This window comes from Eleutherodactylus coqui, chromosome 13 (genome assembly GCF_035609145.1).
Source record: "Eleutherodactylus coqui strain aEleCoq1 chromosome 13, aEleCoq1.hap1, whole genome shotgun sequence".
Classification (NCBI taxonomy): Eukaryota; Metazoa; Chordata; class Amphibia; order Anura; family Eleutherodactylidae; genus Eleutherodactylus; species Eleutherodactylus coqui.
Window position 1 is genome coordinate 59,896,104 of NC_089849.1, and position 60,948 is coordinate 59,957,051.

Below are 60,948 nucleotides of genomic sequence, written 5' to 3' on the forward strand. Positions count from 1 at the left end.
TCTTTTAGCTGATGCTAGAAAGGTCTGCAGTTTGTGAGATGTTTTACTAAGATGTTTAGAGCCTGGGTTTCTGGATGAATCGTTTGCTGCACCATTACAGTAATTTTGGCAGGTTTTTATCACTCCAGGGAGCCTATCCTAATTTGAGATAACAGCTCTTATAGTCGTTCAGTAAAGTCCCAAGACAAAAAAAATTCTTTATCAGCAACTTTTTTCCTCTCCATCTCTCTGCAGTTGAAACAAGCAATTCATGCATGATTGCCTCTCAATGAGCCTGAATACAAGCAGTTCTGCAAAAAAAAAGAGAGTGCTGAAACTCGTAATGAAGAGACGAACAGCAAGAACTGTAAGAAGCACAGTATTTTCCTGCTTAAGGCTGGATTCACATGAACGTGTGCCACATTTTTGTGCATCTGGCATTGTGTATTTGCTTGGGCAACTGCGTTTTTTACTGTACTTTTTGTGCACGCAGATCATGCACGACTGCATGCGCAAAAAACATGCAGGAATTGAAAGACCAATTACTTTGATGAGTTCAAAATTTGTTCTCTTCCTGCGCAAATAGAGCATGTTGTATTTTTTTGTCTGAGGCAATTGTACACGCAAAATATGTGCTTGTGAATGAACCCATTGGAATCAATGGGTACTATTTTCAGTGCACATACAAATTTTACATGCACAAATATGTATGTGTAAATCCGGCCCAAAGGTAACATAGTATGTTAGGCTGAAAGAAGACAATGTCCATCTACTTCAGCCTGTTTCCATTCCCCTACCCTTGTTGATCCGAAGGAAGGCAAAAAAACCCCAATGAGGCAGAAGCCAATTTAGCCCATTTGGGGGAAAAAAATCCTTCCCAACTCCATAATGGCAGTCAGAATTATCCCCGGATTAACGTTTGAAAGTTCCTACCTAATTCCAAAACTCGGATCAACAACCGTGCTGGTTCTTTAATGCCTATATCCTGTAACTTCACACAGAGGAGTTTTTTTGGTGGGTGAAACCACCACAGTTTGTTGGCATTTTTTTGCAGTTTTTGATGCCAAAGTCATAGGTGATAGAATGGGAAATATGAAGGAAGGACTCCACTTCTTACTGCTGGATCCACTTCTGGCTTTAGCTCAAAAAACTGCAACAAAAGATGCCACAAAAACTACAGTTTTAAAAAAGAATTGTGTGAAACCACCCCAAGAGGGTAATTTCTGCTCAGGCATTGGGGGCATATCACTAGGAAATACCTCTGCACAGCTTTCTTTGGATGCTGCATGGTTGGCCCATTGCACCCAATGGAAAAGCTGACCTGATTGGAAAAGTGATGGCTTCCGTGGGATTGCTGTCACTTCATTCTGGTGATTGGCATGGGTCATAGTGGTCAGACTAATTGGACATTGGTGGCATGACTTCTTCAAGGTGCTGCAAGCAGTTCTTAATTTTTTTTAGGGTGGTTACACATCAGGGTTCTCTTTTTACTAATGTTACACTTACAGATCAGTCTGACAAATCGTGAGCAAGAAAAAAATGTAGTCCTCCGCTGAATATCTGGAATAATCATGGTTGGTTTACAGATATTTTCCCCTCCATCTTCAGCTGTAGAACTTCAGTCAAATAACTTTGTGTTAAAAAGGAATCCCCTGTGGTTGCCCTCCTTAAGATGACTGTAGAGCCACACGGCCCCGTGCAGAACTTGAGGCTGTAGGCAGTTATCTCCAATGACTCACCTGTCTGTTACAGATTCAGTCAAAGTCTTCTGCCATGTTCCCCTCCCACGGGGAAAGAAAGATCACTCTTTCTTGTTTTTTATTTTGTAAAAAGGAAATGAACCTACTAATGATGTTCATACACCAGCTCAGATGATAGGGTGGAAATATCAGACAGCAAAAGAGACGGCTTTCAGGAAAATGCTTGACTCACAGATCGCGGTTCTGAGTTACGCTACAGTCAGAATGAAATAAAGCACCAAAAAATCAACTATGTACTTCTTCTAAAAGCATGGGGTATCCTTTGGTATGTGATTAAAAAAACACTATAGTGTCAAAGCGGGTGCATTTTTGCTCCTTTTATACACATGAAAATATCCAGAGCGGATGATCAGTAGACATCGGCTATCTTAATGTAGGTTGCTTGGGGTCCATTTACAAGCTACAGGCTGCTCTTAGCATTATACTATAGTCTGCTGGCAAGGTAATAGAAGATATAAAATGTTGAACTTTCATGCAGCTGAAGGCAGTAAGTCCAATGGTAACCCTATCTTTAATGCTATTAATGCATTCTTTAGTATATTTGTATAGGATTTAGAATACTGTCTGTTTGAATACTGTTAAGAAACTTGTAGCAAAATTTTAACTTTCCAATAGACACATAAAAAAAGGAAAAGCCCGCCCAAAAATGTCACTTTTTTACTGCAGATGTTGAATTTGTGTCTCATCTAAATATTTTTGATGCAGAACTCTGTTGCCTTAAGTGATTTTAACCCCTTAGTGAAGTCTGTGTGACACCAGGCTTAAGTGCATTTATGTGTGCATTTGCGCTGTGTATTTGCGCAATGGGCATTGCATATTTGCGCACACATTTATGTGTTTCACTCTACTTTTTGTGCATAAAAATTCTGCACATTTGGTGCGCATAAAAACACACAACCATGTGTGAAATAGGCAATTCAGTTAATTAGTTCAATATGTGCTATTTTTATGCACAAATGTGTAGGAAAATGCAGAATGCTGTGAGAATGAAATGTGCGGGCAAAATACACTTAGGCGAAAAAAACCCATTGTAATTAATGAGTTCTATTCAATGTGTATGGCTTGTGCAAATTTTGCACATGCAAAATGCTGTGTAAATATGTTCGCGTGACACGGACCTTGGACCCAGTAAATCGTATCTCCTATTGTGTTTCGGTGGTCATAACTTTCTTATTTTTTCGTCAATGTAGCTGAATGAGACTTCGTATTGTACGGGATGAGTTCTTGTTTTTATAGGAACCAATGTCTACCAATTGCTACATATAATGTATTGAATCACTTTTATTTTTTTGCTAGAGGCAATGGAAAAAAGTTATTTCACCGCTGCTTTTTTGTGATTTATTTCTCTGGTATTTACAATGTGGTATAATTATTATGTTACCTTTATTCTACGAGTCACTATAATTATGGCAACACCAGTTATAGAGGTTTTATATTTTACCACTTTTATGTGTCTTATATAAATACTTTTATTTTTTTGCAAAAATGCTTTTTTGTGTGGCACCGCATTCTAATACTGGACTATTTTTACTTTTCAGTTGACAGAGCTGTATAAGCCTGTTATTTGTGGGGCAACTTGTATATTTTATTACACGTAATAATTGTTAATACCATTTTCAGGTATGTACAAGTTTTTAAATTATTTTTTATTCCTGTTTAGGGTAAGCGAGATAATCAGAAAACAGCTTTTTTTCATGGAATTTTCCATGCATGATAAATAATGTAATATTTTATAGCAGGGGTTGTTATAGATGTGTTGATAAAAAATTATGTTTAGGTATTTTTTTAATCTTTTCAGTTTTTCAATTTTTAAAGCTGTAGTAATGCTTAGATGCCGCAGTCAGCAATGACTTCAGCATCTGCAGAGTTGAACAGTATAGAGGAGTGATTTACTGAGCAAGTACTCATCATTTTACTCCACTTCTAGGAAGAACCCCACATGTGACAATCAGAGAGAAAATATGCTCTCTGATTGATTAATGTAGTGATAATAGGAATAAAAATTCATGTCCCCCACTCCTGTGACAGGGAGATATACATAGGAATAACTGATCTTCTATGTTGCCGCTGCCCTCCCCTCTACCTACTTCTCTTCTCTGCACACATACGAAAAAAATAACAGCTTTTTAATTCAGTATTTCTAACTCAACTTCAAATGGATGTAGCATTTGGTGTCATTTTAAAGCCAAGAATCTTTAAAAACACTTTAAAATGATACCAAAAGCCTGTTAGTAGCCCTTAGAGAACTGGAGTGACATCCGTTGAAAGTAGAACAAACTCTGTTCGTTCTAAACTGTAATGCTCTTTTCCTACAGAATGAACAAAGTTCATCCAAAACTGTAGTGGGGTAATTAAGATTATTTAATTATATTAAACTATATTTTTTTTTGCTATTTGCATTACCTGGACATTTAAAAAAATATTAGCCACTGCTTCTTGATGATAAGCTTTGGGCGATACATCAAAATTAGTGAAAAACTTTTGTGGAGGAGTTGCGCATGCTAACCAATAAGATTCACGTTTTTATTTTTCAGAGGAGATTTGGAAAATAATTGCAACCTGATGCGTACCTGTGGTCAAAAGAGCTACAGTTCTTAGCCTTCCACATTGCATAAGGGTGGATTTACATGAGGTAGATTCATCAAAAAAATTCCTGGAACATAAGGGGTAACTAAACTTTTAAAAATGTCTAACATGTCATAGTGACATGTCAGAAGGATTGTTCAGTGGGTCCGGGTGCTAAGATCCCCACTATTTGCTAAAATCAAAGAGAAACGCACTCATCTGAGCGCTGTCCTTTCTGTGTTTTCATCCCTGTTCGGAACAGTGTATGGGCTCAATACAAAGTCAATGGAGTCTGTACACCACTTACCGATAACAGCTGAATGGTGCATAGTGCTGAGCTGAGCACGTCTGTCTGCTCATTTTAGTGATCGGTGAGGGTCTCATCCAACAGAAAGAAATTTTTGAAGTTTTAACCCTTTCCAATCCACTGTCTGACCTCTGAAGACATTATGATTTAAGGCTGTACAGCTCCGATGTTGGAAGACATCCGTTGGGGTTCTCTTACTGTATTATTGCCAGCCTCTCTGCTGTCAGAGCCTATCCAACGTGTCACCTCATGCAGTACTGGCTTCAGCCAGCATATAGCGCTATTGTAAAACAGCAGAAAAAGAGTAAGCCCCCTAGGAAAACCAGGGTACAAATTGGATTGAAAAGAGTTAAAATATATTATATGGTATATATAACTGGTACTATTATTAAAAAACATAAGCCTGCAGACAGCTATGTTAACAGGAAAATTAAAAAAAAAACAGTTATGGCTCTCTAAAAACCAAGGTGAAGATACAAAAATTTGAAAAACTGCTGGTCATTAAAGGGTAATACTTAAAAGGGGTTGTACCAAAATTTCAAGTTATCCGCTATCTACAGGATAGAGAATAACTTGCTGACTGGTGAGGTTCTTATAGCTGAGACCCCCGTATGTCTGAAGAACAGCGGTCCCGTGCCCTCTGTCACTTTCACTCCGGGGTTACCGTTTCCCCCATTCCTCTGCAGTGAGGAGACTGAATGAAGTGCTGGCCACGCAAGCGCACCAGTGCTTCATTTACTTTCATTAGGACTGCCAAGATATTCAAGCAGCACTCGTTCGGGTATTTCCGTCAGCCCCATTGAAATTAATGGAGTGCTAACCGTGCATGTGCGACCAGCCTTCCGTTCAGAATAACGTTACTGTGGGGGGAGATGTGATCCCTATAGTGCTAGAAGACTGGGACACGGAAGTCCAGTTCTCAAGATCGGCAGAGGCTTCAGCGGTGAGACCCCACAATCGTCCAGTTATCACTTATCTTGTGAATAGGGGATAACTTGAAATTCTAGTACAACACTTTAAATAACCATTCCATACATCTGAATGAGGTTGTTTCTGCAACACACGTAAGTACATGCAACAAGCTGCCATTTGTGAATGTGCCCTAATTTTTCTCCATACTCTTAACGCTTTTACATTGTTCATTGATGTGAATAATTTATGTATAATAAAAAAATCTGAACTATTGTTATGTAGGAAATTTACTAATGGGAACATAAAGAAAACCATATGAAAAAATTAAATAAAATTGCAACATATTAAGGCCATTTTTATCCTAATCCTAAACTTGTGTTTGGTAAAAAAAAATGAACAAGCCCCAAAGCAGAGGACTGAAAAACTGAGGAGATTGGAAAACACCCTTACTGCACCAGACCATAAATAGAAGAAAGGCCATTGACTTCTAAGTATAGTATAACCCCACTTGCTTCCTTATTCTCTGTGAAGAGACTATTGTGGGAGATTCAACTTACAAACTGGTATTACAACTTCCATATAAAGTTTAAGCAGTAGTCACTTTACTATCTCTATGGAGTGGCACATATAAATTAAAGGGGTTGTCCCGCGAAAGCAAGTGGGGGTATACACTTCTGTATGGCCATATTAATGCACTTTGTAATATACATCGTGCATTAATTATGAGTCATACAGAAGTTATTCACTTACCTGCTCCGTTGCTGGCGTCCCCGTCTCCATGGTGCCGTCTAATTTCAGCGTATAATCTCCCGATTAGACGCGCTTGCGCAGTCCGGTCTTCTCCCTTCTGAATGGGGCCGCTCGTGCCGGAGAGCTGGTCCTCGTAGCTCCGCCCCGTCACGTGTGCCAATTCCAGGCAATCAGGAGGCTGGAATCGGCAATGAAACGCACAGAGCCCACGGTGCACCATGGGAGAAGACCTGCGGTCCACCGTGGGTGAAGATCCCGGCGGCCATCTTCGCAAGGTAAGTAAGAAGTCACCGGAGCGCAGGGATTCGGGTAAGTACTATCCGGTTTTTTCTTTAAACCCCTGCATCGGGTTTGTCTCGCGCCGAACGGGGGGGCTATTGAAAAAAAAAAACCCGTTTCGGCGCGGGACAACCCCTTTAATTAATTTAACATCAGACGCATATCACTGAATTATGAAATAGTCAATCAAAATAGACAATTCTAATTTACTTAAATTTCCTTTTTTCATATGATAAATGACTGCAGTGCAAGTATTAATTATGTTAGCAAACAGATATTGAGACAAATTTACTAAGACTGTCCAATTTGTGCTCAGTGCAAACTTAGACCATACAGATGTTGAATGTGTAAGGTTTATCATAGTGGCGCTGCCGGATAATAAATGAGTTTTTAGGACTGTCTAGCCTAATGTTATACTACCTATTTGTTGGTGTATTTGATGCCAAAAATTCAAATATGTTAGAGGGACGGCGCTCCTGTGGGAAAATAAACATGCAAGTTGGCAATAATAGTTGCAAAAAAAGCTCACCTCAGGGCCTATGGACAAGAACAAAGCCTGACCATAGACTGATGGGAACATCCTTGTTAGGATAGAGGATAAACAATTCTGGGTTTCCTATATCTACCGCAGTAGAGAGCAATTGGCCCAGGCACCAGAAGCACTGGCGTAACTATAGGGGATGCAGTTGCACCCGGGCCTAGGAGCCTTAGGGGGCCCATAAGGCCTCTCTTCTCCATATAGGGAGCCCAGTACTATGGATAAACCATTATAGTTGGAGGCCCTGTTACAGGTTTTGCATTGGGGCCAGGAGCTTCAGGTTACGCCTCTGACCAGAAGGCATATATAACGATCCAGGAAAAACTAAGTCAAAAAGACAAAAGAGGCTTATGCTCAGCAGGAAAACCAATACGGTTCATAAAGTATATAGAAGGGATGTAAAAGGAGAAACTCACTAATTGCAGGAGGTCTCTCTGTGAGGCCTCCCTATACGTTGCTAAAAGCAGAAGAAGGTTTCCTTTTTCAAGAATGCTTGAAAAAGAGGTCGTTTGAACCTCGAAAGGCGTTGCCATTCTTGTTACCTGTTGTGATTTTAAGAAATCTGTGACTGTGGTTGGACAAAAGGAAACTTTTGGTGCAATGTGATGCATTTAGGCCAGGCCTCTTCCAAGAAGCCACCTCCTTTTTGACACGCATGAGGAAAAAGTGTCTACACACTTCTTAAAAGTATCATAAATGTGGTGTCAAAGAGGTCAGACAGCTTTTTGGTGCAATTTGCACCTGGAAACTGCAAAATCTCCATAGTAAATCTGTCCTGTTGAATTTAAGTGTTGCCATTCCAATTTCCAGCTTTTATTTATTTATAGTTGGTTGGAAAGCAAAAGTGAATTCCTTAGAATTACCCAACAGAAACCCATAAAAATGAACTATCATGATGCCCACCTACTCACATTATGTATTAGCAATTGTTTGAAAATTAACAATTTCCGATCCAGTTTCGGGTCCTTGTTCGACATGAAGATTTTCCTGCATAGCTCGGATTTTGGAGGCTATTCTGCATTTACATAGTAACATAGTATGCTAGTCTGCAAAACGCCAAATGTCCATCCAGTTCGGCCTGCTTCCACCACACACCCCCGTGTTGTTCCAGAGGAAGGCAAAAATCCCTTGTGATTATTATTTAATGTCTATATCCTGTAATTTCATAGCGCCCTAAAAGATATCTAGTCCTCTTTTAAACTCCTCCATCACCACGTCCCCAGGCAGAGAGTTTCACAGTCTCACTGCTCTTACAGTAAAGAACCCCCTTCTATGCTGATGATGAAACCTTCTTTCCTCTAAATGTAGAGTGCTCTGATGTAGGAGGCTGTTTTGTATAATGTTGAATATGCATGCAGAACAGCCTCCGACATCAGAGCACTGTCCTACATACTGTAGAAACATGCGTTGGCCCTCGTCCTTAGCACGGATGATGAATAAGAGCAGACAAGCAGTTTGCATGCCATTAATGCCTAAGAATAACAGAAAGACAAAACTCCAGAGGGCAAAAAAGCTTAAAAATTGGATAACCAACTAGTGGAAAAATATCACCTGGGAGATGAATCCAGATTTCTGTGACACCATGCTGATGGGAGGTCATAATTTGGCGCATGCTACATACTCAATGACCCTATCTGCTGATCAGAGCATGTCAGTACCTCCAGGCTTCCTGTCCGCATGCTCCAATATTCCTGCATAACAATTTTATCACCTTGTGGAAGCTTTGACATGACAAATTGAGAGTCAAATGAGCTCGAACGCAGTATGGTGTTTATAATATGTAATCTAATAACTGTACAGCAACACATGGAGTCTCAGGTCCTCAAGTCTGTTTATCGATCCATAGATATTAGTATGAATGGTGCCTCTGTTGCGAACTATATTCTTCTCATAAATCATTGTTTCAAGGGAGGAATCTCTCCATAGTGGAGCATGTGGAGGTATACTCTGTTTCCCTGAAAATAAGACATACCCTGAAAATAAGACATAGCATGATTTTCCAGAATTTGTGAGGATGCAAAATGATTTTTCAGGCTTTTTGAACATGGTTGAAATATAAGCCCTACTCCAAAATTAAGCCCTGCTAACAGTTAATTAAAAAAGTCAATTTAAATAGTGTCCTGGCAGCTATACATGTAAAAAAGTTAAACCTTTTTGAACAAAAGTTAATATAAGACACTGTCTTATTTTCGGGGAAACACAGTAGTATAACCCATAGAGTACACTACTATGATTGTGTGCATGAGATAAAATCCAATCACAAGGAGTCTGCAGAGCAGAAATCTCCTGAGTGCAATATCAGCTTTTTATTCCATCCGTCAAGTCAGCCATTACAGGTCAGCACAGAGAAGACAGGCAAGAACTTAAATCTGCTTTAACGGTATGTATTGTAAATCTTGTGTCCAGTACTTGATAGATTGTGCTACTGATTTACATGTCAACTCAAAATGTCTCCCCTTACATGAAGAGTGTGTGTGACATTTACAGTTTTCTGCTAAAATATTACTCTGATTATGCCCAAGTCTACCCTGCTTTGTTCCCATTGCGCAACAACACACCGCAAACCTTTCATAATGCTGCCCACCTACTCACATTATGTATACAAAGGCAAGGTGCAAAAGAAATAGAGAGGAGGATGAAGACAACTTCAGTTTCATGTAGATAAAGTCACTAAGGAACTTGACAAACTTGCCTCCCACCTGCCATTACCACAGCTCAGTGAAAACAATGGGAAATCCACAGCTGTCGTCACTTAGAATCAAAATGAATACATCCAACGTAAGATGGTAGAATATGGGTACTTTTCCACGGGACGACTGTCGGGCGCTTAAGCAATTACTGCTCCTGTGCTTATACACAGAAGTGATAGTTGCTCACTGAATGGTGGTGGAGATCTCTTCCAGCCACCTGCCTCCATTCAGAGTAAACAGGCAGTGGTTCGTAGATGAATGACTGCCTGTTTACATGGGCCAACAGTCACTTGGTCTTTAGGTGAGCTGAAATCCAAGTGACTCGGAAAGGTGAGAAATTCTTGCTCAGTTGCCCTGTTTCCCCTATTTGCACGGGACAACAGTCACCCATTATCACTCTTTCAAGCAATCATCGGGTGACTATCATAAGTACCCCAAGACACTAAACCACAAGAGAGAAGAATAGTAACAGTTTTTACCTAGTATCTATGACAAGCCATGTCTACTTAAAGGGGTTGTTTGGTTTAGATAATCTATTTTGAAATACACTATTAGGGCATCCTAAGATAAAAGATTTAAGATGAATCCCTCATTGGTAGCTTCTGTCAATTTGCCAGTATGGACAGTGTTTCAGGTGCTCAGCTGTTGGATAACAGCATGGTACTTGCTCAAACAGCAGGGGCCAGAGAAACCTTCACGCCCCACTGTTAAACCCTTTACATGCTGCGTTCAATTCGACTAAGGCATGTCAGAGAGAGGGGGCTCCTACTGTCACCCATCAGACTCCTATGATGTGGTTGTGCGGTTCTGATGGGTTGTTATGGCACCTGGAGGCTTGAATATGGCCTCGGGGCCTGCCAGCTACAGTGGCCTATGAGGCTCAGCTACTGAAGTGTAGCATTATAAGAATGATAAGAGATGTTGATATTCAAGTCCACTATTTGGACAAGAATAACATTTTAAAAAAGTATTTAAAAAATAGTAAAAAAATGAAATAAAAATGTCACAACCCCACCTTTAGGCCTCGTTCACATGTGCGTTGTTTTGCACGAATCCGTGCTGCGCAGAAAGCAGTGCTGCACAGATGTGCAAAAAAACATGTGAAAGAAGCTGTGTGCTTATTGAGAGCAATGGGATTCCGGCAACCCCACAGTGATTTTTGGGGAAGGGCTTTAAATATAAGCCCATCCCTGAAAATCATCCCTAGCTTGTGTAAAAAAAGGAAAAAAAATATATATATACTCACCTCTCCGACGCTGTTGGCGCTTGACGTGTCTAGCCACTTGTCTGCCAAGCACTCTACTAAAGCTCTTTCAGCAGGCGGGATTTAAAATCTCTGTCTCCTGAAAGGGCTGCATCTGATTGGCTGAGCGCTCAGTCAATCACAGGCAGCGCTCAGCTGTCATTCAATGAATGGCTGAATAAGGTTCAGTACACTACCGGGTAAGCCAAGCTCTAGACGTGCTGAGCCCTGACAGCACCGGAGAGGTGAGTATTCATATTTTTTACACAAGCTAGGGATGATTTCAGGGAAGGGCTTATATTTAAAGTCCTTCCCCGAAAATCACTGCAGGGGTTGGTGCATCCGATTGCTTCAAATGGGGTCGATGGCAGCAATGGTGGCCTCAATGATAGCAATGAGAGAACATCGCAGTCCTCTGCCTTGGGCCGGTTTCACACGTGTGTACTATTGCATGCAAATTTTGCAGGCACAATATGCAGTGAATATAACCCATTGATTTCAATTACATTTCTGTATTTTGCGCGTGTGTGGTGACCCGGAAGGTCCACTCAATACACGCGGATGAGCTGGGAGGGTAAAGCTGTCACAGGTCATGGCGGCACTCACCAGTCTCCTTCCCGGAGGGCTACACTCGACCTCAGCCCAAGTACCATGGGGCCTCTTCCAGACACCCCTAGGATAGGGATGGCCAATAAACATTTAACAAGGTCTGCAGGTTGTCATAGGTGACACCACTGTTCCCTTCCCACTGGAATAAGATGTCGGCGGTAATAATAAGTAGAGTCCACACACTGTTAACTTTTTAGTACCTCAGTCCCTGTGAATGGTCAGGGCCTGGGAGAACTTTACTGTAATAACTGGAACACTTTACAAAAGATACACTGATACACCAAAGCAGGCAACACAGAGGAAGAAGATCTGGGAGGAACTCAGGATGTTGATGGTCCTACAATCCTTAGGATTTGTACGGAACCACTCCTGGAAGGGGTATACTCAGGATGACAACGGTCCGACAGTCCTAGTTATCTGTCTGGGACCGCTCCTGGAAAAAGGACTCTCCACAGATATTTCCTGGATACAGTACCTCTGCACAACGATCCGGGCTTTAGGTTACTCACTCTCTCTTTCAACCACTCTTAAATGTTCCCTGGCATAGAACCTCTCAGGGAATTGCTCCTCTTCTTCCATTCTCTTCACCACATGAGGGTTTAAGGTACCCACATGTGGCTGGCACTCTCACTCAGGAAGATGATAGACTCTTGGACTCACTTCTCACTGTTGACTGTTTGTCCTCCTTTTCTGAATCTCCAACTTCATCTACCAAACCCAAGTCACTCATACTTATAAATTCAAGCATACCGCATGACATGAAATGGATGCATTAACAGGCATATCCCAGCTTCAGGCAGACATTAACTCTTTACTCACTGCAGCTGTGCAACACACGTGACAAATGACTAGACAAATTCTGCACAGTGCACCTACACAAGACATTACATGCATGACACATTTATATATATATTATGGAGGGGCCAGGGATATATGTTCTGGGCCACTACATGTGCATTTCAGTCATAAAAAATAGAACATGTGCTATTTTTCTGCATATTTGTGCACCAAAGGTCCCCCTAGAAGACAATATGCAAGGTGATGAGTTAATCTGTGTAATTGCTCCAGAAAAAGAGCACATCTGGAACTACGAGCCATTTCAATTGGTGCGTTTGTTTGCCACACACAAATGAACATGTTTTGTAGGGGCAAAAAAGCAGTAAAATACACTGATGCGTGAACAAAAAAGCATCGTTCATTCAAAAAAATGCAGCGCTCAGGGGCACGCAAATGTGCTTATGCTCATGTGAAGCCGACCTAACTAAATAAAAATTTTTAAAAAGTCATAAATCTGGTATCACCACATTCTTAATAACCCAGAGAAAAAAATAGTACATTATTTAATCTGCAAGGTGCACACCATAAAAAAAAAATGCAAAAATTGCTAATTTTGCCCATATTGCCATACAAAAACTAGAATAGAAAGCGATCAAAACATCATTATAAATCAACAAATGATGCCATTAAAAAGTACAACTATACCATTAAAAACTACAACCTCCTGGGTTTGCTGTGAGGAGCACAGCCTGTTGTTAGAGCTCCATTTTCCTGCTGCTACGCGTAAGTGCCACAGTTGTGTACCTTGCAGTGCTTCTGGTATTCAGGGCTCTATGGTAAAGTTGTATCAGTGACCTAGGTATACATGTGGGTCCGCCCTTATCAGAGCGATCAACCTGCCGGTTAGGCAGGGCTCGCTCCTGGCATAAGGTATTTTGTTTGCGAAGAGATTTCCCCATTTTGGTTTAGTTATGTTTGTTATGCACAGTTGTGTTTTGGTTTAGTATTGCACGGTCGTGCTTCTTTACATTTATTTATCCTTCACGTCCAGTCAGGAAGCAACACAACCTATGGTAAAGCTATTTCTCCTGGAAAGAATCACGATACCCCCATACACATAATGCTATAATCACACTTGTGTTGGGTCTTTTGTGCATAATAGAAGTTGCCTGTTTTGTTCGTGTGGGCTTGTGAGCACAGGTCTTTGGATATGGGCCCTTGCTGCCCCTAGGAACCCACGCACCCAGGCTAGGACACACACACATGCCACAACCAACAGGGACAACTGGACAGGATAAGATGACACTCAGAAGCATAATCACGCCATACAGCAGCCAATAGACAAGCACTAGTAGCAGATGTTAATACTATAAATGCCAGGTATTTGTTGACATTTTGGCCAAAATATGGAAACTAGCGGGTCACGTCATGGCTCCTGATTACCGCTAGTCCCTACACTAACCAGGAGGCAGCGACATAACCTTTGAGGACCTCTAGCGCATACTTAAAACATATATACAAGCAATAAACCACTCCAAAAAGAAAAATTACGTGAGATTTGTGCATTGCGAGACAAACAAATCTTGCTCAAATATGAACCCCATTATTTTAAATAGTCATATACATGAGCATGCAGGAATGCTGCCATCCAATAGGTGGTGCTGCAGAGTTATTGCTCCATCTTCCTTATTTGCATATCCATGAGCGATACGGTGCAAAAATAATTGCTGCAAGCGCTATATTTTCACATTCCTCGGAACACATTGCCCCTTGTTTTCAATGACACAGAAAAATACATTGCATCTCAGTGAAAACTATGGGAAACACTTGCCTATCCTCCAACGCGGACAATCGCTACTTCACAGAAGTGATGGGAGGAATTTCTACCTGAAGAATGCCTCACATTGCCATTAAAATGCACGTTGGCAAGTCCGTGTGTAGATAGCTTATGGGAGAAACAAGGGATGAAATTTCAATAGAATTCTATCATCCAAAATGTTTAGGTATGGAGGTTTGGCATTGAATGCCTGAATCTCTTCTACCCTGCAAGCTGCTGCAATTAGCAGTAAAAAGGTAGTTTTAAGAGACCTTTCACACGTGTCGAATATTTCTACATGACACAGCTAAAGAAGTAGAAAATCGTGCACCAAATACGCATGTATAAATGCATGGTATGGAGCAGAAATCCACAGCGACAGATTAAGCTGCATCTTTAGGGGCAGTTTTTATAAGGGCGCAGAGGATCAGGCTTAGATCCCACAGAGGGACTGAAGAATGGAACCGCAGATGAATTCTTAAGAGGTTTTTTTTAGAATTCCTGGATCGACGGACGACTTGACAACTTTTGATCTAAGAAGGAACTAAGTACAGAAACTTGTACCTTCAAAGTGTTTTTTAAATTTTAATCTAGCCTAGGATGAAGAAAATCTAGAATGGTAATATCTTCTTTTAACCTGAGTCTTATAAATCAGGAGACCTGGATTCCACAAGGTCAAGAAATGCTCTTCAGATAAAAGCATATCAGAAGTAATTTGCTTTAGGCCTTAGTCAGACGGGCGATTTTTCGTGCGATTTGCGCATGCGTCCGGCGATTTTATAAAACCATTGCTTTGCAATGGTATCGGACACATGAGCGCTTTTTATGCGCTCGTCCAATAAATTATAGAACAAAAAATCGCAGATCGCACCTATCTGTGATCTGCGATTCCTGTTCTCTTCTCTATATGCGCTCAATGGGGCCGGCGGCAGCAGCGCCGACCCCATTGAGAACATATAGAAGACAAATCATTCTTCTCTGCCACAGCTGTAACAGCTGTGACAGAGAAGAACGATGTTTGCCCATTTAATTCAATGGAGCGGCAATACAGCCGCTCCATTGAAAGCAATGGGCTGCCGGCGTGCGCGGGGTGAATTGTCGGGAAGGGGTTAAATATATAAACCCTTCCCTGCAATTCATTCTAAAATGTGTTAAAATAAAAAAAAATGGTATACTCACCTTTCCACTGCAGCCGGAGTCCAGCCGCGGCCGCTGTCAGTTCTCCTGAACTGCTTCTTGGCACTATTCAGCCGGCGGGGCTTTAAAATCCCCGCCTGCTGAATGATCTGCCTCTGATTGGTCACAGCCCTGACCAATCAGAGGCTGAAAACACTCACACACCCATTCATGAATTCATGAATGGGTGAGTGACTGCTGCCTCTCAGCGCTGAGCCAATCAGGGGCAGGTCTGAGTCACACCCCCTTCATACCCACTGCAGGACGGCCACGCGGAGCTCCGGCTGCCGGGAGAAGGTGAGTATACAATTTTTTTTTATTTTAACACATTTTAGGATGGATTGCAGGGAAGGGCTTATATATTTAAGCCCTTACCGACAATTCATCCCGGGCTCGCCCGCAGCACATTGCTTTAAATGGAGCTGGCTCTATTGCCGTCTCCATTGAATGCAATGCGCTGGACAGCTTCGGCCCGTTTCTAATGAAACGCGGCTAGGAGCAGATTTTCGGGCGATTTGCGGGCGACTTGCGCGCACCGGTCACGCGATTTGCGGATGCGCATCTGTCATGCGATCCGCAAATCGCGCGAAAAATCGCCCGTCTGACTAAGGCCTTAGGGAGAATATTCACTACCTTATCAAACAGCCCTCTAGCAAATAGTATTTGCCTTACAACATCCATACTGTCAGGCGGAGTGGCTGGGTTTCTGCATAAATGACTGGTGCTTGGGAGAATATGGGAAAGGCATATAAGAGTTTCTGACCACATTTGGGTGAATGCGTCCAAAGCATCCAGATTGTGGAAGAAGGAATAAAGTCTAACTTGAGCATTTTGTTTTTTGGCAAAAAGGTCTATTTTGAGAACGCCCCATTTTGTTGTAATTAGAAGAAACACTTGAGGTTTAAGGACCATTCTCCTTTTAAAAAGGAGTTTTTAGTTCTGCTTAGTAAGTCCGCTAAGATCTTTTTCACTCTTCTGAAATTGACCACAGAAAGAGAAGAGACATACGCTTCTGCCCAACAAAAACAATTTCTTGCTAGTAAACATACTTTTGGACTTTTTGTGCCCTTCCTGTTTGTTGAAGAAAGCAACCGCCATCCTTTTCAGGTCTTGAAAGAATTGTGACTTGCCTTCGCTGAACCTCTACCTGAGGTTTTTTTTTTAATCCCATTTAGAGAAGAGAAAAGCCTGAAGAATTCTGAAGTGAGCTTGTGCCCACATGACTGCCAGCATACAAGAGGTGAGTAGGTCTAGTACTCTCATGATCTCCCCGAAGGAGACATACAGTAAACCCTTGAGTAGCATTGCTCTTAGGTAAAGCTGTTTTCAACTTAAGTCGATGTGTCAGAGCAGCGGGGGTCGCTCAAATAAAGTTGCATTCCTCAGATAAGGGTGCCGACCGCTCCATGACCCCGGGTGCAGCTCAGTGAGCCGTTGCGCAGCTGATGCCAGTCAATTCCTGCCTCTCCTGCATCAGCGCGCAGCGCGCGCCTATTCCTCCCTCTCCCCTCTCCTTAGTGCACAGTGCCGACTGAACGTTGCTGTGTCTGCCTGCCTCCCGACACAGTACAGCAGCTGAATCCCCAAAGTGCCGGCTGAACGCTGCCTGGCTCCTGAATCCCCACTGTACTGCAAAATGTAAGTACTGTACAGATGAGTACAGTACAGTAAAGAAACATTTGCAAATAAATACTGCAGTCCTATGTGAAAGCACAGATAACACAGTGATACATACTGCTAATAATGTCTCTGCAGTCCTATGTCAAAGCACAGATAACATAGTGATACGTACTACTATAATGATGCCCCTGCAATCCTATGTCAAACCACAAATATCACAGTGATACGCACTGCTATAATGATGTCCCTGCAATGTTAATTTATTCTTTACAGTTGTGTTTTATATTCATTCAGTATTGTTATTGTTTTTGGTATTAAAGACCAGAGTTATTCTCTATTAAAGGGGGTTTGGTGTGTTTTTTGGAACGTCTAGAACCAATTAATTGGATTTACATTAATTCCTATGGAAATAATGTTCTCAACTAACATTGATTTCTACTAAAGTCTATTGCTTCCGGATGGATTAATGACGTTAGTTGAGGTTCTACTGTACTTTATTAAAAAAAATAAAAAATATATATGAATTACTATTCTTTTCTGCAGTAAGAAAAGAGTATTGTTGTAGAGAATCCATCTGTACACCTAAAAAGGTTTTTATCTTGCCTGGTACCGGATCAGACTTCTGCAGGTTCCAGCAAAGATTACACTTCCAGAAGATGTTGGGACACTACTGAAGCCAGGTTACAGGATAGACCAGCAGGAAGGATGGAACATACGGAGCAGCATTGAATATAAAGCCATGCAGCCCCATGGTAATGTGCTAGCAGATGGCAGCTCGCAAACACCCGGTCACTTGGATTTCATACGTAGGGCACATACTGGGGTGAGGCAATAGTTCTTGACCACATCATGCAGGACATCAGTTGCTTGAAACCAGAACTTTAATACAAATGGCAAACCAAACAGTTTGAGTTACCAGCAATAGCTTCAGAACAGCATAAGACAAAGTGGGCCAGCATGTCCCCCTTATGCAAAACCAGTACAAACTAGTGTCCTCCTTTTGCAGAAGATCTGCAAGGCAGAGGTTCCAGCAGTCCATGAATGAGCATATCTCCACTTGGTTGAAGTCCAGAGCAGAAACTGGTTCAGAATTTTTGCGCACTAACCCAACCCGCTAACCTAAGAGGATGCACTCTGGCTCTGTCCCATACATTGCTTCTTTTAGAAACAGTATTACATTTATTAATACAATAATCATGTCAATTGTAATGTAACTTCTAAACTTAAAGTTTCTTATAGGAAGGTAGTGGTTCCCCACTGCACACTACACTACCTCTTATGATTTGCCTTCTATAAGGAGAACGTCCAGATACGCAATCAGCAGAAGTGAAATAAAGCATGCAGATTTAATTTGTGGACCTTCTGGCGCTTCTGCACACATCCGCAGTGGAGAAAAGAGAAGACCCGCAGAAGATCCGGATAGGTAAGTAGAAGTCCTATAGTGTCCTCGGCCGCGGGCAGGGTCGGATTCCGCTGCGGACTCCCACATCTTTAAGCCAGAAGACCAAGAGGACATTGGGAGGTAAAGAACTAGATCGGCATGCCATAGAAATCTAATGGTCCACCAAGGCAGCCTGTAATGTACTGGCCCTCCCTCTTCCATTCTTCTCAAGGGGCAGGAAACAAATGGAGAAGGTACTAGGAGGGTGACTGTACACTTCTATGCGTCCTGTCCCAGAGACCTCCTGAAAGTGCTATTGTGGAGGTGTAGGAAAAAAATTACTTTGTCTTGGACTGTAATGGTGTTGGGAAATACAACATGCGCCATTTTAAAACTGACCCGAGTGACCCGTGAAAGGCAAGCCAAAGTGGAACGCAAACTCCATGTTTTAGCAGCCACTGCAGCATCTAGCAGAGGACTGTTAACTCTATAAACTGCGTGGGCTAGAACTAAAACACTAATTTGGAGACATTTACATTGGTGCGCATGTATATGTTGCACACTCACTTAACAAGTGCAAACAGAGTCCCTACAGCTCCGCACAATGGAGAAATAAGGACCGTGTTTCGTGCCTCCATGTGGCATCATATTGCCAATATGTTCTCTAATGGAAAATGCCTCTGTAATATGTAATCTAATGAAACATGTCACAATGGCCAAGATAGAGCTTAATATTAACTAAGGTTGCAAATTGTGTCAAGAATACTTAGAAGCCATAAAAGTGACTGTATCCATTATCCAGGAGTTGTATGGATCATTTTATGGCAGCTATAGTAGTCATTACAAACAAAATCAGAGGTATTAAATCGCCCTGTAGACGTCTATGGATGCCTTATTATGAATTCATACACCTGGGAGCTAGTACAATGCCTTAATACAGCTATATGCATGAGCCATAACAGTCCTTGATAATTTGCAACTTCTTAAAGGCAGCTCCATTTTAGAGTTATTGTATATTAATGGCTCAATAATTGTCTTAATTTCTATTTATGCAGCAGTTGAATATGTTCTATAATGTTATTATCACAGTGGGACTCATAAATACGATCACAATTCCAGTAACATTCAGGGCTCTGGAAAATGTGAAATTCTATATAAACTTCCAGTATGCTTGCCAGTAGGCTGTTTTTCAAGAGGTCCGCATGGAAATTGATGGAAAGCCCTGCCTCTAGTGGTTTTGACAACATTGCAATGGAGAATTGCTATGGATGCTATTATATTCTTTAAAGAGTCTTGAAGTTGAAGCTTCACTTTAAATGGCTTTAAAATGAGAAATTATCATGAATTCCTATTAACAGTGCGTACGAGTGCGAGGTTCTTCTCTAAACTTCATTAATTTAACGCACGTTAAATGGTAATCAATGGAAAAAAACAGCTACTTTTCAACACTGCTCAAAGTTAGAGATGTCCATCCGATGGTCATTTGAATAAACAAGAAACTTTATTGTGGTTATGATAATGGGGAAATTGCTATTGACTTAACATACATTAGTGTTTACTGGCCTTTTAATGATAAAATGGCGCCAGTATATAGAACAAGCTAACACATTCACAGATTGCCTCCATATTTACTGTTGTGGTTCATCAACTATATTCGCGTGTTGAATTCACGAAAGCCCTCTTTGCTTCTGTTCTCATTGAGTTTGATGTTGGTCTATCAAAGGCAGCAGAGGCTCTATTTTTATAATGAACAGTTCAAAAAGCTACTAACAGCGTACACAAAATCCTTTAAGAACACACGAAAACGACAAAAGCAGCACAGCCGCCATAAATATAGTAAAGTCCTTTCCAGCACCCGTCAGATAGTATTGGCCTGCAACGTCTTGCTGAATAAGTACCGGTTCACTGAAATCCACAGACTTAACAAAATTGTTCATTTCCCAAACGATGAAGTGAGATAGAAAACTGAAAAGCGTGGCTTATGCCTTCCACAGATGCTCTTTGTCCAGAGCCGTCACCGTGTCCACTTCTCCTGTCATAAACATGTAAGAACTGACCGCCTCCCTGAGACCCACGCTCACCGGACAATCCTCTTCTTTTAGGTTGGCATTTTCACTAAATAGGGCAGCGCTGGGGAAAAAAGAGAAAGATATGAGAGGATTGGCCAAAGATTTATACTGCACAATCCGCTTCATACATTTCCTCCCAAATGTCCCACAAGCATATAACGTGGCTTAACACCTTCCTCCAACTTCGTTTGCCATGATGTTTCAACCTGACAGTTTTATCAGATTACTTTGTAGATGGACCTGGTCAGAGGCGTAACTTGAAGCTCCTGGGCCCCAATGCAAAATCTGTAACAGGGCCCCCAACTATAATGCTTTATTCATAGTACTGGGCTCCCTATATGGAGAAGAGAGGCCTTATGGGCCCCCTAAGGCTCCTGGGCCCAGGTGCAACCGCATCCCCTGCATCCTCTATAGTTACGCCCCTGGACCTGGTGGTATTTACTCACTATAAAGTATATTATTTTTGCAGTGTACAGTGGTATGGTATTATACAGGCATGCACAACTTGGCAGTAGGTAGGGTCCAAAATTAAGATTGGCAAATCTCTTGGGCCTTAAACAAGTTTTTAACGGCTCACTATTCTATTATTGTAAATGTTATGTATATACTTGCTATATGCTTATTTGCTCTTTTAAGCCACTTACAAAGATTCTTCCACCATTGCACCGGTGCCGCTTGCAGCGCTGTTCTCGGTGCCTAAAGGACCTTATCTGAATTGAATTACAGTCATGTGACCAGAAGTGCAGCGCAGCAAGGAAGTGGATAGCGGCTGTCATCCACTGAAGGTCCTTTACCTGGTGACGTTTACTGCCAGTGGCTAATATGACAAGGCTATGATGTCGAAAGGGCTAGCAACTAGGCTCTTGACATCATAGTCATGACACAGGCTGCCAGAAATTGTCTATCGGGCCGCTTGTTGTGCAGGCCTGGTATAACATCACTGTTAGGGAGTATTCATACCATGTGTCAGGCTCTGTCCTTGGTTTCCATCCCAAGGTTCCGTCTAGATCACCAAAAATGGCATCTAGACAGAGGCCTGGATAGAACTATAGGCTTTCATTAGTCAAACTGGGACCAGTAAGATGTCTACTTGAGCAAATTTCTGTTCCTTTCTGGCATTTGTGCCTGATAGAATAATGTAGTGGAAGCATAGTGTAGTGGAATAGCTGTGGACATGTTATTTGGCCAACCCATGGCACTGATATTTGGGAACTAGAGTTTGCAGCATTTAAAATTAAACACTGTTTAGTATGGTCATTTATACAGAGTACGACAGTATATACACCCTGATTATGTGTTGTGTGGGATGATGTACACTGTACTAAAAGCTTTATTAATATATAACTTAACTACATAAGTAATTGAGGAGTTCAGGCTTCATAGAAAAGCTCAAGGTCACAGGTGAGTGCAAGCCAAAGTGCCCCCTACCATAAATGGTGCTAGGTACAAATGTCTGCCCGTACAGTACCTGCAGCAACTCAAGTGTGTCAAATGCCTTCAGAATTTGTATTTCATCTAATGGTTTCATGTTAAATCATTGACTAAAGTTTCAAAAGTTATCTTTGTGTGTGCTGCTGCTGACGTAAAATTCCTGTTCACCTGCGTCAAATACTTGAATCATCAACAGGACTGTATAATCAGGCTCTATCCCCCTACCCCTTGGGCAATTTGAACCCTTGCAGAGCTATCCCTCATCATAGCTACCACTAGAGGATACCTACTGGTGAAACTATTGGCCCTATGTTTTATTCTGCATTGGAGCCCCTCTTCCTGATATATGTCCCCAAGTGTCACTCAGACTTGAGATTGCAACCAGGCCAGGAAGCTACCGGCACAGCGGGTACTCACATTAGGTGGCTGGTAGTGGTAAAGGTGTTCCATCAGTAATAATAACGGTACCTATTTAACCATTTCCCAACTACCCCATGTAAATGAATGGACTGGCCTCTGTGCCTTTACATGTCATGTTTCATGGAACTATGTGCTAATGGTGTTCGGGGGTAGCAGCAGTCAAGGGAAAGTGTATGAGTACATTCAGTGAATCACTGGATATAACTGCATTGTATATATCTGACCACTATTTAACAACCATACTATTTACTATTTAAAGGTATACTATGTGTGTTTCTACATATAATTCCTTATAGCTATGCCTAACCAACAGTCCTGATATTGCAGAACCTGGAATACATGTGGTCCGAGGCTCCTTCCACAGAACCCTCCGTTAAAACTACACCCATTCATTCATTTACGTCACTAATTGTGTGTGAAGCCCTGCTCAAACCATCTCACGTTTTGCATGTTTTATCCTGTCCGATATTTCTTTAATGGAAAAATTGGCAACCCTTGTCAGAAAAAGACTTTTTACACTTTCACATATTGTTCAGTGGTGGAAAGGCATATGTGGATAGTTGGGATTTTGTAAAGGCGTATTCCAATCTCGGTAAGTTATCCTTATCCACGGGGTAAGGGATAACTTGCCAGTCAGTGAGGGCTTGACTGCTGAGAACCCTACTGATCCAGAAAAAAAAATTGCTCTGGTCGGTCCTGAAGTTTTGACAGTAGTGGTCACGCATGTGTGTCACCGTGCCATTTACTTCAATGGGACCAATGGAGATAGCAGAGTTCAAAAACTCAGCAATCTCTGGTGGTTCCATTAAAGTGAAAGGAACTGCTGGAGATTGACGAGCGTTTGAACTCGGCCAGCTCTGGCGGTCCCATTGAAGTGAATGCACGATGGTAAGCGTGTGTGACTGTCAAAATTCATAGACACGCCGGAGGCGATATCTCTGGATCGGGGGAGGTCCTCCAATCCTATGGATTGGAAATAACTTGCTGATATGGAAATATTGCTTTTAAGATATCTGTAGTTTACCTGTCCAGATCTCTCCAGTTCAGTGCTGGTTTCTTGACAATGATGGGTTCCGAAGTCAGAGCAGCAGGAGGGACAATTTGTGCAACACAGGGCTCTTTTAAGAGGCAGCAAATTCCATCTGCCATTTCTTACAGAGAGAAAAAACAACAAAATAAGAACATAGATAAATGGATTAAGATGCATTTATCCAACATAGATGACTGTAAAAGAGGAGCATAAACATCTGCCTCCATGTTTTCATATATGTTTGCATCTACATAGCAGGATGAATGTACAATTTATAACATATAATGAAAAAAGTTTGGTACCATGTTAGCCAGTAGAGCAAAATGTGATTGTTACCAGCAAGAGAAACTAAGTAATCTTGTAGATATGATACCTTTTAATGGCGACCAAAAATACATGATGTTAATGCAAGCTTTCGAAACTCAAGATTCTTCCTCAGGCATAATGAAATAGATCTGAAGAGGCATGAATATATACACAAACATACTTTTGACAAGCACAGACATAGATGTGATTAATTTGCACTTAAAAGGATACTACAACAGAATAGGTAGAGAAATAAAAACATATTTAAATAGTCCACTGATAAAGATGTGAAGGTTTTATGGTCCCTGAATTAGTGTTGGGGGGGTCACCAGGGCAGCAGTGTTATCTGTGCTATAGATCTCTCATACTTCCCAGTCACACATGAATCCTCTTGAAGAATTTAGCCCTCTGTTGAAAGTATCAAAAGTTGTTATAAATTTATACTCCCAAATTCTTCTATGGCTTTGTGATTTGAAATTGTGTTTAAGTATAATACCTTTCATGTGTTCTATGTCATACCCGTGACTAGAGAAGTGCTCTGCTACAGGTAAATCTGTCTCTCTCCTTAATTTCGTGGCGATGAGATAACATCCTCCTTTCAGTTTTTGCCCTTTTTCCCCAACATAAAGACCACAACAGGACATTTACTGCACAGGGTCAGGTACACAACATCAGACGTAGAACATGTGAATGTCCCCGGGATCTTATAGTCCTGCTGTGTGTTGGGGATCCGTATCCTGTCGGCGGTTCGTACATATGAGCAGGTCTTGAAGCTCCTTACCTTACAGGAATAAATTCCTTTTCATGTGTCAGAGGGCAATGCACTCCTGATTATAAAGTTCCTCAAATTTGAGGGTTGCCTGTCTTTTCGTGTGTCAGAGGAAGAATCCCGAGAGGTTCGAAAGCTCGCTATAACATCATGTATTTTTGTTAGCCATTAAAAGGTATCATATCTACAAGATTATTTGGTTTCTCTTGCTGGAAACAATTACATTTATAACATACAGATCTAGCAATTATTAACATAACCGATGCATCATGATAACTTGATTTACAGCATTGTAAGACATTGCAGTTATCATAATGCATTAAATGTTCAGTTAATGTTTGCCACATCAATGCATTTTAAATGAATTAATAAACAGATGGAGGAGGGAAAAAATCTCAACTTTTTTTTCTCCGATATTATAGCTCAGTGTAATTCAGAGAGCTGCTATTTTTAAAGGAAAGCTGTCATGTTTTTCTAATCTCATACAACCCTATTTTCTATTTCTGTTTTTTTCTTTTTTTTTTCTAGAGATGTGGTCTTACCGGAGTAGTAGTCCACCATATCCTGGAGTGTGTTGAAAGTCAGACGAGGAGAAATATACAACCAGCCATTTTCTAGCTGATTAATACGATAATGCTTGATAGAATCCAGCATAGCTTGGTTGGAATGTCGTACTGATAGACTGTAGCACCCTGTAATGAAGGCAGATTTTATGTAAAGAGGTGTCCTGTAGTCGGCTCAATGATGCCGATCTGAACAACATGTTTGTGGTTGTGTTAAGTGTAGAAGCAAAAGTCTTGCATAAGTGTATATAATTTTTTTGAGAGGGTCACTTGACTGGAGTCCAAATAATAGCCCAACACCTCTTCAAGTTAGAACCTCCGTACAACCATGTTACTGTAGCCCACCACTGTACCACGCTACCAGACACATATATGTAATATATATATGCACAAACATTAAATATATATAATGTGTATATATATATGCACATAGAACCACCATTTATGCTTGCTACTGTATAGTGCACTGCACCTGTGTATGAACACTGGGCTATATGGTTTCCTGTTACTAATGTCTTCAATGCATCATTTCCACAGCTCACACCACATATGTTTGACAGGTGTGAGGACTTCCTGAGGACAGACAATAGAGTTTTCTGAAAAGTACGACCCTTTAAATAGATATCTAGTTTACAGATTGCAGTTTATGACTCTAATCAACATTACCTGTAGTTCTCTCCAATCTCCTAGTATTAATATTGGCAATATTGATCTTCGTAGTCTTAATGTAATAACAGCATGGTGATATTAGTCGTTATGTGGTAGTAATGTGCAATCATGTTGTGGCAGCATTCCTTGGACCTTATACAGTGTTATTATTGGTAATGTTGGGCTTAGTATAGTACAAGGTTTTTTTCAGTAACAGTATGGAAGTAAAATAAACAGTGATAACATAGTTTTTGTTTCATTAACCCCTTGAGTGGCACGCCCGGAAATTTTCCGGGACGAGCTCCACTGCTCATAGCGACATAGCCCGGAAGATTTCCGGGCTATGTATCACTATGGGAGCTGCATTGTGCTCTGCCTGAACAGACCTACAGAGAACAAAGCAAGGGCTTTGAAAAACCAGCAGAAGATATTGCCGATATGCCGGCAATCTCCTGCTTTGTTTACAGGTTGCCCTAGAGACCATCGGCTTGTCAGGAGCAAGCCGATGGTCTCTGTGGCAGGGAGAGCTTGGTGCTTGGCTGTCAGAGGACAGCTAGGTACCTGCTCTTACAGCAGAGATCAGAGAAAACCTCTGATCTCTGCTGTGTTAACCCTTTACTTGCGGCAGTCTATGTGACTGCAGCATGTAAAGGGCTGTCACTGCAGCATGTAAAGGGCTGTCACCATCGGACCCCCGAATGTGATCAGGGGGTCCTGATGGGTCACTGTGGAAGTCCCTTAAAGGGACAAAATAAATAAATAAATAGATAAAAATTTAAAAAAAGGTTAAAAATTATAAAAAAAATGTAAAAACACTTGTCTCCCTTTACTTTGTAAAAAATCCAAAATACAATCACACATGTGGTATCCCTGCGTCGTAATGACCCAGAGAAGCAAGTTAATACATTATTTAACCCCTTAATGACATGGCCCCTTTTTTTCTTTTTTCCCCATTTCTTTTTTTCCTCCCCCCTGTTTAAAAAAATCACAACTTGTCCCGCAAAAAACAAGCCCTTATATGGCCGTGTCAATGGAAAAATGAAAAAGTTATGGCTCTTGAGACGCAACTGCAAAATTAGTTGAAATTCAATGATTAGACCATTTTAAAAAACCTGCCCTGGTGGGCACGACAGGGTGGTAGGAAACCCGCCACTCAAGGGGTTAAAGGGTTATTTCCATCTTGGTTTATCATGGCCAGGATGGGAAAACCTGGCCCTCTGTTACCGACCATCCGTCATTTTCTAGACTGAAGCACTCAGCCGTTACTGTAGGCACCAGCCGTGTTGCCGGTAACTATAGCAGCGTTTTCCAATCTCGTCTATGAAAAGCCAAGATGGAAATACACCTTTAGGTTTGGCTTGACAGGAGAGGGTGTTCTTACCAGAACTTTTTTATGGAGCTGGTAAATGTTCATTCTCTGAGGGGGGTGTGGGGTGGAGTGCACCCATTCAGAACCTTGCTATGGGGCCCAGCCCTAGGAATCTTTTCCGGTTTTTGGAGGTTAGTGTGTGTGTGGGGGGGGGGGGGGGGGAGGGGGATGAAAGGAGTAGGCACACTCTTCCCTCTGCATTCTGCTCCCCGACCTGAACCCACCAATATATGAATTTCTGTAGCTGCTGAAGTCTATAGTTACAAATTAATTTATCACATTGTAGGTAATCTTAACTTTTTTAAAGTCTATTTTAATGTAACAAATGCCTTGTGCTTTTCCAGAGAAGAAGGAACACTTAGTTGCCATCCAGACTGTACCTCTTCTGGTTTCACTTTCCCGAATCAAAAAGGAACCACTTTTGTTGCAGCTCACCAGAAGCAACTCTTCTGCTTTCTCCCGGTTTATACCTTTATACAACCACCTGTAAAATAATGAAGAACTTGAGGTTAGGAACAACCTGATTACCCTTCTGCGTCGTGTTGTTGAAAGTACTTTGGTGATATATTTGTATAGAGGAAGTTCTTTGTGAAATGATGTTACAGGGCCATTTTTACTAAGATCGCCATTTCATGAGCTGCTCTTAATAAAGTGCATGCCGAAGTCAGAAGGGACAAATATATCAAGAGGCACATGCTTGTTAATACATTTTTTGCATCTCTAGCTGCCTAATCTACTCCAGTGATGAGCTGGCATAGATTTATGCTATAATTTACTCCAGTTTCTGTAGTAAAGCATAGTAAATTAGTTGGGCTGAGGGTGTGGGGGGATTACATAAATCCATATAGATATTGCCCTGGTTGGATCTGAACCCATGGCCCCTATATTCCATAACCACAATGCCTTCTACAATCGTTACTATGTGGACATCATGCATATATATTTACCTGTTGTACACCTTGGCAATATAATTTCTAGGCATGTAGCATTCTTTTCCAGTAGAAAATGACTTTACTTTCCACCAATCACCATCCCTGAGAGATATTAACACGCATTGGTTACTAATTATTATATAATACAGTACAGTACAAATACATAGTATGAGCATAGACATCGCCTACACAGAACTCTTTAGTATGTGGAGTAAAGTCTAACGTCTCTCAGTCAAGAAATTCATATCACAAGCACGTTATCATACCCAGAATTCATTGCAATGCAGGCTGAAATCTCTCGAGTCTAAGGTTAGCCCTACACATTAGATTAAAGGGGTTGTACCAGAATGTCAAGTTATCCCTAGATACAAGATAGGGAATAACTTGCTGATTGGTGGGGGTCCCATTGCTGAGACCTTTACTGATCTCAAGAACAGGGATGCCATGTCCCGATCCTTCTCACTGCACCCCTAGCGATAAGGACTAGACTGAATAGAGTGCTGGTTGTGCAAGCGATTCACTTTCAATGGCACTGTCGAGATAACCGCGCAACACCCACTCAGGTATTTCCATCAGCCACATTGCAATAAACAGAGCACCGACAGCGCTTGCATGAACAGCCTGAGGAGTCTTCAGGGTAGGTTCCATTGTCTTGCCCAGAAACATAATTTACTGAAAATGGCCATAAAAGCATATGCTTAAAAAATTAAGAGGGGTTTTCTGGAACTTTTACAGGCTTTAAATAGTATCAAATAAAGAAAACATATGGTCACCTACTCCAGTGCCTCTCCATCCAGTGCAGGAGATCCAGTGCTCCAGCCATCACCTGCTATACATTCTTCAAGTGATTGCTCAGCCAATCACAGGCTTCTGTCACCATAGAGTCTGTTATTGGCTGAGCTGTCACGTGTACATTAAACAGCACATGATCGGCCACTAGTTTCTTCTGGGTTTCGAGCAGCCGGCACCAGGGCCCCTGCACTAGTTGGGGAGCTGCTGAAGTACACAAGTATACATTTATTATTTACTCTATACAACTTTAAGCCTGTAATTTTTTTTGAGTCCCATAAAACTCCTTAAAGTCTTTTATATCTATTTAGGGCATGGGTGCACAACCTTTTTCTGGTCCGAGAGCCACATTGTCATACTGAACAACTCTCTAAGGCCGCAATAAAACGTAAGAGGGTATTAACATCTGAGACATGTGAGGCATATCAAAAGAAAGTCCAATAGGTCCAGATTCCACAGGACTCCAAGCTATCAGGAGAATTTTCCTGTTTTCTGTCAATCAACAGACTAGAGAGGCAGAAACCATACATGCATGTGGCTCTCTCGTTTGTAGACTATGGGTGTTGTAGTAACAGCCTAACATTGCACTACCCCCATAAACGACAATGGAGAGAGTGGTATGTATAGACAGACTGCTAAACTTATATACTTCTTTCTGAAGTATTAAACAGGGGTCTAAAAACCTCATTCTGCTGATGCATGGGGACCCAGAGATGGCTACACAGGACACCATTAGTACATTCCTATCTCTGCTCTTGAATATCATCTCTCTGACTCAGGAATTATATATGAGCAGCCACACTGAGACAAGCACTTATGTGTCCAAATCAGGGACGTAACTAAAGGCTCAGGGGCCCTGATGCAAAAGGTGAGCTGCCCCCCCTATCTGTATCTGTACCCGTAACCATAACTAAACCATGCAGAGGCATAACTTGAAGCTTCTGGGCCCCAATGCAAAACCTGTAACAGGGCCCCCAACTATAATGCTTTATTCATAGTACTCGACTCCCTATATGGAGAAGAGAGGCCTTATGGGCCCCCTAAGGCTCCTGGGCCCGGGTGCAACCGCATCCCCTGCACCCTCTATAGTTACGCCCCTGGTCCAAATGCTTGGGGGCAACACAGAATGGCATCATAGACCTCATGTCAGCCCTGAGATGTAGGTTGTGCACCCTGATTTAGTGCAAGCAATGAAAATATTGTAACTTTTCAAAATACCAAAGACATACTCGTGCCTCCTAAGTTAAAGCATCATCCGACCTCTAATATTTCACCTCCCTTGGATCAGTTGCTACTGCAAGAAAATGCAGGCACCATCAGTAGAATAAGCCTCTTGTGTTAGGTCGGTAGGATGCTACAATTACACATATCACCCACAGTACAGGCTGCTGTAAATGCAAGCTGTATTCTGCAGATGGTATGTATATTCTGCTGAAGGCGCTGCAGAGCAGCCATGTGTGCCTCCCTGGTATAATCAAGTCTTGAATGAGTGAATGAATGGAACTCAAACCAAGGGCTCATTATGTACACTACAGCTCTGTAATAGGGCATTTATAACAGTCTACTGGGCTCTTGGTATGTCTTTGATTTCATATAGATACTATATGCTGAGATATTCTTTCCCAGAAGTAATGCAAGAATAGCTCTGTAATACAATGCCATATTGATATACCATATGGTAGCATATAGAATACCCACATTTCTATAGTACAAAGCTTCATGTGTCTCCTAACAACTTCTGTGCACATAACTGTTGTGTGTATGAGGCTGTATATGAATTAAAGGGGTTTACCAGGCAAATACTACTGATGAGCTATCCTCAAGATAGGTCATCAATAGTTGATCGATTGGTGTCCACTCCCGATCAGCTGATTGGACAGCTGCTGTCTGCGCCACAACACACAGGGGTACAGACTGGAAGCACATCACTCCAACCACTGTGTAGTGGCCAGCACTGGTAATTGCAGATGCAGTTGTCATTGATTTTAATGAAAGCTGCACCTACAATTACCAGCACAGGGGTTGGAACATTAGCTTCAGCTTCATACCCCTGTATGTTGTGGCACTGACAGCAGGCACCCAACCATTCCCAATCGGTGGACCTCGACTGATCAATAGGTCATCAATAGTACTTGTCTATAAGGATTAGACTGAGTTAGAATGCCCCTAGACGCTGGAATGATGTAACTGCATGTGGATCACCACTATTTGCCGGCTGGCACCTAAATTAAAATACCAAGTCTTGGGCCCCCCATCAGTTTCAGGTGCCGTCTGGCACTTAGCAGTGATCTGCATGTTGTTTCAGCAGTATAACCACAGCATGTATGTACGGGCACCCTTCAGAACAAACATGGCAGTTTGTGGTCACTTACTCAGAAAGGATGTTCAGCTGCTCCCCAAGTTGAATGCTTGTATCACCTTGACCACCAGCCGGGAAATTGTACAAAGCCACAAACACGCACTTGTCCACTACTGAAAAACAGAAAGCCATGATTGTACGACCCTATAGAAATGCACTTGACCATGCAGCTAAGTAAGCAGATCGGCATATAAATGAAGAGGTTGGAGTGAAAAAACACCATTTATAGTTCCTTACTTGCAAAATCATAGTTCTCTAAATGTAGCATTTTCACTGATTTATGGAACTAGCTATTAATAGATTTTTTTGAAGTGTCTGCTTGACCGAGACAAGCAGGAGACATCACATGAGATATTCACATCCATCAGACATTTCATTATATATTGCTATGAACAGATCTCCTCCTGGTTCCCACTATCTAGTGATGACGGAAGTAGCCGGGTACATTTCATATTCCCAATGGTTGTGCCGAGTTCCTATCAGTATGATGTGGATGTTGGCAGCCTAGTTTATATAGACATAAACTACAAACAGTTGTACAATAACCTTCTGGGATGCATCTCAAAGCTCTGGTTACTTAGTCACAGTTGGCATTTCAGTGTAGGCATCTAAATTGAGACCACCATCTACTAGTGCGTTGGACCTCCTTTGGCCTTCAGAACTACAGCAAATTTGTCATGGCACTCAGTCCACTCCGTGTTGAAATCATTCTACAAGAATATTGGCCCATGTGGACCGGATAGCTTCATACAGTTGGAGCAAATTAGATGGTACTGACATGCTCTGAACAGCGGATAGGAAGGGTTCATTGATTCATGCTGCTTGCACCAAATTCTAGCCTCCCATCAGCATAGTGCAACCGAAATCTGCATTCATTTGACCAGGTGATATTTCTACACTGTTCCATGATACAATTTTTCCACTTATTTGCCCACTGTAGCCTTGCCCAGACAGCAATCACACTAGAACTGGTCATCTGCTATTATAGCCCATCTGTGCTAAGGAATGATGAGTTGTGCTTTCGGACATGTTAGCTGGAGCACCATTGTAGTATTCAGCTACAATTTGCTTGACTGTGCACCACGTGTTCATCAGGATGATTCTTGACATACTCCTCTGACCCCTTTCGTCAATGAATTGTTTATGTCCATATCCAATCCCCTTTTGTTGGATGCTTTACGTCAATCAAACCATTCTCTGTATACTCCACAATGATGCACAAGAAAACCCCACAAGATTGATAGTATATGAGATACTAATCCTGGCTAGTCTAGCTCCGATGACCAGGCCTCAATGGAATGCTCAATTTCCCCATTCTAATATGGATTCGGTAAAATAATGGTCACTACAGTGCACCCCAAAAAAATCCTTGCGCTCCTTGAAGTGTAGAGGGGAAATGAATGAACTTACTTCACTGGGAGGTTTGAATGACATCCAACTTTCCCCCTAAATCCAGGTCAGCCAAACAAAATTACGCAAGTAGTAGGAAATGCTTCATCCAAATCTTTAATTAGAAATACAGTAATATATACAGATACAAGCAGGCAATGAGTTTCGGGGTGCTCAGGACCCCTTTCTCAAGCCTGGATTCACACTGAAACTGAATGACTGAAAAGCTGCTGACTAGTTTTTATACTGCACTCCATAACTTCCATAGAGTAGAGCGCTGTTTTTAGTACTTAGAATTTCTATACTGTGGTGCTCCAATCAGGAAAGGGCAGGTGTTTCTAATAAAGTGGCCATTCAGTATATATGGTAACATTTTATAAACAAGCCCTTTTGATACAATATATGTTATTAGTGGCAACATGCAGATTGATGCAAATGGAAGGGTTAATCTTATAAAGTATTCTATGCCAACACTAATAAAGCATCACTGTGCTCACATAACAAATGCTGCCTTGTTCTTCACTATTTGCATATCACTGTGTTGTCTTTCACTATGAGCGATGGAAAATATGAATACTGGCACGCAGAAGAGTGGAGGCAGGCTCTTGGCACGGCACACAGAAGTAGGGCACTTAGCGGTGGCAAACATTCAGTAATAGTTTGTACTCCAGAACAATTCTGCAGAAAATTATCAATGATGCATTTATACAAGGTTGCGTCACGATGCATGGAGAAAACGTCCAGATTTGTGGCAAAGAGGTGACTGGTTGTTCCAGCATAGCAACGCTGAGTGGTAAGCAGCACCTTTTAACGAAAACCAGTATGACACCCTTGCCTAACCCACCGTATTCACCCGATCTCACTCTGTGCAACTTTATTTTTTTTATTGGGTTAAAAAAGACCTCAAAAGGAAAAAGTTTTGTTAATATTGAAAAGTTGAAACAAAAACCACCACAAGTCCTAAAAGACTTTAGTAACGAGGAGTTTAAAAAATGCTTTGAGCAGTGGAACAAAACGTTTGGACAAATGTATCACTTCAAATGGGGAACACTTTGAATGAGACGGAAGTTTCAAAATGTGCAAATAAATAGATAACTTTTAATAAATGAGTTCCTGTTTCTTTTGGGTGCCCCTCATGTACAACTCATTTCACACTTTGTTCTTTATGTTGTCTGATGGTTGTAATTGCAATCTCCTGTTTACGGCAAAGAGATGCAACAGAATTCATGGCGCAGCATGTGCAATGCTGAGGGCTCCGTGGATTAAAGGGGTCCTTCGGATTTACAGTGAACTGCAAATGACAAAGCACAAGACACTTCCTAATATCCCCACAGCTACAGGTTGCCCTCTAAAGCTATGACTGCAAGGAGGGTAGCAATCGTTTACTTATATCTAGAGATGAGCGAGCGTACTCGGAAAAGCACTACTCGCTCGAGTAATTTGCTTTATCCGAGTATCGCTGTGCTCGTCCCTGAAGATTCGGGTGCCGGCACGGAGCGGGGAGCTGCAGGGGAGAGCGGGGAGGAACGGAGGGGAGATCTTTCTCTCCCTCTCTCCCGCCCGCTCTCCCCTGCTCCCCGCTGCGACTCACCTGTCAGCTGCAGCGCGTCCCGAATCTTCAGGGACGAGCACAGCGATACTCGGATAAAGCAAATTACTCGGACGAGTAGTGCTTTTCTGAGTACGCTCGCTCATCTCTACTTATATCTTATCTATAGACGAGGGATGGTTAATAATGTATAAAGAGATGCTGCCTCCTTCCTTAGCAACCCTCAAGATCAAAGCTTAGGACAAATTATACTATGGATGGCACTAGGAAATTGGAGCAAGACTCTAGAATCTGTAGTTGTAATGCAAAAGAGTCCCTTTAAGAGATTTTTTTTTAAAAATACAGTATAAAATAATTCTTACCAACAGGGTGTATCGGAGTGTTGGACATGGTGGTCTCTATAGCTGAATATCCCCTTTTGCTGGGCAAGCTCCCCATTCCTCGCGTCGCTTTCAGTAGTGAAATTCCTTCAGTAGGAAAAATCTGCCAGAAATTAGAGCTGGGTTATTCTGCTGTTTGCTAAATTACAGTATGCTAAAAAGAACTATGTGTAATGCACCTGGATGCACTAAAAGCAGCATAGAAGTCCCATAGAGCAGTATTTCTTAACTCCTGTCCTCATGGAGCCCCAACAGGTCATGTTTTCAGGATATTCTATAGTGGCAATGTCTGAGGCGCTGACAATAATTACATCACCTGTGCAACACTGAGGAAATTCTGAAAACATGACCTGTTGGGGCTTCTTGAGGATTGGAGTTGAGAAACACTGCCATAGAGGTGTATGGAGTGGCAATATATACATGTGACCACTGCCTCGTTCATTCTGGGGAACTCAGGACTCCCGATCTCATCAGAGGGGGTTCGGCAGTTGGACCCCACCTATTAGATATTTATCCCTATCCTGTGGATAAGTAACACGTAAGTTTTGTGGAACAGCCCCTTTCAGTGCATTTTAACCCTGTAAGGCTGACTCGGGCTGATGTAATGAGCACTGATCAACTCTGGTTTAGTTTAATTTTTCATAGGCTGAGAATCACTGCTATGGAGATGAACTATTGCTACTATGATCATTCGTCCCCATAGGCTGGCTGTACATCTTCCCGTTCCCATTGGGAGATGTACAGCTAATGATCAAGAATTTTTTACTTGCTACAAATGGCCTTGGCCTACAAATGAGCTTTTGTTTCATTATCAGCTGATTGTGGCCCTTTTTTACATAGCCAGATAATGGGGAAACAAATGCTCAGGTAAATGACCATGCCAGATAATTGGCCTTGTAAAAGGGCCTTTAGTGAAATTACTAATTTTTAGCCTTAAGGGCCAAGTAAAACTTTTTCCACTTTGTGTTCCAGTGGTCATACCTTTTCATTTTCTATTCAACAGTAACTATATGAGATCTTGTAGTTGTGGGGTACGTACTGTATAATGCATTGAATACAGATTATTACTTAGTATTAAATAACTTTTTTTGGGGGGGGGAGTAGGGGGGAAGTGGGGGTTGAACAGCATTTTTGCCATTGTCTCTTAGGATTTATTTTTACAGCGTTCACCACGTGGTATATTTAATAAACGATTCAGGCGGCGGGGTGGAGCGGGTGGCAGCAGGAGGGAACAGGGGGGAGCTCTCTCTCTCCCCCCCCCCCCGCTCACCCCCGCAACGATCGGCGTTTAGAGCCGCTTGTTCGAGTAATTGCTCTAGACGAGCCCGTTCACTGATCTCTATATAGGACATTATCAATGTGATTATACCAATTATATAAAGTTTGTATTTTACCGTGTAAGGAAAAAAAAGTATTTTTTTTAAATATCTCCTGTAAGACTGCTTAGGTGCTGCGGTCATCATTGACCATGGCATCTAAGGAGTTACATGACCTTGTCACATATGGAGCATCGGATTCCATGACTATCAGAGATAAGTATGCTCTCTGAATAATAATGTGGGTGATAACATGAATAAAAGTCCATGTTTCACCCCTTCCTCCATGGGTCGATCTGAAGCCGTACAGTATCTTATAATATTTCATATAGTAATGCATACTTGCACCTGACTTCCAACTTAAGGCATTCACACGGTTTCTGTTACTGATCAAAGACTACTAATGCTTTGGAAACTGCTGTGAGATTTCCAGCTTGATAACATTTTTCTTTTTAAACAGAAGTGAAAGAACATAATCATCACATATACATGCACGAATACATAAATGTCGCTTTCTCCTGCATGGCGGAAAATTATTCATGCATGATATATGCATTCCACATTACCGATAATACATTCAAGAATTCATTTCATGTGGGTAATGGGAAAACCACAGGATTGGTGATAAGAAGAAAAGACAGCATGTGAAAAAGCTATAGCCTTCACCAGATCATAGAAATGGCCGAAAAACTGGAAAAACAAAAGCAATTGTTTATGTGTTTTTAATGAGCAGAGGAGAGTGGAGAAAGCATTGTTCAGGCAACTCTGGCCGCAGCTTATCGCCAGGGAGAACAAAAGGATTGGGCATTGAAATTCAGTGTCCCTGATTCTTCTTTTCATTTGTCAGTGAAGAATCAAGAGGCCCCCAAAAATATGATAGTCAGCTGGTCTTACTGAAATGGGTGGGTTTGGACAACATTTCCCTAATGTGTATAGGGCCTTAAGGGTCCCTTTACAACTGCAGGGTTTCTAGCTGTAATCAGAAGCTATCATTAACATAAGCAAGTTGCTGCTCAGCATTTCTATTTACATGGAGCGATCATCATTATTAGTGTTGAGTGAACTGAACCAGTAGAACCTTGTTTTGGGTCGAATTTTACTAAAAGTTCTGTACGAACCCAAAGCATTCTTTTAGCAAAATTTGACCCAAAACAGGGTTCTACAAGTTCAGTTTTCTCAATGTTAGTCCTGAATACTGGTGTGCAAGTATAACACTCAGGGGGCGTAACTAAAGTCTCAGGGGCCCTGATGCAAAACGTGAGCTGCCCCCCCCCCCATCTGTATCTGTACCCGTACCCATACCTAAACCATGCTGCACAGAGAAATAACTTAAAGCTTCTGGGCCCCAATGCAAAACCTGTAACAGGGCCCCCAACTATAATGCTTTATTCATAGTACTGGGCTCCCTATATGGAGAAGAGAGGCCTTATGGGCCCCCTAAGGCTCCTGGGCCCGGGTGCAACCGCATCCCCTGCACCCTCTACAGTTACGCCCCTGATAACACTGTCTAAAAGCCATAAAAGCCCTTTATAGGGGACCTTTCACACGGCCCGGAACATCATTATAAAATATGCCGTCCTGAAATTCTGCACCAAAATCCACAAGGTTAATTACCGATTTTGATGTGGAACTGCTGTCAAAATTCTGCCATTTACAATTCCACATCAAAATCCCACCATTAGCACAGCTGATTCTGGTGCTGAATATTCCGCAGGAGGGAGTATTCCACAACACTATTGTTCCTGTGTGAAAGCTCCCCAATACTCTCAGCGGTTATATAGGCTTTTGTCACTTAGTATCAAACACCAGTTTTACGGGTTTTGTTCAACTTCCGGTCAGGTTCATTTCGAACTAATTGAGAACGAACCAAACTTTTTGCAAATGTTTGTCAAACTGAACTTTCTCAAAACTATACTCATCACTATATGAGACCTAATGATCAAATTTGCTTGTTTTTAGGTTGATTGCTGGGATGTGTACACATGGCAATGATTGGGAATAAACCTCGGTAAAAACACTTTCTAGGCTGATCATTTGGCCCGTATAGAAGGGCCTTAATCTTGTATAGAACCACAGAAGTCAACAGTCCACCAGATCCATGAAGGTAAACTGCCCTAAGTTTATAATGGCTAGTAGTGTGAATGATTGTTCTGCGCTTATATAAAAAGAGAGACTATATAAACCCAAGTTAAATGACAAATTCAGCTCTGCCCTATCTATACATTGCAGGATTATACAGAAGAATAGAAACATGAAAGTGCTGTTAATCGGAGCATTCTTAGAACCAAGTTATATATAGATATTGCCTCCCACCAGTGGTTGAGGTTAAAAACCATAGGAAAAATAATTTAGTGGCTGTATTGTGAGGGCAGAATATTGTATTCTGTTGCTAAAGTGGATAGGTGTCAGACATGTCAATTGATATAGGCAAAGAATTCAATATACGTATTGTTATTATATATGGTTTATACCTGAATGGGGGGAGGAGGAGTGAAGATTCTAGTAACAAGTTATAAGCGAACTTGCAGTTCACATTCTTTTTTATTGTTTATTTTAACCCTTTTTAATCCACTGTCTGACGTCTGAAGACATTATGATTTAAGGCTATACAGCTCCGATGTTGAAAGACGTCCGTCGGGGTTCTCTTACTGTATATTGCCAGCCTCTCTGCTGTCGGAGCTTATTTAATGTGTCACCTCATGCAGTACTGGCTTTAGCCAGCAGATAGCGCCGTTGTATAATGGCAGAAAAAGAGTAAGCCCCCTAGGAAAACCAGGATACAAATTGGATTGGAAAGGGTTAATGCTTGTCATTTTTTTTTATCTTCTGCACCTTACCCAATTGTGGAAATGTTGAGTTTTTGGTGCTATTTTACACATAGCTGTGTGTTTTTAAAACATAGGGAGGCATTAATAAGGTCTTTAACGTCAATTTCTGTTGTAAAAATGTTGAAAAGTTTGTGCAAGTGGGGATTTCCGTAAAAATGTGCTACTTTTCGGCTTCTTGCAGCAGCTTTGACACTTTGAAAAAAGTAGGCAGGACTTTTCAGGTGGGGCGTGGCCACTGCAGATCAACAAGATTATATATAATTAAAACCAAAAACTGGCGTAAATTGTGCCACCAATTTCGCCAGGTTTAAGCAGCCATACAATTCTGTGATGGCGCACATAGGTATTATCTGCATGTATTAGGTGCATTGTGCAATGGGGGAAATTAAACTGAGAACTGTGTTGGAAATGTCAGGCTTAGTAAATTTCCCCCATATACTTTACATGGATAGTTAGGTGTTTCTATACTTGTACGACAATTTTTACCTTTTATATGTTTTTCACTGTAAATGATTTTCTCTTAATAAAGTTTTGTAGTTGAACATCTATTTTATTTAAAACACTTGATAACAAAAATGTATGAATTAAATGTATGGAAACATAAAGCCATATGTTTCTATACGTTTTTCATGGACTGCAATGTAACAAAAAACCCATACATTTCCATAAGATTTCTTTGTGGGACAGAAAAGCGTGGTATGCTATGCTTTTCTACCCCACAAAAAAAAAAAAACACATAAAGGAGGTCAAACACAGTTAAATCTATGTACTTTTGCACTACATGTCACCAATATAATTAAGCAATACGTTTTAGAACCTTTTTTCTAAAACGTACATGCTTGACGAATGGTAAAATCCTAATGTGAACAGTCCCTCACTTTGTGGCCAGTTTTCACATCCAGTAGAGAACCACGTATTACAAGTCACCAGACCTCTTCTCTGACTGCCCCGAGTCCAGCCGATTCTCACCCCGGCCACCATAACAGATCTACAAAATGCACTCAGATTACTACTCTTATTACTACTCTAGGAAGTCAAGGGGGTTCCTAATAGACAATTACAGCAGATCATTTAGAAATTGGTGCTGACTAAGAAGGGTTCACAGTGAGGTTTGTCGGGGAAGACGAGCTGCAAGGAGAAGTAATATTCATACTGAAATCACTCTAATTGTCAATGCATGGCTAAGAAATATGTCAACATGCTATGTATAGATGTCACCTCCCTTATATCTGCACCGTAGATGGACCGTGAAGCTCTGGCTACCCTCTGTTTGCTACACCGATATTAATGTGATTCACGAAGATTTACATAACATACATGGAGACCTTTGTCAGGTCTCCGGCTGTCATGGGGACCCATTGGTGCCTTGTGATCGCGTTGCGGGGTGCCGATGGGTGACAGGAGGAGCCCCTGACCTGTTATCTGCTTACATGCTGCAGTTGATTGTGTCATGTAAGAGGTTCAACTGACAGGATCTGAAGTTTCAGTAGTGTCAGTAGTCAGCCAAGTCACTGCCTTAAAAAGATGTATGTGCAGGTTTAAAGCCCATTAGTGACCGCCGTAAAAAGGTGTATTGACAGTCACTAAGGGGTTAACGGGTAGTGCAGCAAAAAAGTAGAGCCCACGATTTGTTCTGAGCTCCTACTTTACAACCAAATACAAGAAGCAGGCTTTTCATATGATTGCTGTCATACGACATTTGCTGGAGGCAAATAGAACCTCGCCACAAATGTAACAGAACTGGTTTGCGCTGTTCACGCACTTACGTGGAATATTTCCCACATGCTGAAGGTAAAATAACACAAATGATGGATTCTTTAATACATGGGAACAAAAAATAACTGAGATAACTGAGTAAGGCCGGGCTCACGAGGCTGTATGCATAAAACCCTGCATGAGTTACGCTGTGGAGCCGGTGGTGAGCCGGGCTATCGCCAATGTTTGGCAGCAATATTGTACTGTGCATGCCAGTGCATCTCACACAGGATATCATGCGCAGTCTTAGGCTGGGTTCGCACAGGGCGGATTTGCTGCAGAATTTCTCTGCGGAACTTTGCTGCGGCAAATCCGCCTGCGGCCGCTAATCCCAGGATTTGCCAGCCATGTGGATGAGATTTGTCAAAAATCTCGTTCACATAGGTCGGCCGATCTGTCGCGGCAAAGTCGGCATTAGCCGGTGCTGCGGCACGGATTCTCGGGACACTGCATGTCAATTTTTTTTTTTGTTGTTGTGGCCTTGCTTTTCTCTATGGGAGAGCCAGCCGCAGCGGAAAAGCATGCTCTTATCTTGCAAAAATCTCTCTCGGCAAAACCGCGACATTTCCGCGGTGAAACCGGCCCGTGGAAACCCAGCATTCCTGTGTTTTTCTTTTTGTTTAAATTTCCCGCGCTGTCGTTTCGCAATGGCAAGCATATATGCCACAAATATGTAATGTAATTGCACATGGGTAGCATTGATTACGCACCCATTGTGAACAATGGGCTCTCATATGGAATACGCAGCAAAATAAAACATGCTGCGTTCTTTTTTGCGTTCGCGTATTACGCTATGCTTACATGCAAAGGTTAGCGAAACTGCATAAGACAATGCATTTGAAAATGTGCTGCTCACCTGGGGGTCAAAATGAGGCGCACGGACAGTCCTTGGAACTGCGTCCGGAATACGCTGAAATAGTGAAAAGTGAGGAGGAAATCAAGGGCAAAGTAATCCCACATCGATAGGCTATGAGTAAGATCTGTTCGGTTGAAACGCGTTAGCAGTTGCTAGCAGACGTTTGTAAGTCTCTGCATATTTTAATTACTATTCCACAATAAAGCATTAAGGATTTTATATTGTCGCTGGATTACTTTGCCCTAGGGTTTCCTCCTTCATTTTAGTGTATTTCATTACCTGGGAATTACCGAAAATCGTGTGTGTTGCAAGACGCGCAAAACTCGCACAAAAATATAACCAATTATTTTCACCGTAGGTGGAGGTCTGGTTACCATTTATGTTAGTTACACGGATAATAATGGTTTTCATGAAGATTTACATTAAGGGCTCCTTCACACGGGTGTAATCTTCATCAGTCAAAGAAGCGAAACGTACATAGAGAAAGTATAATGGAAAGATTTGCATTTCTTCCGTATTTTGGACCCAGTCCTGGTTTTGGCTCACGAAATACTGATGAAAAATACACCCATGGGAAGGAACCCAAACACCCTGTAGTGTGCAGGCTGAAGGTGACAAAGTGAAGAAGACTCCTGATCTTCTGGTCAGACCATCTGGTCTACATTGGGTTGGAGACATCTAGTGAAGTCTCTTCCATATCTGAATAGGGTACACAGCAGTGACAAACCCTCCACAGTCCTCGCTATGATATCTATTTCCTTGCGTACGTACAGACATACATAAAGGCATCTAATGGACAACCAATGGTTAGCTTGGAAGTTGCAGAGAGAAGATGGAAAGAACCCGAGGGCCAAAAGTTTTGCTTTATTATCTGGCAATTTCAGATCCCTAATAAGACCATTGAGGTATTCCTTTGTGTTATCTTGTACCGCTCTATTCAGAGTGACATCACTGCTGGGGAAGAAGCAATCCCCACAGTGACGGGAGAATGGGACACAGGAGTGCCGAACTCAAGATTGGAAGGGGTTTCAGCGGCGAGACCCTTACAGATCAGCAAGTTATACGCCTATACTATGGAGAGATGCACAAAACTCGCATTAAAATACAACCCATTATTTGCAAGGGGTGTAGCGGCTCCTGCACAGCATATGGATGGAGTGTCCCTGTGATGCCAGTTGCGCCCGATAATGTCAGGCCCGACTCGCTCCCTAACTCACTCCTAATGTGATCTGACTTGCCGTTTAGTCTGTGCATGCATCCCTTCCAAACCACAGACGCCCAAGGTCCGCCTCTGCGTTCGCCCAGAGATGCAAGATAGTCCGATTTCCAAAAAGAAGGGATGAGGTCGTCGTTCAAGAGTAGACACTTTAGTTTAAAACTTGCATGTCAGCCAGAATATTAAGAAGAACATAAAGATGGAGCCAATCGTTCTTTGGCGGCTCGTAGCACAAGACATCAGGAAAAATATACGGCTGTGTGTGGATGCGAAAAAAAAGAGGTATAAATCCAAAAACTACTCAAATTTCTGTTTTTTCAGCTGATTTTTTTCTTCACTTTTTCCCTCTAACTTCCAAACAAGAACCAATCTCACATTTTTATGTTCAGCAGCACAAAATGATGTAAAATTAATCCCGTCTCCGTTACGAAAACTTTCTAAATTTTTGTAGAACCGTTTTATCTAAGCTCCCCAATTCCATCACCCCAATGTTCACACTGTGCCAAAGAGAACAGTTTTTGCTGTAATTACTGCAAACTGTTCGTGTTGGACGGTAGACTGTTGCTTTCCCGATATCATTAGTGACCGCTGACACCTGCAACAGTGAAAATCCACTTTACACGAAGAAGACCGGGAACAGAGGGCCTCATTTATCAGAAGGGGCTATGTTGCCTAGCAACCAGATTAGTTTCATTTACCTCAGCAGAAATGAAAACTGCACTCTGATTGGTTGCTACAGGCAACAAGGATAGCCGCAGTGTTAGGGTGCATTCAGATGGGCGAGTGCCTAACCTCTAATGCCCCCAATGGCACTAAATAAAGCGATACATACGTCTGGTCTGACTGGTGTTGGTGGTCCGACAGTCCTTAGGTGTAAATAGTGTGGCAAACGCCTTATAAATTTAGCGCACACTTGTGATAAATAATATCACACCTCCAAACAAAAGCCTTTCGGATATGAAGTAAACCTGTCTGCTGCCAGTATAGATACGCTGCGTGCGCCCGCGTCACGATCAGCTACATATTACTTCCAACAAGTAAGGCCGGATTCACACGACTGTATTTGCACACGTAGTGAATAGAACCACTGCTTTCAATTGTTAGTTCACATAAGCGTATTTTGCACGCGCATTTCGTTCACGCAAAAAAAATACGCTCTATTTTTCTTCACTGGGAAAGAACATTTTGAACTCATGAAACTACGGGCCATTTCAATGGCTGAGAGCATCGGTGTGTGTTTTTCTGCGCAGACAAAAAGAACAGTAAAATACGGCCATTCTGCAAGCACAAACCACAAACACTCTTGTTTGATTTCGGCCTAAAACGCGCACATTTGGGTGCAATACGCAAATACGCAACACCTCATGGATTTGATTTCTATGTAGTTCTTTTCAATTTTATATTGGCTATCAAGTCTGTCTTGCTTTCACAAACTCGGCTCTGCTGCATCTGTACATGTTGTATAAGCGTAGTTTCATACGGGCAAAGAAATTGGCAGATTTTCGCCTGCTGCGTTAGTCAGTAAGAAAAAAAATTAATGATTTACAATGGTTTCCTTACCATCTGTGAGGTTTTCACTGATGCCATGTTGAGAGGATAAAAAATCGTGGTTTGCTCTATCTTTCTGTGATGTGAATCTTCCATGTTTTTCTATGGAGGCTTCTTTTTATCGCATCGCTACAAACGCACATTGGGAAGTGATTGTAACATTACAAAGTCCCATTGACTTTTGAAATTAAAAATCGCGCAATTTTATCCCGGGCGGCAGTGATGTGATGTGAGATTATTCTAAAAAACAGGCATTGCTGACACTCACAAATCGCAGTGACTAAAGATGCGATATGGCCGCGATTTTCTTGCAGCAAAATCGCAATGGCTCGTGTGGAAATAGCCTAATGGGTACGTTCACATGTCACCAATTTGCTGCAGATTTTGTCAGATTTCGATGCAGATTTCACCCTTTCATTTTGGATTCAGATTTTTACCAGAATCTGCGATGTGCAAACTAAAACTTATTGGAAGTTCATTATGTAGATTATATGGCAGAAGCCAAATATTTAATGGTGCAGAGGCAGAACTGCAATTTTAATCTGTTACATTTATGCAGGATATGTGAACAGCGACCTACACAACTGTAATTTACTTATAGCTATAGGGATGAATATACACTCAAGACCGGACACACAGATCACTAGGCCAAAGAAGACACAAAGTACGGGAAAAGAGGAAGTCTGACCCTACAGCACAGAATTAGGAGAACACTGCCTAAAAGCAGGGTGATCATCCTGATAAGGACGGCCCCACACAGGAAACTTGGAAAAAGCTGACTCACCCTGGATGGAAATAGGGAAAGAGACCAGGAACCCAAGACAGAATGAGAGCTACTCCAGACACAGCAAATTACAAACAGAGTATAGTGTCCACTCACCTACGGACAATGGGGATTCAAACATGAACCAAGCAGGACTTAGTTCACACTGACCAGGCAGCTGCACAACTACACACGGAGGAGAAATCAGGCATCCAACACTACATCAGACAGTATTTGGACCATCCAGACACCGCATGCATGCTATCACCAGGGTTCTGAAAGGAAACATGTATAATGACCAGCACCCTCTAGTGGGTGGGACCAGTATTTATGTGCACAGACCCCAGGTGATTGGCTGGCTGGAGCAATCAATACAACAGACAGCCAGATCAACCCACATCTGCAGGGATCTGCTCCTGAAAGTGCATAGAACTACAAGTCCCCAGAGTACAAACTTTCCTGATGTGACACACTGCCTCTCTGTTTGGTTTACCTTCCCGCTGTGGTGCTTGTTTGGGTTTCCTACGGGGTAGATACGTTTTACAACATGAAGGATCGTACTTATATCCGTTATTATCTATTCATTTTATAATAAATAAATGATTATATTTATTGCTTAAAGAAGGAAAGTGTTGGGAATGAAGGGGTTAATTGTTTTTTGCATGTTTCTTCTACATATATAGGATTTCTATAGGCTCATCTTTCTTCTCTAGATGATCATATGTAAAAAAAAGCTAATCAATGAAATAATAACACCCCCCCCCCCGCTGTATCCTCTATCCCGAGATTAGTGTCACAGAACGTAGCAATACTGTATATTAATAGTATAGAAGAGAACACGTGCCCAGTTACATGCCTTTTAAAAACTATAGGACTTCTGTAAGGGCTCATTTACATGAGCGTATTTTGGGTCCGTATTGCACTCATTTTTTTTTACACGTGTAACACATACAGCGTAGAGTCAAATGCTTTGCATTGGGTTACTCAGACAGGCTTTTTTTGTACACGCATAAATAAAAAATTGCAGCATGTTCTATTTTGGTGCATATCACGGACCAAAATCGCCCATTAAAATTTATAGGATTGTGTATTTACTGTGTTTTTTCGCATGTTGGTAGGAGGCAGTGGTTAAAAAAAAAAAGTGACATCAATTGGGTCTTGCGTTTTTTTGTCTTTTTGTGCGTGTGAAAAAACCACAGCGAATATGTGCACAAATAATGCACATGCACCAAATATACATATAATACGCATAACTGATTTTTCAAACATATGTATATACATATAGTTATATAAACACACATATATTAATATTACATAAACACACACATACATGCGTACACAGTAAAAAGTTGCGTATTTCAAGAACCAAAGTTGCACACGCCTGTACGAATAAGCCCTAAGTGCATGTTATGTTAGGCCAAAAAAGACATATATCCATCCAGTTCAGCCTACAACCCCCCCCCCCCCCCTAATGTCGATCCAAAAGGAAGCCAAAAAACCCCAGTGAGGTAGAAGACAATCGTTCTCATTTAGGCCGCTTCCAAACGGGCGACAGCGATATTGCTGCTACAAAATCGCTGTGACGTCGCTGCTATGTACACACGATCTTGTACAGTCAGTGATGCTTTTTTCTTGGGAAAAATGTAGCATTGCGTCGCTGGTACCCGCGATTTTGTAGCGAGAAAGTTAATAGGACATTCTAATGTTAAAAAAAATTGCATCATATTGCACGAAAATCGGGAGTCCGTGCCATGCAATGGAATAAACAGGCAGGCTCCATAGCTCATGGGCTAAAAAAAACCCCAAAAAACACAAATCGCGGCTGTATAGAGCATGCCACGATTTTGTAGTCTCACAATGTAGCAGCACACAAAACATCACTCGTATGGAAGAACCCATAGGAAAACCATGGGCTCTACATACATGCGATTTCTCACATCGCTATAAAATCGCCCGTGTGGAAGCGGCCTTAAGGGTAAAAAAAAATTCCTTCCCGACTCCAAGTCTGGCAATCAGAATAATCCTCGGATCACCAACCCTTCTGAAGTATTCATTGTACTGATGCTTCTTTTCTGATGCTTGATATATATCCACATAATAGAGCAGAGAGATGAAAAAGTAAATATATGTAAATATGCGTCTCATATCCATCGATCCATCTATCCATGTAAATATGCATCTCATCTCTCTGTCCCATTTCTGTCTATCTTTTTTTTTTCAAGAAACTTTCAATTTCTGATATACAATGTTCCGAAAAAATATTTTTCAGTGTAATTCACCAAAACTGTAACTATCAGAATCTGCCCAGCCTGAATAATTCACAAATCCTAATACTAAATAATGTCTTATCCCTCCTTGATACAGCATTAGTATATCGACCCCTTCCTGTGCTGTGTAACTGGATATGGTAACATGCTTGCACCTAGTTTTTTTTTGTTTCCCTTGCACCTCTTTTTGTGCCGGTTTGGCTACACAGCTATTATTGATTTGCGCAAAAAAAAGTTGTGTGCAACCTGTTTGCTGCGTTTTTAAAACTCAAAAATGGGCGTGGCTTAGGAAAGTCTAAAGTTAGGACCTATTTCTGAAAAAGTAAATAAAGTGAGCTATTCTGTAAGACCAATAAATACTTGGTTTTAAACTGATTTCCGCAGCATCCCCACACAGTGCCACAAGTCGCAATGCATCACATTATTAAACATCAGCTTGACAGATACTTATTAAGCGCAAACGAAAACACAAATAGTAAATCTGCTGTAACGTAATTACCCACATCTGTCAATATGACAAGCAGAATATCATATTGTCTCTTCAGCGTAAATGAAATATATTTCCAGTCGTCTCATTCTGCAGATAGTGTTACTCCTTTCATAAAGTGAAGACTTTTATTTTCTAGCGAATGCAGCAAATTTATTACCCCATATTCTTTATACGGGTTATTATATAATTGTACATTACAGCTCTGTCAGTGTATCCCTATTCTAGGAACCCCCAAAATCTCCCAGAAAATCAAAAACCCACAGACAGACTTTTGCAAGCCACTTTTGCTCCCGCTCCATGCTTGCTGGCCCTTCTCTCGAAGGATGCTATCTATATATCTGACCAAGCTAATATTTCATTACTAGAGACCCTGATAAATGCTCACTGTGGAATTGCCCTTTAAGCCATAGAAGGAATCAGTACATTATTGCCTAAGGATTAGTTAGATGTTTAGCTGTTGAAAAAGACTGCAAGGCTAGCCAAAACGCGTCCAGCTCCTTGACAACTTTTATGATGCCGGGTTGGATTCCGCTTTGAGAATTCCCACAGTGGGATGTGACCCGTGCCCCAGTATTGAGCTTATACTCACCCGTCTGGTGTCTTCTCTCTGTCTTCACTGCGATGCGTCGGCTGGCGCACAGCCACACATGCGCAGTGCAGAGCCGGTGCGTCAGCGGTGACATTTCTGTGCGGGCCTCGGCAAGGCTTACACAGAAATAGGACATGCCGCAATTTGCTTACTGCACGAGTTTTCACGCGGTCAAGTCGCGGCTGTCTGCATAGGATTACATTACCTAATGCAATCCTATGCAGCGTGCACGGGCAGAAATCCTGCGGGAAATCCCACCGTGGAATTTCCGCCCGTGTGCAAGAGGCCAATGTCAGTAAGAACTATCTTCAGCATAAAAAAAGAACAAGAAGTCCTGCAAGTGATGATATGGCCCCACAGAGCTCTAAACTCAACATTATCCAGTATGTATGGGATTACACGAAGAGACAGATGGATTTGAGCAAGCCTACATCCACAGAAGATCTGTGGTTGGTTCTCCAAGATGTCTGAAAAAGACCCCCTGCCAAAAACTGCATTCAAAAACTGTGTGCAAGTGTATCTAGAAGAATTGATGCTGTTTTGAAGGCAAAGGCTGGTCACACCAAATATGAATTTGATTTAAATTTCTCTTTTGCGCATTCAGGTTGCATTCCATTATTTGACAAAAAACTATTAACACGTCTATTTTTGAAAGCATTCTTACTTTGCAGCATTTTTTTCATACTTGCCTAAAACTTTTACACAGTACTATATATACCCTACAGTATATACAAACAATGCGGCCACAAGTTGTTAGAAAGGCACACTTTTTAGGCATTTGTACACGTGCTGCCTGGCAGATGTTGATTCACACAGTTGATACCACACAAGACTGAAACAGCAGCATAAAACAACAAAAAGCACAATACTAAGTATATTCCATAAATATGCTTTTAAGGGGGCAGACATCATATAGTATACTAGACTGTATACAGCTAAGGGGATTTCAGGACTAGTTACATTCAATAGCTAGGAAACATAATACACACGTGGCAAGAAAAACTGTAAATCATACACACAAATGGTTAATACATTAAGTATAACCACTTTAAAAAAACATCTACTTTACATATTGCGATATCTCTGTAAACCAGCATTTGATAATCCAGAAAGGTTGGTTTAAATAAAAGAGAAATACCTATGTCTAAGAGATTCGGGGCCAGTCAACGGGTCTAATTAGCAGAACTGAGAAGATCATAGATCCCTATGTATCCCTATAGATGCCCATCGTTGTATACTGATTGACACCGACTAGCTCCTGACATGTAGACCACAATGGTATAAATATCGTTGTAGTACAGATGTATCCTCCCTTAACTTGTCTTTACACCCGACATATGCGAGATATATGGCATGAAATAATGAACATACCCTCCCCCCACATATTTCCGATGAAGGCCTCAATGGATGACATCTACCTCCCATAGACTCCCATGTTAAAAAGAGCATATACTTTTTTTTTAACCCTTTTATCAAATGTCCACATTAATATTTCATATTTTCAAAACAATACATTTTAATGGTTACTATTTCTTATTTGATGCCTAATTTTTGGTTTTCTTACGGTACCAGGACAGGGCCAATACCTTTTTAATTGTGTGTTTTATACAGAGAAAAATAGACAGAAATAGTATAAAATTAAAATTGTCTTCATTTTTTCTACTTCTAATTCAGCGTAATAAATTAGAAAAAAAACGGAATTCTAATAAAAAAAATAAATCTCACACTCCTGTGTATAAGAGCACCAAATATGTGTCCTCCAATGTATTTATCACTGGAATATCTGCTGGGAACCAAAGGTCCTCCTATTTAATTCTTGGTACCTCTTGTCATTAACTGGTATTTTGGCTTGATTTGACCGCTATGTTTCTCACTTGTCATTGCAGAGAGCTGATCATTACAACCCATTGTCACTTCATTAGGGTTGAACTGACAAAGTGGCGGCCTAATCTCTTTACTGGCAGGGCGCTATACAGTGAGATGTGCCACTAAAGTGGAGGACTTAATCATCCCAGGTGCACCAACAATTAGGACGTATATATACAGATGGTGGACACGAAGGGCTTAAGCAAGAGTGTATTGAAGTGTTATCATGACATTCTATAACTAAATGTAATTCAAGAAAAGTTAATGGTAGACAGACACATCTGTAGATGCCGTGCACATTACATACTGTACATTGTATGGACCCTTAAAATGCTCTTACTTCGGGTCTCTACACCCGCACTTAGCTATTGTAATCTGCTCATCTGAAATGGCCAAAGTCTGATAATCTACTCGTTTCCGGCACAAAAATGCAATATAATGTGGAGTTTCACAAGACAAGCAGAAACAGAAGACTGAGCAGAGATAACGAATTATCTAAACTTCCTTTAATTAGCAAGAAAAAAAATAAAGTTATAATGGCAGATTTAGGGCGCCTACCCACTGGCGTTGCCGAGTTTCGTGCGTGAAAAACGCAGCGTTTTTGGCGCGTTTTTCGCGGCTTTTTTGCGCGTTTTCCGTTAATTTCCATTGACATTCATGGGTGCATTAAGAGAAAAATAAGGACACATATGCAACTGACAGTTCCTATGTGAAAAATTGCAACGGACCGAAAAAAAAAACGCAAATGGACAAGAACACATTCTATACTAATTGCTCTTCAGAAAAAAACACAAAGGAAAAAAAATCGCCAGTGGGTAGGCGCCCTTAGTGTTAACATTTTGGGTGCAGTTTTTTGCAACCCAGAGCTGAAAGTGGAATCAGCCGGATGGAGAAGTCATTGTATTATATGTCCCATATCTTTTCAATCCACTTCAGGCTTTAGCACAACAACCTGCGTATGAATCTTGCCTTATTTTGGCTTTTTTTCGTCATATTCTATTCTATGATTGGCTGATAATCCTGATTATTACATGGCGTTGATCAATAAAACCGTCAAAGTGGAAAAATACAGGGAACAAGGCATGACAAGATACTAAACAACAATGAGGTTGTGTCTTATTCCACTTTTGTTGACGCTTGCCGGTGTGGCGTCCACCTGGGTTGGCTGCAACTGACCTTCCCTATATAAATTAGCTATATCACTGAAGAGACTCTCCATTCCTACCACCATCGAGAGTTCCAGTTTCTCAGCACCCATTTTCCATTGAGATGCTCCACTCCTTTATTCCATTCTGTCACTACCTATGGCATCTATCAAGTCAACTTACTGCCAGATTACGGACGCCTTTTGTTTTTTTACACGCGTGAAAACCGAATGACACTCTGTTGACACACATGAAAAAAAATGCATTCACATGGGAAACACGGATCGATATCACGCATATAAACCTGAGATTTTTCTGTGGGTGCGATTACAGAATAAGCCAAAAAATAGGACATGCAGCGACTTTTCAATCTCGGATGATTGGCCAGAGAGAAAAATTACTCATGTAAATAAGTACATTGAAAGTAATGTATTCTTTTTTTACGCGCAATATCTCACCATATCGCAATCTGCCACATTCTGTCCGTGAGAATCTATCCTGGAGCATCAGGCTAAAATGAGACATGGAATTTCTGATTGGGCCAAAAACTCTATGAGAAGTATGAGGGCATATTTACACATAGCAGATACGCTGCGGACCTTCCACAGCAGAATATACTGAGGAAGATCTGCAGCATTCTACAGTACCAGAAGTGTAAACTGGCCGGCGCTGTAGATTTTAAATCCGCACCACGTAAGATTACTTTCATCCCGCAAATTTTTCACAACATCACTGCACCATATTTTTAGCGACATCTGCACTATTTGGGGTGGATTTTGCCGCTTCTGCATCAGATCGCCGACCTGTGAACATATCTTAAGGCTGTATTTACACTGGCAAGTGCGATATCAGTCTGATAAAATCACACAGATATCGCACTGGTAAAATTGCAATTTTTTATGTGGGTGGGATGCAGTTTTTAAGAAAATTGCATTGTATGGCTGAACATGCGGTTTTAATGCGCATAAAAATAATCTTTCTTTAAATAATAGGAACATTTTTTTAAAAATTGCGCTCGCACAAAACTCGCTTGTACAAGTGAGTGCGACTTGACTTTTTATCTTGAACATTGAAATTGTGGAACGATGCAGTACTGTGTAAAAGTTTTAGAATGGAGTTGAAAAAGTCCTGGAAACTAAGAATTTTTTTCAAATACAGAAGAAGTCAGCTTCGCTCCAAATTTATTCTGCAGCAGGACAACGACCCGAATATAACAATGTCATTAACAACTATCTTCAGTGTAAAGAAGAACAAGGAGTCCTGGAAGTGATGACATGGTCCCCACAGAGCCCTGATCTCATCATCATCCAGTCTGTCTGGGAGACAGAAGGACTTGAACAAGTCTACATCTATAGAAGATCTGCAGTTAGTTATCCAAGATGTCTGGGACAACCTCCCTGCCAAGTTCCTTCAAAAACTGTGTGCAAGTGTTCCTAGAAGAACTGATGGTGCTTTGAAGACAAAGGCTGGTCACGCCAAATACTGATTTGATTTACATTTCTCTTTTGTTCATTCACTTTGTATTTTGCTAATTGACTGAAAAACTAACACTTCTGTTTTCGAAAGCATTCTCACTTTGCGGCATTTTTTCCACTTCTGCCTAAAACTTTTAAACAATTTTGTAGAACGTGCTGCGATTTTTCTGTCTTGCATCGTTGCTGAAGAGAAGAATCGCATAAGTAAACACAGCCATTTATAATATTTTCACGTGGGTTTTGTGCGTCTCGCAATTCGGGAAACTATTCCATGTAAATAAGCCCATAAGGAAAGACTTTTTAAAATACCAATATTTTCCTTTTCTTGTACCCATTCCTTTGTTTCGCTGCATCAAAACCTACGTGAACCTAAAGGAATTCCCCAACATTGAAATCAGAGTTAGTTTTAGTTGGAGCGTATTTGTCGGCAGACGACTGCCGCCGTTTAGGGCAGCCTATTATCTCTGAATGGACTATTTGCAAAAACACTGACCTGAACGGTTTATACCTTTATGCAATGGACTTTCTTCATGGCTCATTGTGCAGACTGATTATGTTATATGGCCCACTATTGGTGCATATGCCACACTATTTTACTATAGATTTTGTGATCCATCTGCTTTACGCACATATCCTAGACCAGTATGATGGAAGCTGGGAACCATGCCTATAGGGTCTAACTCTAGATTTATATAAAAGACACATAAACAACATAATGAAAGCAGAAAAATGATTCCAGATATAGCAGAGCTGAATTTGGCATTTTTCTCTGTAGCTGCTTATGCGTAGTGATTAGTTATCTGCAGTCCTATGTAAAATATTGGAATTACAATTTGGCTCAGCTGCACGTGACACGCTCAGCGATGCTAAATGATACAGTGGTTGTTGGTAGTATACTATAGAACTTACTTTGCTGGCATCTTTTCATCCGCTGACAGTGAGGTTTGGGTTCACGCTAGCGAAAGAGGAAGTTTCCAGCTTGACAGCAAGGTTGTTAATGAATAGCATACAGTGTCACATGTGGGAAGTCTCTTAGTGACATTACACATTACGTTCCCACAGGTTTGTTACTATATCAGCCCCAGAGCGCTTAGGGGAGACCTGAACATTTAAATTGTAGGAGTGTCTGAAACTACGATACTAGTAGGCTTATTTGTGTCATGGATTGTATGCTGCAATATCATTAGACGCATACAGCATGGAAAGTACATATTGTTTTTATGCTTCCTTAACACATACCACACCTTGAAAACATTTATCAAAGCATCACACGTCAGTCACCCCCTAGACCACAAGTCTCTACCTAGCGTTCGACTGGGATTCGGACAGCCCACTCTACAGCTATGCAAAATGATTGCATGTTCCTTTGGCACTTAGTGTATTTTGAGGCCGTGTGCGGTCTGCGTAATTCCACTAACAATAAATGGTTCTATTTTACAATATGGGGTATACGAATGGACGCTTTTCACAAGGACCATGTCCATCTCTCCCTTCTCTCCTCCTGTAACATATATAAACGTTTCTATCATGCCCACCTCTCCCTTCTCTCCTACCGTAACATATATAAAGGTTTCCATCATGTCCCCCCTCTCCCTTCTCTCCTCCTGTAACATATATAAAGGTTTCCATCATGTCCCCACCCTCTCCCTTCATTCCTCCTGTAACATATATAAAGGTTTCCAACTTGTCCACCTCTCCCCTCTTTCCTCCTGTCACATATATAAAGGTTTCAATCATGTCCCCCTCTCCTTTCTCTTCTCCTGTAACATATATAATGGTTTCCATTATGTCCCCTATCTCCCCTTCTTCCATTCTGTAACTTATATGAAAGAGTTCCATCATGTCCCCCTTCTTCCTTCTGGTAACATATATAAAGGTTTCCATCATGTCCCTCCTCTCCCATCTCCCTCTTGTAACATATATAAAGGTTTCCATCATGTCCCCCTCTCCCATCTCCCTCTTGTAACATATATAAAGGTTTCCATCATGCCCCCCTCTCCCTTCTCTCCTCCTGTAACATATATAAAGGTTTCCATCATGTCCCTCCTCTCCCATCTCCCTCTTGTAACATATATAAAGGTTTCCATCATGTCCCCCTCTCCCATCTCCCTCTTGTAACATATATAAAGGTTTCCATCATGCCCCCCTCTCCCTTCTCTCCTCCTGTAACATATATAAAGGTTTCCATCATGTCCTCCTCTCCCATCTCCCTCCTGTAACATATATAAAAGTTTCCTTCATGTCCCACATCTCCACTTCTCTCATCCTGTAACATATATTAAGGTTTCCATTATGTCTTCTTCTCTCCTCTTCCCTCCGGTAACATAAAAAAAGTTTCCATCATGTCCCCCTCTCCCTTCTTCCTTTCTGTCCCTCCTTTAACCTTCCCTCCTCCTGTAACATATATAAAGGTTTCCATCATGCCCCCCTCTCCCTTCTCTCCTCCTGTAACATATATAAAGGTTTCCATCATGTCCTCCTCTCCCATCTCCCTCCTGTAACATATATAAAAGTTTCCTTCATGTCCCACATCTCCACTTCTCTCATCCTGTAACATATATTAAGGTTTCCATTATGTCTTCTTCTCTCCTCTTCCCTCCAGTAACATAAAAAAAGTTTCCATCATGTCCCCCTCTCCCTTCTTCCTTTCTGTCCCTCCTTTAACCTTCCCTCCTCCTGTAACATATATAAAGGTTTCCATCATGTCCTCCTTCTCCCTTCTTCCTTTCTGTAATCTATATAAACATTTCCATCATGTCCCCCATCTCCCTTCTGTTCTTCTATAAAATATGTAAAGGTTTCCATCATGTACCCCTCTCCCTTCTTCCCTCCTGTAACATATATAAAGATTTCCATCATGTCTCACCCTCCCTTCTTTCCTCCTGTAACATATATAAAGGTTTCTGTCAGGACAGGGTCCGGGATACTGAAAGTCCCTGAAACTACCTGCAACCCCTGTCCCTACCTACTTGCCCCCCTGGGCTAAGCCCCAGGGCGACAACTGGGCGATGGTCGCTGCACTCACTAGGGAAGCGGGACACGGGGACAGACAACAACTAACACAGGGACAAAAGAAACACTACAACAAGTCAGACAATTTGGGTCGACAGCAGGAGGGTACGCAGTACAAAAGGGTCAGGCAGTAGGCAAGTCGGGTCCAGAAAGCAGAGAGTCAAAACCAGGAGTCAAATGGGAGTCAAGCAAAGAAAACGCGGGTGCAGCTGGAAGACCAAACTAACACTGGCAAGGATCTGCACACACAGACAGGTTTAAATGCTGTCAGAGCTCCCGCCCCAGCAGCTGATTTGGGCGGGAGTCTGACAGCAACAGAATATCACACAGGCAGTGCTGGGGAACAGCCCACAACCCTGCAGGATAGGCGAGGCTCAGGACGTGGCGCAGGGCGGCGCCCGTCGCGTCCCTAACAACCCGGTGGTGAGGAGGTGCATAGCGGCCAGGGGAGATAACCATGAACGGGGCTCCCCTGCGCTGCACAGCAGCCTCTTGAGTTAAAGGACCAGCAGTAAGGGCACAGAGGACCCGCGAGCCGCCGGTCCTGACAATTTCCATCATGTCCTCCCTCTCTCTTCTCCCCATCTGTAACATATATGAAGGTTTCTATCATGTCCCCCCTCTCCCATCTTTCCTCTTGTAACCTATATAAAGGTTTCCATGATGTCCCTCCTCTCCCTTCTCTCCTCCAGGCTATACAATAAAAGTTCTTTAAGTCACAATCTCCCTCCTTCTATTGGTTCTACCTGTACTTGAATGATATACAGTAAACCACCAGGCTAAATAAATATGTCCCTTTGAGGTAGCATTATCAGTATTATAGAAAAACATGAATTATACTGTCTTGTTGTCCAAATTTAGCAAAAATTATTTCCTAGCTTCTCATTATTGTAGTCGTAATTAATGTACCATTGCCCTTTAATGTAAATGCGTGGTAGAGATGTTTCTTGCTCTAGCTGAGTGCCCGTATGCCAAGCTACATTACCAGTGAAATGGGACAATGCATGTCACACCCTCATAATACAAATATAACACCAATCATTTCCCATAATAAGAGGAATCGCTTTTTTTGAAATCTATGCAAAGCAGCCTTTCACAGAAATAATTTACATTATGAGAGTTGTTTCAAAGAGTAGATTGCCAGTGTTTGGAGAAGTGAAAGCTAACACGTGGCCACTGTGTTTTATATACCAACCCTTAGTGTTCAATAGTGTGCCGCATGAAAGGTTGGTATATAAAATGAGAATGCTTGGTCTGGGCGAGAATGTGTGGAAGTAACTGGTCAGTGATAGAAAGCAGAGGGGGAGTTATAAATGGTACATACTCTGATTGGGTCTCTGTTACTAGTGGGGTACCACAGGGGGCGGTACTGGTTCCTATTCTTTTTAATATATTAGCAACTTTATAGGAGGATTGCACAATAAAATATCAATATTTGCAGATGTTCCAAAACTATGTAAAATAATTAACACAAGAGAGGATGCAAGGCAGTTGAAAGAGGGTCTGGATAGGTAGGAGGCTTGGGCATAAAAGTGGCAATTTAGGTTTTTAACACTGATAAACGTAAGGTTAAGAACATGGGCAGGGGAAATACATTTTACCATTACACACTTATGGCTTACTCACACTGGTGCATGTGTCCCGCGTATTATGCGCGTATTTTTCACACATATACATGCATATTTGCTGCTTGTGTTAACTCCCTATAGCTTATATTGGCACGTATTACGTGACAAAATATAACATGCTGTTTTTTTACGTGTGATATGTGATTGAGCGGATAAAATTACGGGCAACTAAAGTAATCAAAGGAATGGACGGAATACAATACCCAGAGGGGTAATCAAAATTGGGATTATTTAGTTTAGAAAAAAGACGTCTGAGGAGTGATCTAATAACTATTAGAGATGAGCGAACGTGTTCTTCCGAGCTTGATATTCGTGCGAATATTAGGGTGTTCGGGATGTTCGTTATTCGTAACGAACACCATGCGGTGTTCTGGTTACTTTCACTTCCTTCCCTGAGACGTTAGCGCGCTTTTCTGGCCAATTGAAAGACAGGGAAGGCATTACAACTTCCCCCTGTGACGTTCAAGCCCTATACCACCCCCCTGCTGTGAGTGGCTGGGGAGATCAGGTGTCACCCGAACATAAAAGTCGGCCCCTCCCGCGGTTCGCCTCAGATGCGGTGTGAGTTAGATGAGGGACAGTGCTGTTTGTACCGGAGCTGCTGTAGGGAAAGAATTGGTAGTTAGTGTAGGCTTCAAGACCCCCCAAAGGTCCTTATTAGGGCCACTGATAGCTGTGTGTTGGCTGCTGTTAGCAGTGGCAAATTTTTTTTTCCTCAAAATCGCCTCTGCAGACCGTTGCACCTGGCATTAGGGACAGAAGTGCTGCATAGGCAGGGAGAGTGTTAGGAGTGAGTGTAGCCTTCAAGAACCTCAACGGTCCTTTCTAGGGCCATATTTATCCGTGTGCAGTACTGTCCAGGCTGCTGTTAGCTGTGCTGCATTTTTTTTTGCTTCTCAAAATCGCCTCTGCAGACCATTGCACCCTCCATTGATACTGCAGGGAAAGAATTGTATAGGCAGGGCCACAACACAGTTATTATTCATAGAATATACTCAGTGCTGCCTTTTGGTGGAAAAAAACTGAAAACAAATCTATTTGTCCAGCCTCTGTCCGTCCTTACGGGCGGTGGACACGTGTGAGCTGCGTGAACAACATTGCTAAATCAGACGCACCCAGCTACGCTTTACTGCTAGCTTCGCCATTTGCTTTCCTTAATTGGGAAAAAAATACCTGCTCTCCAAGAGTTATAATAACTCTGCTACCCTCACGTTCTGTGACACATAACCAGGGACACAGCACAGTTATTAAACTTCTCATGTTCATTGAATATACGCAGTGCTGCCTTTTGGTGGAAAAAAACTGAAAACAAATCTATTTGTCCAGCCTCTGTCCGTCCTAAGGGCGGTGGACACGTGTGAGCTGCTTGAACAACATTGCTAAATCATACGCAGCCAGCTACGCTTTACTGCTGGCTTCGCCATTTGCTTTCCTTAATTGGGAAAAAAATACCTGCTCTCCAAGAGTTATAATAACTCTGCTACCCTCACGTTCTGTGACACATAAGCAGGGACACAGCACAGTTATTAAACTTCTCATGTTCATTGAATATACGCAGTGCTGCCTTTTGGTGGAAAAAAACTGAAAACAAATCTATTTGTCCAGCCTCTGTCCGTCCTAAGGGCGGTGGACACGTGTGAGCTGCTTGAACAACATTGCTAAATCAGACGCACCCAGCTACGCTTTACTGCTGGCTTCGCCATTTGCTTTCCTTAATTGGGAAAAAAATACCTGCTCTCCAAGAGTTATAATAACTCTGCTACCCTCACGTTCTGTGACACATAAGCAGGGACACAGCACAGTTATTAAACTTCTCATGTTCATTGAATATACGCAGTGCTGCCTTTTGGTGGAAAAAAACTGAAAACAAATCTATTTGTCCAGCCTCTGTCCGTCCTAAGGGCGGTGGACACGTGTGAGCTGCTTGAACAACATTGCTAAATCAGACGCACCCAGCTACGCTTTACTGCTGGCTTCGCCATTTGCTTTCCTTAATTGGGAAAAAAATACCTGCTCTCCAAGAGTTATAATAACTCTGCTACCCTCACGTTCTGTGACACATAAGCAGGGACACAGCACAGTTATTAAACTTCTCATGTTCATTGAATATACGCAGTGCTGCCTTTTGGTGGAAAAAAACTGAAAACAAATCTATTTGTCCAGCCTCTGTCCGTCCTAAGGGCGGTGGACACGTGTGAGCTGCTTGAACAACATTGCTAAATCAGACGCACCCAGCTACGCTTTACTGCTGGCTTCGCCATTTGCTTTCCTTAATTGGGAAAAAAATACCTGCTCTCCAAGAGTTATAATAACTCTGCTACCCTCACGTTCTGTGACACATAAGCAGGGACACAGCACAGTTATTAAACTTCTCATGTTCATTGAATATACGCAGTGCTGCCTTTTGGTGGAAAAAAACTGAAAACAAATCTATTTGTCCAGCCTCTGTCCGTCCTAAGGGCGGTGGACACGTGTGAGCTGCTTGAACAACATTGCTAAATCAGACGCACCCAGCTACGCTTTACTGCTGGCTTCGCCATTTGCTTTCCTTAATTGGGAAAAAAATACCTGCTCTCCAAGAGTTATAATAACTCTGCTACCCTCACGTTCTGTGACACATAAGCAGGGACACAGCACAGTTATTAAACTTCTCATGTTCATTGAATATACGCAGTGCTGCCTTTTGGTGGAAAAAAACTGAAAGCAAATCTATTTGTCCAGCCTCTGTCCGTCCTAAGGGCGGTGGACACGTGTGAGCTGCTTGAACAACATTGCTAAATCAGACGCACCCAGCTACGCTTTACTGCTGGCTTCGCCATTTGCTTTCCTTAATTGGGAAAAAAATACCTGCTCTCCAAGAGTTATAATAACTCTGCTACCCTCACGTTCTGTGACACATTAGCAGGGACACAGCACAGTTATTAAACTTAGATTATTCATTCACTAGAGGCAGTGGGGCCTTTCGTTTTCCAAAAAGGGAAAAAATTATATTTGGCCTGCAGTCTTGCGCCAATTTATTTCCTGCCTGTGAAATCAAATCACTGGTAATACAGCATGCTGAGGGGTAGGGGTAGGCCTAGAGGACGTGGACGCGGCCGAGGACGCGGAGGGCCAAGTCAGGGTGTGGGCACAGGCCGAGCTCCTGATCCCGGTGTGTCGCAGCCGACTGCTGCGCGATTAGGAGAGAGGCACGTTTCTGGCGTCCCCACATTCATCGCCCAATTAATGGGTCCACGCGGGAGACGGTTATTAGAAAATGAGCAGTGTGAGCAGGTCCTGTCCTGGATGGCAGAAAGTGCTTCGAGCAACCTATCGTCAACACGCAGTTCTGCGCCGTCCACTGCTGCAAATCCGAATCCTCTGTCTGCTGCTCCTCCTTCCTCCCAGCCTCCTCACTCCACTACAATGACACCTGCTCAGGAGCGGGAACACTCCCAGGAACTGTTCTCGGGCCCCTGCTTAGATTGGGCAGCAGCGGTTCCTCTCCCACCAGAGGAGTTTATCGTCACTGATGCCCAACCATTCGAAAGTTCCCGGGGTCCGAGGGAAGAGGCTGGGGACTTCCGCCAACTGTCTCAACAACTTTCTGTGGGTGAGGAGGATGATGACGATCAGACACAGTTGTCTTGCAGTGAGGTAGTAGTAAGGGCAGTAAGTCCAAGGGAGCAGCGCACAGAGGATTCGGAGGAAGAGCAGCAGGACGATGAGGTGACTGACCCCACCTGGTGTGCAACGCTTACTCAGGAGGACAGGTCTTCAGAGGGGGAGTCAAGGGCATCAGCAGGGCAG

At 41.9% G+C, this 60,948-nt stretch overlaps 1 protein-coding gene across 2 annotated transcripts; it reads right to left on the reverse strand.

Moving 5' to 3' along the window:
• Window positions 1-19,881: 19,881 nt before the first annotated feature.
• Window positions 19,882-53,559, reverse strand: SLA2 (Src like adaptor 2). Of its 2 annotated transcripts, XM_066586657.1 has the most exons (8): window positions 53,429-53,559; window positions 34,388-34,508; window positions 31,101-31,200; window positions 27,955-28,041; window positions 27,388-27,491; window positions 24,970-25,119; window positions 23,347-23,473; window positions 19,882-20,532 (listed from the first exon to the last, which is right to left on the reverse strand). In XM_066586657.1, the coding sequence occupies exons 2-8, from the start codon at window positions 34,461-34,463 to the stop codon at window positions 20,382-20,384; spliced, it is 795 nt and encodes a 264-aa protein (XP_066442754.1). In that variant the 5' UTR covers window positions 34,464-34,508; window positions 53,429-53,559; the 3' UTR covers window positions 19,882-20,381. The 2 variants fall into 2 exon arrangements, with proteins under 2 accessions (XP_066442754.1, XP_066442755.1); XM_066586658.1 differs by lacking the exon at window positions 34,388-34,508 and having other exon boundaries at window positions 53,429-53,501.
• Between the last annotated feature and the right edge of the window lie 7,389 nt (window positions 53,560-60,948).

Bases quoted from the DNA above. Each gene is read 5' to 3' on its own strand.
- SLA2 (XM_066586657.1), bottom strand. From the start codon at position 34,463: ATGGGGAGCTTGCCCAGCAAAAGGGGATATTCAGCTATAGAGACCACC. The intron at 27,492-27,954 runs GTAAATATATAT...ATTATTTTACAG, and splicing joins ATTGCCAAGGTGTACAACAG to GTGGTTGTATAAAGGTATAA. The intron at 25,120-27,387 runs GTACAGTCTGGA...CCTTCATTACAG, and splicing joins GGAAAGTGAAACCAGAAGAG to GGTGCTACAGTCTATCAGTA.